The following is a 60,948-nucleotide window of genomic DNA, read 5'->3' as shown; positions in this document are numbered from 1 at the left end:
CATTTTAACTATATTGCCAGGCAACAAAAGTTGTTTTGGGCTTAATGCAAAACTCTTCAAAATCAGTATTTGCTTTATAAAATGTTCAAATGTATTTATTTTTAACAGTACTCACGATCTAATTCAAGTTATGTACTTGACTGTTTTCTATTCAAAACTCTTCATTGCTTACATTTGATTTGTTGGTACAACTGAAAGTTCGGGCTATAACTCATTAGTCTTCCAGAAAAAAAAAATGCTTGTGTTATAATTGTTTTAATCAAAAATAAAGAGGCAGCTAGTAATGATCCACAGTCTTTATTTGTTTTGGACAGTACAAAAACAGTCAAGCGGGCAGAAGCACTGAATGAAACTAAAACAAAGCTCAGTGAAAATCTAAAATGAAACATCAAGTGTCAGTAAAGTGGTTATATTATTTGTATTGACTTTAAATTAAACCTGAAAGATTTTTTGATAATGTTTTCAAACTTAGTTTCCCAAAAGACCATAAACCAACAAACATATAGAGACACAACTTAAAATATGTTAAAAAGTTTCCAAAGTGTTAAAAGTTAAAATATTGACTTGGAGGAGTACAAGCTGAGGATATTTTAAATAATCTCTTACATTCTAAAAAGCAGTAAATTTAGCCACTTGGTGGCACTGTAGAAAGATGTTGCATATCCTCAACAATGGTTTGGTAAAAACTTTATTGCCCATAAATGGAAGATTGCTGGTTTACAGTGTCTGAGGTTTACAGTTCTTTGTTTAAAAAAATAGAAAGATTACTACTTATGACACAAGACAAGGGTTTCAAAAGCTTCCCACATCTACATCTGTAGATAAAATTACAGATTCTTTCTAATCATGAGATACCTAGGAAGGAAGTGACTTGATTTTAAACAAGATGTAAAAATGTAATCCCACAGTTTGCTTCTTGCTTTTTAATCCAGTGTTTTTGTCAGAGCTACAGAGGGACCCCGGGGTTACACTGGACCCAAAATAATGATCGTCCCTTGACTTTACTAGTATTTAGAGTGAAGGACATACTGGTATCCTGCTGCTGTTCATCTCTGCACTGCTTTAAAAACACAGTACTAAAAAGAGGTAAAAGAATAAATAGAAAAATAAGGCAAATTAAAAATTATTACCACTTTCCCAGAGTTTTTCTGAAGGTGCTCCTTGAGAGGAAATCCTCCTCTGAAGGAGAACGCAGCCAGAGACACATTAGATATTCAAAAAAAGTGACGGGAATCCATAAATGCACTTTGTGTTTAACAAATTTAATTTCAGTTTTTAGAAACCTCACACTTCCAGGTGTTTTGTTCCTCTTCCATCAGAAGTCATTTCTAGTCCAGAGGACTTTGGAAGATGAGTCTGACAAAACCAGTGTCTCCCCTGAGAGGGTGGATGCAGAACGGGCAGGCGGCGTGGAAAGCGTGGGTGCCGTGCGGCAGCGAGATCTGACTCCAGTACGCCGTCGTCTTCTCCGAACAGACGTGGCCGCAGGGGACGAAGGCGTGAGTGGGGCCCTCGGCGTCTACGTAGAAGGCCGGTTCACAGCCCAGCCACAGCGGCACGTAGGGCCCCTGCGCTCGGCACATGGGACACTCCCTCTCCTGGCACTCCGCCTCCACCTCGGGCGCCCGCCGGCCTCCCCAGCAGTGGTAGCCGTGGACATGTCCGCAGCGCAAGTACGCCCACGGCTGCTTCTCGTCCAACACGTCCTTGCGTCGCATGCTGGGGAAGGCCAGGGTGTTGAAGCCGACGGGGCACTGGGGCCGGCCGGCATTGAACTCCTGCCGCAGCGCCTCCAGGTGTTTGACCGTGGGGGTGCGAGCGAGGCCCTCTGCTGTACGCCACAGGAGGGTGGCGCCACAGAGGTCAATCAGGGAGCCATCGACCAGCTGGTTGCACTCAGAATCCACCTGCAAAACGCCAAGATGGAGATGTTCTTTAATGTTACACAGGAAGTCTGATAGACAGTTTTTTTTTAAGCTTTAGAAAATGAAATACACTTCACCGGGATCGACACAAAGGTTTTACAAAAAATGGTAATGTTTTCTGTCCTGTTTCTCAAACTCCCTTCATGAAAAGAGTTACTGAATCAAACAAATATTCCAATAATATTGTAATTTATTGGATGGGTCTGTATGTTGAGAAATAAACCAGATTAATGTACATTTAACGAAGCATTACCCACCATCTTGCCTCTCTGCTGAGCAGATCTGGTCTCTCTCAGTGTGAAGACGTTTCCACAAACAGAGATTTCCCTCCACACACCCGGTCTGGAGTCCTGGGCGAAACCCTGCCGGGGATGCATGACCAGAACTCCGTTTGTGGTCAATCCGTCCATATGACCGTCATGCATTCTCCACTTGGCTGCCTTCTCCTGTGACAAGAGTATTATGCAAGTCTTAGAAAATACACAGTGAAGAATCGCAGCGTTAAAATAGACGTAGTCTTCGAGGTTCTTGAATCGTACCCCGAGGAAGATGTTTTTGGAGGAGTCGAAGCCTGCAGCGTAGATCCGAGCAGAGTAAGGCGGGTTCCTCTGGCAGATGATGCGGCAGGCGAAGCGGGAGATTGTGCTCTGAATTTGAATTGTAGGAGCGTCAGTGGGGCTCTGCCCGCCCGGTACAGTGTCTGTGATCACAAAGTCGATGGGATTCTCTGTGGAACGGCCAATCTGTAACCAAATGCACATTTACAGAGCAAAGATTTAGTAAGAATCTGAGATTAATCCTGTCCCATTTCATTTTATTGTTAGCCTGTCACAGTGATGTTTATTTGGGCGGTAAATCCAATAATAATGCAAATACACATTCTAAAACATTAATAAACTTTAAATTCTAATGAACATTCAATACTGGAACTGGAAGACACTTTAAATATCCAAAATAAACAAACAGAACATAATAACTAAAATGAATTATGGAGTCCCTAAATTAAAATGTCCTTCAAAATAAGAAGATTTAGTTGAGACAAATGGACCAGAATGAAGATTTTTATCATCCAATTTTTTGGTAGGAAGAGAAAAGACAAAAATGATAAATCATGGAGACAGAAACTTAGCTCATTTTAAAATGTCATGCGATTAAATGATTTCTTGCTTATTGCGACAGAATATGGGTATTCTGTACAAGATTATACCCAACAATCAAGGACGATCTAACCTTGACAATCATTAATTGATGCACAATTTAATAACATTATTTTACATCCAAGATAAAAGTTAAAATAGCAAGCAATAAAAATAAAATAAAACTTTAACTTTGATGTGCTCGCAAGGTGAAAATGGAGGCTACACACCTGAAACATGTCTGTGTTGCTGTCATGCGTGTACTCCACCACTACAGTATGCGCCCGAGACAGTGTGTATGATATACTGTGCTGCTCCTTGTTACTGATAGCCTTTAAAAACACACAAAGCGTTACAAAATATTTAAAACATAAAGAATTGAACATGTGTAAAGCCTTCCTTGAGACTTAGAGACACAGATGAGGAAATGTAAGCGATAAGGATCTTCCAGCTGCCTTTCATTTCCATAGTCACAGTAGTAAAGGTTGTATCAGAGGCTCTGGTCAGTGTGATGCAAATGGACTGGTGTGTTTGAGTTCTCACCTTGGCAGCCTGAGGAGTGCAGGATGTGTGCACGGTGCTGGGTTTCACTCCATTCGCCTTGTTTCTGCGACACAGAGCAAAGCGGCTCTTCCTCCTCCCTCTTTCACCAGACGGCAGAGAGCCATTGCACCTGAACACAGACAACAGCAGCAGCTTATCATCAACTCACTGCGCCACCAAATGTTTCCGGATGACATAATCAGACAAGAGAGCTGGGAAATAAACCGATTTAATCAAATCTTTGGCTTTTGATTATTTAATTTCTGGAAAATGTGTTTGTTTTTTGTTTGTTTAGGTTTTTTGTTTGTTTAGGTTTCCATAGATCAGAATAGTGTTAAAACGCCCACGACGGCGGGCATCTTGTTTGATGAGCGTCTTTTACAGCTTCTATTTATTTGAACTTTGAATTCAGGTAAATTAAGGTAAATATTCCACCAAACAATGGAATATCATTAAGTTGTAAAAACACAAGATAAAAGTCGTACAACAATAACTTCAAAATAATAATAAAGGCATATTACTACAAGAATAAAGGCAATAAGACGAGAATAAAGTTGAAATCATACAAGATTAGTTTTACAACTATAAAGTTATAAAAATCTAACATTATCGTTAGATTTTTATAACAATAAAAAGTCATAATAATATGAGATCAAAGTCTTACAGAGTCGGAATAATATCAGAATAAAGTCATATTATACAAGAATAAAATCATATTCTTGTATAATATGTATAATATTCTTGTATTGTCATACAACTCAATTAAAGTTGTATGACAATAAAGCCAAAATAATACGTGAAAAAGTCACAAAATTGTCAGAATAGTCGTAATACTAGGAGAATAAAGTCGTAATTTTATCACAACTCATAAAACTATGGAATCCGTTTTATAAATGGGGAAATACTTCACCTTTAAATACATAAACATCAAATAGACTGTCTATTTGGAAGAAAAACCGCACAGACTGAGCTGGTTACATCAGATCTTGATAAATGGAATAAAAGACACTTTTTGAAAACATTTTCTGCCATTTGTGATTTTGTTTGTAGAAAAACCGAGGGGGGAGATTAAAATCGGAAATTTGACTTGTCATGAAAAGATAAAATAAAATTCTTGACTGAAAGAACTTTATTTTATCGACTGCATGTAGATATGCAGTCACATCTACGATCTCTAAGATATGTTGAACCATTAGTGTTTCAGGGTTTTTACATCTATATTTGTGGAAATCCCAAGGAAACTAATCATCATGTATGGATTTAAAGATTTCCATAGCAACCATCAAATCATAAGGCATAAATAAAACTCTGTCCTCTTTACAGTGCAAACACAACACAGGACTAAAGTTACAAAGATGGGGTATACTCGTTTCAACAAGTCTGGTTTTCTACTATACAGCAGAGGCCCAGGAGTGGCATACGTGCAGAAGATGGATTAGCCAACAACTCTTGGTGTCAGGACATGTTACCGTGGAATATAGTGCAGATATCTAACATACAGATAAAGGTGTTAGTTCCGTGTCTGTCATACAGAGACAGTCTTCAGTCAGAGGCTTCTTCAGATTTGTTGCAGGACTGACTGCTTCCTTGATCCATCCTGACCTCAGCATCAACATCCACAACCGCTCTCTGAAGAGACTTGGACAGTATAAGTTATGGCAACATATAATTTCCCTTTGAGATAAATATGTTTGAATCAAATTTAGAGACATCCAACACAACTAATACCAACACTCAAGTGGTACAACAAAGCTGGCTCTGAATCCAGTAAGTCAACCCTACAGGGTTATGGACTGAATATGTGCACAGTGGTGAAGAGGGTGGAGTTGAAAATGGAAGAACAATCATAATGAAGGGGCAACCAAAACAGCTGCTACATGAACACTTCAGAGTAGGAATTAAATTCTTAAAGCATGCATTTCTGAGGGTGCATTCACATCAGCGCTGTTTAGTCCACTTCAATCAAACTCTAGTTTGGAGGAAAACTCTAGAAAGCCCGGTTCATTTGGGGAGGAGCGAATGAACAAACTCTGATGCGGACTTAACAAGCAAACTCTGGTCCGCCTAAAAACGTAGGTATCGGTTTTGTGATCGTCAAGTGGACCAGAGATCACTCCAAAAGTAGGAAGTGGACTATAGTGTAAAGCATTCTGGGTAAATACGAACAAAACAATCGCACAGACTTGGTCTTTTACCAAAGGCAAAAGAGAAATCCTACAACCGCCAAAGTCTGGCGCTATTCCACTTTTGTTTACATTTCGAAGAAGGAAGTTGCACTCAGTGTCTTCTTCAGATGTTTTTGTGTTTTTCCTCCAGTGGTTCTTGGGCCACCACAGGTGAGGAGGTGAACAGGTTTTTCAAAGGGTTTGGTTCATTTGACACAGTGTAGTGTGAAAACGAACTGCACCAGCTGAAAATGTAGCAAATGTTGCTATACCGGTTGTGTTGGCATATCTCCCAACACAACCGGTTGGTCTCTAGATGGCGTCTAACAGTTGCTATGGAAACGGGGAACCCATGATGCCTCAGTTTGGACATTTTCCTTCCCTTTCCATCCTGTTCATTGTGTGTGGTGATAAGATAAACATGGCTGGCTCCTTCCCCAGTCTGGTGACCAGTAGGTAAAAGAAAGGGTCACATTTTCACGTCATATTTATTCCCCAGCAAAACAAAGTTATGGATTACTAATTAAAGGTTCCTAGAAACTCAGATGAGCTGAAAGTAAAATAAATTGAATAATTCAGTTCTATTCATTTGTCAATAAGTAACTGAAATCAGGAGGTTTAGGATTATTACATAAATTAGCTAATCATGAACAGAAAATGATCTCCAACAACTAGCAAATTATAGCTAAAACTATAACATATTTCATGTATTTGCAAAGCATTTTGGACATGCAGTTAATTTAACATGTTGTCTCTTTATAGGTTTTGGATCTGTTGGAGAAAATACCATATTCTTAAATGGATTTCACTCAGTAATCCTTCTCGTAATGTCCGTAGTTGCAAATTTTAACGAAGGTTTTCTCCATAGTATATTTTGTTCAAATACAAAATATACTACAGAAATCTTTGTAGAAGAAGAACAAACACTTTCTATCTAGATTCAAGATGAGGCTGCAGAGATTTGCCGATTCATAATCAGACCACTGAAACAAGGACAGCAAATCTAACTTTAATTGGTTTGCTAAACACCACAAAGAAGACTATCAACTTATGAACTCCATGACATTTAAGATGACAGAAGCTTTAATTAAAAAGTCAGTTTAGTTGGAGTTTATCTTCAGAGCCAGACTTTAAGCCGCAGGTCAAGTAAACAGGAGCTCAGTTAAAAGCCAAGCTATTCTCTTAATGGATAATGCACACTTCCTGCAATTCAAACCCAGAAACACCCCCCTCCTTTTATAGACAAGGTCAGACCACCCCCACTTCCAATGTGGCTCCACTGAATCACACCAAACTCAGCTTCTGTTTGCAAAAACTATATGGCTCTTTAAAATGAAGCCTTATGAGCAGAATAATTGCTGGGTTGCAAAGCCTCCCAGACTGTTTAATTTCATATGGGGACAGTACAATGCAAAAGCAAACAAAAAGTCTCCCACCGCAGTAGCCACAACTTTCCTGACGTCCTTCGACTTCCCTGAACCGCAGTGAATGGCTCCCAGTCAGGATGTCAGCTGAATTCTTTGCTGTGGGCGGGTTTCTCAACACTTGACTGGCTTTAAGCCGAGTTACGCAGCAGCCAAACAATAAACCGATAGATTGAGCCAAGGCCCAGCGTTGCCAGTTATGATTACACGAGTGCTTGTTTTCATAAATACAAGTGTAACCAAAGCTTTTTTTGTCCATGTGATGCTAGAAAAATAAGAGTGTTTTCATTAAACCTGTAATGAAAACACATTGCAAGATTGATTGCTTGTGACAATCAAGCGGTTTTTCAGAGGGGAAGATGTTCTCTATGCAACAGTACAAACTGTAAATTGTTTCTAAAAATTTACTGGTTTCCAGTACTCATCCAGATGTAGTATTTTGTAATGGTGCACCAATTTGTCGGTGCCGATTTCCTTATTTTTGGGGGATCAGTGATCGGCTTATTTTTACATGTGAAGCAGCTCTTATCCACCGATGTTATCAACCTCGGCAAAGGTTTAAAAATCAACCACTGTGCTTTTCTTTTCTCCTGTGAGAGGTTTGACTGACAAAACCGCCTGACCAGGTCATGTCTGCCCATTTACAGTTAACAATAATCACCCCATTCTTGCCAATTCAGCAACTTTCTTGATATATTGAGAAATATTTCAGACAAAATAATGGTATTGACCAAAATCGGAATCGGTAAGTAAGGCTTTTTAAAAGATGGGTAATTGGTGATCGGCCAGAAAACTGCACATAATTTCTTGGGATTATGGCACAATTACCAATCTTTAAAAAAGCTCAAGTTTGATATCTTTTTATATTTAGTAAAGTTGTGACATCTGTTTTTCCCCTAACTAAGACTGAGACTTCTAGTGAAACCAAAACCATATCTCAATATAGTTTACGTTTTTATCTCTTCTTGCTTGGACAACTTTTAATTCCTTGTATGCAAGTTGAAATTGAGTTTTTAATCGTTTCAAGCGTTTGCGATTTTTTAAAAACTGCTTAGTAAGTTAAAATAGTTTTATAAAGATCTAGAAAATATCTTAATTTACTGCAAATGAACATCCATCCTGGGGAAAAAAAGATTTGCGGCATAGTAATTTTCAAAAATGTAATGAAAGCAGGTTTTTGTTTGAGCATTTCAAGTCAACTTTAAGGTTTCTGTCCCACTTATTTTATTTTGTTCCACTTTCAAACAGTTGGATAAATATAAAACACAGTTATATTCACAGTAAGCCTTACATACCTGGCATAAAGTGACACAAAAACTAAGCACATTTTTCTCGATTAAATTTGTTAATTTGTTAATTTTGAGAACACTCACTACAGCTTCAGTTTTCCTTTTCTTGCGGTGTCAAGTTTATTGAATTTTACTTTTTTTTTTAATTCTTGTTTTCATTATTTTGTTAGTTTCACTCATAATAACAGCCTTGGTTCAGATAAGTCATTTCTTTGTTGTTTGTACCGAATGTTTCAGCCTGAATTGTCCTTAGTGACAAAGTACTGAAGTTCTGGCCTTCCTCCACTGGCATCCTGTTTGTTACAGGACAGATTTTAAGATTGTTTTAGTCGTCTATGGTTTGACTCCTGTTGACTTAAAGGAACTTTTACACCACTATAGTCCAGCCAAAGTACTTAGTGCCATTACTCAGATGATCCTAGACGTCCTGCAAACCAAACATGAAAAAGAGGCTTTCTTTGATAGTGAAGTTTGATACCTTGATGTGTTTTATTCTGTATTTTAAACTAGACTTTACATTAGATCATTTGTATATTTTTTCTTCCCATTTTAGCAAAGCAAGTGTCATTGTTTGTGCCATTTTAATTGGCGTTTCTAAAACCCGAAACAGACAGCATCTTACCCCAGCACGATGAGCTCTCCATATCTGACTGGTCCTTTGGTGGACGCCGGGGAGGGCGAGATGTTTTCCTGACCCAGAGAAAACATCTGTGCAGCCTTTTGAGGGATCACGTGTGAGGACTTTCCCACTTTGAGTTATCCCTTCAAGGAATGTCAGAGCACCTCCATCTGATGACGAAAATCAATCATCAAGTTTATGAAAGACAACAATAATCAAACAAGTTTCCTCAACCAATCAAAGAGGACATTATTCTACATTTTTCATTTAAAATTCAAAAAACCTTTTTACACATTTATGAAAAACACAGGCTTCAACAAGGCCCCACTCACGGGTTCAATACTCCTCGATACACCCACACTGTCTTTGTACTCGGGGCAACACTGGTAAACAATGTATGCATTCACCCCAGCACACTGAGTGGGGTTGTGAGGTGTAAAATGGAGGCGATTTATGTCTGCAGCAGGGTGACTCACTGAGCACCATGCTGGTATTGATGTAAAAAAAATGCTTTGTACCAAGAAAAAGGAAGAAACAAGCTCAGCATTCATGCAAAAGCTTATTTATGATGTCATGACCCGCAGAGGGTAGAAACGTAACTTACGCTGCTGGCTTATATGACAAATTGTGCAGTAAGTCTGTAACTCCAGTTCGTTCTCAAAAGATGTTTATCTATTAACATCGTTATCTTCCTATTTTTGGACATAGATGGTTAGCAGGGAGAGATGTTTGGATTTTCAAGATATAATGTGAAAAATATTCCCAAGTCAGATTCCCTTGGTCTGGAGCCCACTATGGAAAAACCACTGCTGTGTGTTTTTTTAATATTATCCAAAAATATATTTTACAAAGTTTTTTAATGACAACTGCAATTATCAAAAGGTAAAAAAAAAAATCTATCCAAATAAATTGAGTATAAGGCAAATTGTGATGGTTGCCAATTACCATAAGCAGTCTGATAATTGGCAATATACAATGCTTAATTATATTTGATATATTGATATTCCTTTTATAGCTTTATTCTTTGAAAGGCACCTTCATATAAAATTGTTACCAATATGCATTTTACTTTTTTGTGGAGGAATTCTGACCCTCTCTCAGCATGATTTTTAAAAATTTTCTTTTATTTAACCAGGTAAGTTGATTAATACCAAATTATCATTTTCACCAACAAGCTGTTCAGGAAACATAAAAAAAATTATATGTTTATCATACACCAGAAAACAGAAAAATATCCTAAAAATAAATAAAAATGCAACCGTTAATTCAGATTTATTGAAGTTTTCCAGCATGAACAGCCCGTTTTTTTGTCCCTCATTGACAACCATACGGTATGTGTGAGGCATACCGTATGGTTGCATACATGTACCAGGGTGGTTCTGATCTATACGATATCCTGATTGTGTGATTTTATTAAATCAAGGCTGCATCCAGCACCAAAGGTCGCATTGATGGAAAAGGCTACATTCACACAGCAGGCAAATACGACCAAAGTCCAATTTTATTTCACCCAAAAAGAAAAAACAAATCTGATTTTTGCCACTTCCCTAAGAGGTATCCAATAGTTTTCAAAGAACCTGAGCCTGAACGGCCATGTGGCATTTTATTCATCTTTTACATTGTCGATGTGAGACAAGCGTCATAATTCTGCTTCACAAGAAGCCAGGAGCTGTAAAGCTAAACATAAAACAATGGCGGAAAAATTAACGTTTCATTACAATCCCACCACTTACAGTTCTGTCTACGCATCCAAACAGATTTATCTACTGAAGCCAATGCTCCACAAAAGACCATCGCTATTCTTTTTTTTTTTTAGTATCTTTTATCTTGTTATCTAGTGACGATCCTGTCAACTTTAAAAATCAATCCATAAATTGCTTCATCTATTATTACTTACACGGGTGTGAAATTGATCACTGTCCTGCTGTATAAGTCAAATGTTGGTCAGTCATTCTTCTAGAGTTCCTGGATCCATTATTATGGCAACAAGTCAGCCAAGTCTGAAGGAAGCAAACTGTCATGGAAAAATTTAATTAATTAAGTTCAACTATCAAACATGGAGATGGCAGAGTGGATTAGAGCGATTGTGGCTAAAAGTGTTTTTTTTTTTTCTGTAGGATTCTCTTTAATGAAAATGTACATGTTGAGCGACTGTACCGTTGGGTAGTTGCTTTGCAATCATAATGGTGTAGATTAGATTCCAGCTTTCTTGCTGTCACATGTCGATGTGAAAGGCCAGGCACTTATCCAAGTTGACTACCGACATGTGTGAATTAGTGCATAAACGTGTGTGTGTGTGAATGTGGCTCCAGTGTAAAGCAAACCGAGTGGTCATTATGTCTGGAAAAACCCCATCTAACCTTTCGTATTTAGTGAAAAGCTGCTAAAGATCAGAGAGTAGAAAGACGGTAATTTTATCCAAAAACTACAGCAAAGATTCTGAAGATGTTTTTGCTGAAAATTATCTCAGAATACCACAGATAAAAAACCCAAAAAAACTAGAGCAAAGTGACAGGAAACACAAGATTACATCAGAAGATACTGAACGCAAAACAAGTGAGAGAGAAAGATGATAAGTGTGAAAAAGTAGCATGGGGGGGGCTGAAAGATTTTAAAAAATCATTTGAAGTCAGATGATTGTTAAAAAAAACCCCAGTACTACTATAAATACATTTTAAAAGAGCTTCCTGTCAAATCTTCCTCTTCAGAAAGTTAGTTTACATTATCAAGCAAGTAACTGAAACCCATTTAATTCATATCAAAAAGTAGAAATTTGTGTATACATTCATTTGATCATTGACTGCAGCTTAAAATAAATGAATGATTTTGAAAAAACTTCTGTTTCTGACATATGACCAATAAAAAAAGGATTTTTAACAATAATTTGGGCCCTGGTAAAAACCATTGTTTGTGCAACAGATACAGTTAGTCGTGGCTCCCTTGCTATGAAATACAGAAGCAATGCCTGTCCTGCGACTTATAGTAGGATGCAACTTGTCTAAAAGTTTAGTCTTTTCCCCTCTTCATGATGCAATTTTTACTGATCCATTAAATGCAGGGGTGCACCAGTTTATCAGAGAAATGTCTTCATTTTGGGAGATCTGTGATTGGCCGATAATTGCATGTGAAGCCAATTTATCAACCTCAGCAAAGGTCTAAAAGTCAATGACTGTCCTCTTCTGTTATCTCATGACAAAGGTTTGACTCACAGACCCACCCACCAGGTCATTTTTGCAGTTAATAGTCACACCAGTATTATCAACTTAGCAACCTTCTTACTACATTTAGCGACATTTCAGACAAATAAATTTGGCATCGGCCAAAATTAGAATCGGCAGGTCAGGCTTTCTAAAGATGGGTAATTAGCAATTGGCCAGAAAAAAGATGACCATCTGTAGGAACGAGTCAAAAGATGGGCACATGAAGAATGCACAGTACAGTTGCACTTCTACACTACAGTCAAGGTCAATTAGGTAATTAAAATAAAAAAGCAACCACGTTTGGAGGCCTTCAGTCCTCGACGCGGCCGTCGCGGGTTCGATTCCCGGACCCGACGACATTTGCCGCATGTCTTCCCCCCTCTCCTTCCCCCTTTCCTGTCAGCCTACTATGAAAAAAAAAGGGACAAAAGGACCCCCTGGTGGGGGGAAGAAAAAAAAAAGCAACCACTTCCTTATCACTCCGGATTTACACTGCATGCATCTCTGCTCTGTTGTTAACTTTGCAAGAATTTAAAAAGAAGAAAGACCAATAGAAACATGCAAAACATATTCACCAGTTACAAGGGTTTGATTGATGCAACAATACAACATGCCTGTTTTGTGTAAATAAAACAGCTAAGAGTGACGTATTAGCATAAGCATGAATGGGGCTTGTGATAATTTTTTTATGTTTTTATGAGGGAATTCTGAGTGTCATCTGCTTTTGTCCAGAAAAAATTAAACCAAAATGAGTTTCTTCCTTATAACAACACCTCTATCAGAGAAGATTTACTCCCATTTCTGACAAAAAACATCACAAGGAATCAGGGAACAAGCGAGTTGTGCAGGAAAACTAATTTAGTCACAGGCAGAATTGGCTCATCTAGTTTGCATTTACTGTTCCCTCTAAACCAACATGAACAGGGAAAACTAGTTTACCAACGCAGCCTCAAACTAAATCATACATCACACACGACGATGCTAAACACAAGGTATGCAGGAACTGAACAGGCTGATGTCTACTAATTATCCTGCAAAGTAAAACTGAAAATACAGAAATAAACACAGCAAAGGATACTGTTAAAGACTAAATTATGAAGTATTTAGTTTATATAAAGTCAATCTGTACTGAAACTTAAAACGAGTTTTAACCTATAAAGTTAAAAACACACAAAAACTCAATGCAATAAACATACTATTTAGTTAAATTGTCAATTTTAAAGCAAAATTGTACTTGCAGTAAAGAACTAAATAAAGAAAACTACATCCATCTGTAAATTACAATATGTACAGTACAACATGCGTGACGTTTAAACCTGGACGTTTTATTTTGTTAAGCGTCAAGTTTCAACATCTGCAAAATAAAAATAAATAAAAGGCTTATTTTAGGACTCGGTAACAGCTAACTCGACAGTTGCATAGCGGTGGCAGGTTTCATCCTCTAAATTATTTATCCACAGAGGCAACAAACGACTCAGCAGGACTGAGTTTAGCCACAGAGAGGCCGCCGGACGGCTTTAGGCGTCATTCAGACCTGGATCAATTTTCTGCATGACTATGTTGCAAAAAAGCTGAGTCATCCAAAATCCTGACAGTGGTGATGATGAAAGTCATCGTAAATGGCATCAAGTCCAATATTTGTCTTTTTGAATAAGTTCTTGCACTAAAATGACCAAAAAAATGTTCATCAGTACTTATATAAAACACAGTTTCAAAGCTGGAATAAAAAACATCACACAAAATACATTGTCATTACCCGTTTCTGCTTGAAATGTGTAAAACTTATGCCTTCTGATAGTCATTTCAAGTAGGCAAAGAAGCAAGGAATTTGTTTAGAGACCCCGTTACAACATGCATCGAATAGAGTCCAATCTAAAGTACATCAAATTGCATGCATATTAGACCATTTTTGGTCTTTGATTAAATTATTAACTGGGTTAATAATTTATTTTGCACATGGATATATTTGTTTCTTTAAACGAAAACAACCAAATCTCTTCTGGTCAGACCACAGTATAACTCAGAAGCAGGAGGGATAAAGATTTTTTTAATAAGACAACCAAATCTTTGTAACATTTGTCTCAGATGCCCAGATTGGCAAAACTATGTCTTCATAGTTTCATAGTGTTTTAAATTAGTTGTTTTTATTTGTGTAATAAATTACATTACTTGCATATAACCTTAAATGTTTCCTTGTTTTTAAATCTTAGCTGTTTATTGTTTTGACTTAGCAGTCAACTTTACCTCTTCCAAAGTGGGCTACAAAAATAAAGAGAATGCCCATTTTTCAAAAATAATCATTCAATGTCATTCCTCAGTTGCAATCGTTTACATTGGACAGGTATTAGTGAAAATTTGAAAAATTATTATAACCAGCAAAGCAGCGGATAAAAAACCCCCAGAAAACACAGCGAGAAAAACTCCAATTCAATGCAGTTTCAAAACAACAGGATTTACCGTGACGACTATCTGTTGATACAAGGCAGAGCAGGCTGACGTTGGTGCACGACTATGTGGGGACACAATCAGCCTCTCTTTTCATGAATTCTGCTATGAGAACAAGTTGTGTGATCTGTTCTTTGGCTACAAAATGTTTTTGGGAATAGAAAAATAGAGCAATCCACAGGCCATTGCACACAAACACTTTCATATCAGCACATTTACGAGTGTCATGAACCTGTTTCTGAGTGCCATTCTTCCCAGTATCACAAACAACATTATGATCAAGAGCAAAAGCTCTGAAAACTTGTAGGAAAAGCTCTGACTTCTTTATGAAGAAAGGTCGCTTCTGGCTGCTACACACACATTTCCACTTTTCTGATATGTAGCCTCTAATCTTGAGTGTTATACAAGTCAAATTAAGCAGCGTTTCTGCACCCTGGTTCGGTTATTAGTTAGTGCGAGCCTACTGCAGGCAGGGAGAGAGTCCAGCTGTGGGTTTGTGGGTTCAGCAGCGACAGGCAGAAGAATGAAGCTGCAGCTGTCACGTCTAGACATTCTGTCCGACAACTGAAAAAGTAACAGCAACTCCGCTCGATTCTCATTGACCGTCAACGCACCGTCTGGACTTTCTCCCGTTGACCTGGATTTCTCCGGTAGATTTTCTACTGGGCTAATCGGCGAACAGAAGAAAGAATTGTGAACAGTGATATTGATTTTCCGAGTTACTTTAGATTTGTAGTCTGGCTGTAGTTTCAGCAATGGCAACGGAGGAAGTGAATACTTCCAATACTGAATTACGGTCATCTTGTTCGGCTTGGCACTTCTCTGCAGTACAACATGGTTGTTTACGACGAACACAGTTTCCGGTAAACTTTGTAGCACTGAACTGGCGAATTACACACGTAATGGCCAAACGTTAGCAACAGGGTAAAATATAAAACTTCAAGAGTCCACACCTCCAGCAAGCAATTGTTTCTCTGAGGGTTAAGATCCTCTGGACAAAGCGAAGTGGAGTACAAGGAGATGATTACTGTCATGATCCTGATCCTGTCAACTTTAGTTTTAATTAGAATCTGGATTTTAGCATACAAATCAGATTTTTAATTTAGGCTTTTATCTGTTGCAGTTTACAAGGGTAGTCTCAACCTATCTTTTGACAAATAAAGCAGACAGACATAAATGAGAACAACATTATCAGGATCAAAATAAAGCTTGTATGAGCAAATAGAATAAAAATTAAAGTGCAAAAGGCACATGACATAATGAACTAAATATCCCTTAATTTCATTTACAAGAAGAACGATTCCTGAGGGTATTTTTGAATTGAACAGAATTCAAAACGAAAATATTTAGCTAGTAATTAAGCATTTGAAATATATGAATAAGAGCCTCTGATTTATCTTTTTTGTTGTTGTTAAAAAGGAGATTGATATGTTTAGAGGACATGGTAGGCTGAACAGAGACCGTCACTTTTATTCCACCTTAACTGAGTATCCATTTATGCTCACTAAGGTTAACAGTTGTTTAGGTTTCAGGTCAACCTTTGCCCGTGGAGATGGGTCGACCCGTTCATGGGCTTTTGATGCATTGAGGGGGCAGTTGGAACAAAAAGGGCACAGACCCAAGTTTTATATGGGGAACAAAAGCAGCGTCTGCCGGGACAGATGCAGTGGTAGTGGGATGGTGCATGCTAATCAGTATGTGGTGCTGAACAAAGAAAGGCCAGCTGGTCAGTTTGGATGCGACAGACCAGTGGTGTCAACTACAACAACTGAAGAGGAGACAAAAATAAAAAATATTAAGTTCAGGCATTGCCAGGGGCAACTTTCAAGGATCAGTTGAGAGTTTAAATTCAGTGCAACCTAAAGGAGTGTTTGCTGTACCCTGTAATTAAAGGATAGGATCAGCATTTCTAATTATTCACTGCTGTGTAAATAAGCAGAACACAAAATGTAAAACTAAAAGTACAAGAAGAAAAAGTGTAAGGTCCTTTAAAAACAAAGAGTAACTAAAGATTTATATTTGAAGGTAAGGTAACAGAAAAATAAATAAACTATAACTCAAGACAGGAGCAAACTTTTATCCCACAAGACTGGTTTTTAACGTTTAAGGACAAATGTTAGTCCTAACAATGAGCTAACTACAAAACGCTAGGGGTGGAAATTACAGTAGTTTAACATTTACCATAACTATTTTAAGTTGTTTGGTCGATTTAGTCAAAAGTAACTCTTTGTTGTTAGCTTTTAAAGTGACTCGACGGCAACACTGAGGAAAACTAGGTGGTTAAAGGGAATGAGGAAAAGCTATATCATAAACAAATAAACTCACCGAAGTTACAGTCGTGTATAATCTCTCCCGGGCGGCTTTGTTCGGAAAATGAAATAGCTTGGGGTTTTATTTTCTAAAAGAAAAACAACGATGAGTTTAAATATATGTAAATGTTGCCCTTATTGCAATATCCGCTGGTAGTTTGACGACCTTGTAATCTTCAGAAAACTCGGAGGAAAAGACAGAAACTTACTTCGTCTCTAAAGTGACGCCGGGCTCTGACTAAACAGTAGTAGTTATAAACGGCTCCCACATCCGGGAAGATTTCAAAGTAAAACTAAACCGGAAGCTTGTATAGGGCCCTCAGCAGAATTCATTAACCACTGTTCAATTGATATCTCCTTTAATATTACTAAGTTACATTTATTTGAGTAAATTAATATGTATTAGTTTTATATTCTAAATGTAAGATACACTAATTTGTACGTAACTTGATATTTTTGTCTTTGTTTTTTCAGTATCAAAGCAAATGAGACAATTTGTTAAAAAGGAGACTAATATGACTGTTAGAGGACGAGGTAGGCTAAACCGAGACCATAACTTTTATTCCACCTTAACTGAGTATCCATTCATGGTCACTGAGGTTAACCATTGTTTAGGTTTCAGCTCAACCTTTGAATGGAGATGGGTCGACCCATTCATGGGCTTTTGATGTGTTGGGGGGACAGTTGGAATTACTAAATTAGTAAATCAGGAATTGATTAAATAGCCTTGTTACGAAGTGCTTCTTAAAACTTACTTGAGTAATTTTTTGAAAAGCTACGTTTTACTTTTGCTTGCGTAAAAATATGTAGAAGTAGTGCTACTCTTACTTGAGCAAACTTTTTGCCTAACTTTGGTTCAACCGTGCGTACATCAACAATTCAAAAAATGATATTCGACTTGGCCTGAATAAAAAATATATGAATCCTCTTACCTAATACCTAGTTTTAGAATTTTTTATTTTCATTTTACTGAATTGCCCTGGGAAGAACTTTCAGGATTTTTTTTTCACTTCAAGACCGCTTTAGGCAACAGTTTAATTGCCATAAACTTTTTTCTCCTCAGACTATTTGTACATTTCACCAGGCCTTCCAGAGAACTTGGAAGAAAAAGAACAATAATAACGATGAAAACACGCCTTGGGGCAACATACAGGTATTTAGAGCAGGACAAACCTGTAGAGACTTCAGTCATATGAGTCATAATCTGTACTCCTGGGGACGGTTCTGTTCTTCTACTGTATTTGTTGGCTAAATGTTCCTGACAGAAGTGGGTGGAGAAACTCAAACTACTTCAACGTATTTCTATCAAAGTAAAAGTAAAATGTAGCCAGTCAAGAAATTACATAAAAGTAAAAATGCATTTGGTAAAAAAGCTACTTAAGTACTAACTGATGAGAAAATTTGGTTTGATACTGAAAAATTATTTCATTAGACAACCAAAAATATTAAGTTATATGTAAATTAATAATGCTACTTTAAGTACTCTACCCACGTCTTCTTATTTTGTATAATTTTCTCCCAACAGCCAGTTATCTTTTTTCAATGCTTAAATGATTTACTGATTTCCATCCATCCATCCATTTTCTGTTCACCCTTGTCCCTAGTGGGGTCAGGAGGGTTGCTGGTGCCAATCTCCAACTACGTTCCTGGACAGGTCGCCAGTCTGTCACAGGGCAACACAGAGACATACAGGACACACAACCATTCACACACACACTCACACCTAGGGAGAATTTAGAGAGCCCAATTAACCTGACAGTCATGTTTTTGGACTGTGGGAGGAAGCCGGAGAACCCAGAGAGAACCCACCATGCACAGGGAGAACATGCAAACTCCATGCAGAAAGACCCCGGGCCGGGAATCGAACCCAGGACCTTCTTGCTGCAAGGCAACAGCTCTACCAACTGCGCCACTGTGCAGCCCCTAGATTTACATCCTTTAGAGAATTTTTAAAGTATTGTGTTTTATTAGAGAATGTATCTTTTACTGTGCCAGTGATGCCTTAATTAATAATAAATAATAAGGACTTTGTGATAGTTAGTAGTTAGTTGTGTTACCACAACCCACACCACCAGACAGTAGCAGACCCAAAGAGACGCAAATAAGGAACAGATTTAGAAAACACAGAAAGCTACGGAATTTAAGAATTCTTAAATTCTTACCATGAGAATTTGTTGAGAATCCTTACGTGAACAATCCTTAACAAACAGGTTAAATAAATAAATAAATAAATAAATAAATAAATAAATAAATAAATAAATAAACAAATAAACAATTTTGGAGTATTGAAAAGAAGTTTTGAGGTATTCAGTTTTCCAACGAAGTAACGTCTTTGTCACGGCCAGAGGATAATAAAATTCGAACAAAGCTCAGATGACCCAGGTTTCCACCAGCATTTAAACGCACCATTTATGCACACATCTGGAGGAGTTTCGCTCCAGCAGACTGCGGGTGGGCTATGGCAAGCCATATTAACATAAATTCGGTTTTGCCTCCCTTACTTTCCAGATATCTCAATTTTTTATGACTAGACGTTTTAGCGATTTAAGATATCTTTAATTATATTTTGACTGGACAAAATACCTCTTTGAGATATCGCTAATTACATACTGACTAGTCGAAATGAAGTCAGATTTACCATTGAGTTGTATGGAAACTTCAATTCAAGATATCTACAATGAATTACTGACTATCTGAAATACACATTTCAGATATCTAAAAAAAATTATGACTAGTCATAAAGTAAATTCAAGATATCTCGATTTTAGTTTTGATTAGTCATAATTCTAACTAAAGATGTCTCGAATGACAACATAATCCAAGATATCTTAAATTTACTTTTGGATGGGAGATATGTCGTCTTGACTAGTGAAATCTAAATTATACATATCTTAAAAGCAAAACTAAATTCAAGATACGGATGTGTCCCGTCAAATGACAAATCCAGTGTCCCAATTTGAGATATCTTGAAAGGAATTTTGACTCGTCAAAATGTAATTGATGATATTTTGAATTATTATTCTTACTAGTCAGAATATAAATGCAGATATCTTAAATTACCATTACGGATAGTCAAAATGTAGTTTTGTCTAGTCAAGATGCATTTTTAGATACCTAAAATGTAATTACGAGTAGTCAGACGAAACCGAATTTATGTTAAATCGGCTTGCCATGTTGGCGGGTTTTATTTTAAAAAAAAACCCGCCACAAAACAGTGGGTTTTACGTTTATGCTGGAAACTGTCAGATCTAGTGAGGCTGCCCGCCGTTCAGCCCCTCTTCTCATTCATTCATCCCCTTTTCTCATTCATTCATCCCAGGTTAGTTAACCTAGACGTCCGAAAGGTCACCCTCAGGTGAGACTTTTCTGTATTTATCTGTGCTGTTGTCTGTTAAATTGATTTAAAATGACTCAGTTTAACTACAATAAAACTATTTGTATGTGTAAAGAGGCTTACAGTCTAAGTTGGATTATACTTTTAGACTATATTTACTTATTATTTACTTTGTTGTTAAAAGAAAATACACGTGTCTGGTTATCAGAAAACGTACTTTATTTCAGTCAGGAAGTTTTTAACACTTTCTGATAGGAATTAATGTCATTTAGATAATCTAGCCCCATATAGAGATGAGTCGGCGCTTCCTTATTTTATGGCGGCAAAATTGAACTGAAAGTGCGCTATTATTACATTTTGTAGTGAAAATGTGAATTCGTTAATAACAAATAATCCTCGTGAAATCGATGGACTTTACTTAGCTCTGAATGGAAACAGTGGTTGAAAACCTGAATAATTACATCGTGTTTATTATTGTATATTACTTTTCAACAACACATCCATGCATTCAATATATTAAAACCATTTCAGCTACACACAAATAATTTCTGAGATACATTTTAAAAAGATGACAGAACTAAGGATTTATGACAAAGTCTCATGAAAAAATATCTTCCTTATGTTATCTAGAAGGCATAAAACATTTGCATGATTAAGGACAGCATCCTCTTTGGCAAAATCAGATTAGTGTGCCGATTTTTTAGTTTTCAGATATTAAATATAACAAACTTTTACTACTAGAGAAAGAAAAAAGTGCTGCAGGATGATAGAAGTTTTGATTTCAACAAAAAATGAAAACATTAACAGGCACTTTCATTTCCTTTGGTCCATATTATAAACATTAAATTTGTCCAAAAAACCCCCAAATGCATTCAATAAAAACGAACGGCTCTAGTTTTGATTCTTTTAATGAACAGAGGAAAGAAAAATAAAATTTTCAGTTGTTGAACCGATCAGGTGTAAAATACTGATTGTTAATACATTCCTTATTGATTTGCAACATATTGCAAATTAAATATAGTTGATTTTGGGGCAACTTCACACTGTCAACTTTCAAAGCTTGTTTTTGTGAGTAGAAGATTTATAATGAGCAAATATCCTCTAAATACACGTTAATATCTTAGGATTTGCCTGTTTGCAGAGGAGCAACGGAAGCAGCAAAATGTGGAAGGAAAAGAAACAGAGTTCACCTTCTGATCGGTGAGTTTGGCATCTTGTTGCTTTTGTAGATAAATAAACTTTGTGTAAAACACTTAGAGATGATTTTTTTATTCTCAGTGGCCAGATTGTTGCCATCATCATCTTTATTCTCGGTCTGGAATCTTTGCTGCCCTGGAACTTCTTCATCACCGCCTCGCAGGTTTTCATTTACATATAAAAATTCTTTCATTTCCTGCTGTCTTTGAAAATGCATTTTGACGTGAAACATTTAAATGATTCTTTTGTGCTTTTCTGTCTTCAAGTACTTTAACACACGGCTGAATGAGAGCGTCTCCTCTAACGGTACGTCAGCCGCGCAGCAGAGAAACTACAACTACGACAGCTGGATGGTTTTGCTCTCCCAGCTTCCTCTGCTCCTCTTCACTCTGCTCAACTCGTTGCTCTATCAGTGGTGAGAGCAGCTGCAGCTGAAATGTGGATCATTTCTTATTTTTCGCTTACTGTTCTAGTAATCTGGCATTATTTCATGAAAATCTTCCTCAGGGTGAAGGAGCGTCTCCGCGTGGCCTTCAGCCTGGTCGTCATCTTCCTCCTCTTCGCCCTCACTGCCGCCCTGGTCCAGGTCGACATGCAGCCCGACAACTTCTTTTCGGTCACCATGGCAACCATTTGGTTCTTCAATGGTACCTTCCTGAACATTATTTCTGAAATTTTCTGAAATGTAGATCTTTTTGATGAAGTCTGTAAACTCGACTTTATTCTCGAGGAAACGTTGGATTGGATTTATCGCATAAAATATCTGCTTGGTTGTGCAATATTTTAAGGAGCGCTTTGACACTCCATGTCGTTTCATACTGGCTGATGTGATGAATCTGAGCTGATTGTTCTAACCTGTGTGTGTGTGTGTTAATGTGTGTGTGCAGTGTTCAGTGCAGTGCTGCAGGGCAGCCTCTTCGGGATGGTCGGCCTGTTTCCTCCTCGTTACAGCACCGTGTTCATGAGCGGTCAGGGTCTGGCTGGGATCTTCGCAGGCGTCGCCATGCTCTGCTCCATCATGAGTAAGAACCTTACAAACACCTGCATTATTTATTTACTTTTTTAAAAAGGTTTTATTGGCTAGTGGCCTTGATTTGATAGTGAATTGACAGGAAAGTGGGGAAGACATGCGGCAAAGGTCGCCAGGCCGGGAATCGAGCCTGCGACGGCCGTGTCGAGGACTAAGGCCTCCTTATGTGGGCTGTGCTTAACCTCTGCGCCACCACAGCACCTGCAATATTACAGTTACAATAAATAATTACTGTTCTTCTAGAATATTGGCAAAAATACCCCTTTATATTATCTGAATCAGACTTTTTTCAGTTGTATCTTTAATGATTTTCAAAGAAATTTTACATAGCTTACACTCACTAAATCCTTTTGTCGATACTTAAGAAGAAAATGAAAGTACAGTAAATAAAACAAGCGCACTATTTCCCAGAGCAAGACTGGTATGCGGCGTTCAGTTCCTGACCAATTAATCGCTTCTCAAGTGAAAGTTGTCTGATTTCGTTATGCATTTCCAGTTATATTTATTGGTGTTATAAGAGTCCATAACTATTTATTATGCTCATTATGGGTCATTTTGCTAATTCCAGATCACACTGAGGTGTCACACTGCAAAAACACAAAACCTTGCAGAGCAATTTCTGTCTGGTTTCTAGTGCAAATATCTCAGTACACTTGAAATTAAACAAAACTAACTTACAAGTAACTTTTTAGCAAGAAGTAGAGGATTGTTTTGAGTAAATAATTCCCTAATAATAATGAAAAGTACTAGTTCCATTGGCAGATTATTTCATTTATAATAAGACATTTTTTCCATGTTATAAGTTAAGTTATCTGCCAATGGAACAAGTGCTTTTTCATCAATATTAAGGAATTATTGACTTAAAACAAGCCTCCATATTTCAAGTGATTTTGTGTTTTTGCAGTGCAGCTTTAGTGCTGACAGCAGGAAGAGACTGACCCTACAATAAACTAAAAATCTGTTTCTCTGCAGGTAAAAGTGACCCAAAGTCAGCTGCCTTGGGATACTTTGTCACTCCATGTTTGGTCACGTTAGGGGCTCTTCTCTGCTACCTGCTGCTGCCACACCTGGTGAGCTGAGAGTCTCCAAATCAACAACAAAAAACAAATTAATCAGGAAGCCTGGTAGTTCTGGAAAACATACAAAAATAAGAGACCAGAGATCAGTTTCTGTGACTTTAGGTTTATCTTTGTGCAAAACTAACATTGTTCTTTTATTCCATGAACTACTGACAACATGTTTCTGAAATTCCAAGCAAAAGTTTTGTTTTTATTTGCTAAATTGAGAAATGGTCAAAATAACAAAAAACATGCAGTGCTTCCAGAGCTCAAATAATGCAAAGAAAACAAGTTGATGTTCATTTAGAAACAACAATAATATTGCTTTATCTCAGGAGGAGTTTTAAATCAATATTTGATGGAAAAACCAGGAGGTTTTCAATGCGACTCTTAACTTTTCCCAGTTTTATCATCTGTCCTTTACCAGCTTCTGAAACCTGAAATGTACAAAAAACACAGATTTAATAAACACGGATGAAGCCAAATCTTGAAAATGTGTGAAACACTAAGCCAGTTCCCAAACCTGTAGCTGAATATGAGAAAAAAACAATTGATGGAATAACCAGGAGGTTTTCAATGCGGTTCAGTGGAGTGGACTCTTCATTTCATCCAGAGCTTTATATGTGTGAAATTGTGTATTTTTCTATTTGTACGGCCTCCTGATGTTGTTGGCTTCCCTTGCAGAAATTTGCTCATTATTATCTGAACAGAAATCAGGCTGTCAAACTGGACACTTCTAATAAGCTCCTCAGCAACACAGGTTGGTTTTATGTAGCCTAACTTAAAGTGACATCAGCTGATTTAATGTAATTAAGTATTTTGGTAATCTTTGGCTTTTTATTTTCTTATTTCTGAAGACAAAATAGCCTTAAATGGCAACGAAAAAGACGTGGAGGCGAGAGGAGTCCCAGAGGAGAGTAGAGAGCGCTCTTCTGTCTTCGCTGTCTTTAAAAAGGTAAATTCATCCTCACAATTGTTTTCTCTGTGTGAGAGATAGTTAAAGATGTAAAAATAAAGTCTAACAATGAGACAAACCTGCTTTTCCTTCTCAGCTTAAAGTCGTCTGTTGTTGTTGTCTGACAGATCTGGCCGATGGCTCTGTGTGTGACGTTTGTGTTCGCCGTCACGCTGTCGGTGTTTCCCGTCATCACAGTCCGAGTGAAGACGGTTTACACGGACAACACTGACTGGGGTGAGACACTGACAAACTGCAGCCCTTCATGTCTCATTCATTTGTTTTAAACCCTGTAAATAAAAATAGATATTTCAGAGAGAGAGAGAAAAAAAATCATATTTGTCGCTCATTTGCCTCATGCTGGAACCAGTAGTTATTATTTAATATTTTTATTTTTTATGATTTAAAGTAGAATAATCTCTGGATTTTCTATTTGTGTAGTTAATATGTAATTAAATTACTATTTTTAAGCAATAAAACAAATGTTATGTCTTGTTTTATTGCTGATTTGTACTTAGCCTGGTCTGTTTTCTGTGTCCTGCAGACAAAGTGTTTACCTGTGTGTGCTGCATTCTTGTTTTTAACATCATGGATTTGGCCGGCCGCAGCGCCCCGTCTCTCTTTCAGTGGGTGAGTCTGCAGACACGCTTCCAGAATATTCCTCACTTCTAAAGTTAAACGAGCAACAACTTAAAGGAAAACTGGATTTTCTTCATTGTACTGAGCTTTTCTGAGAAGATTTCTGGGAAATTTCTGTTTAAATTAATTGAAATCATCTATCTTTCCAGATAAAATCATAAAATTAAAAAGCAAGTCGAAAGGTTTAATCTTAACTTGTACTTTCAATTTAAAACATACTTTTTTGCATAAGCTTCCCAGTTGGCGAAAGGGAGAAATTCATATTTTGCACATTTTTATAGTACGCTTAAAAATAAACACAAAGCCTGTTTTTTCGCAATAAGTTGGTATTTTTTGGTGTCTGGAAAAAGAGTAATTTCAAAACCCTTTGGAATGTAACGTCACAAATCAGCAGGCACTGCCCGTTACCTAGCAACCCTAGGGAAGCACAGCCTGTTACCTAGCAACCCAAGCAGAGTTCCAGCTGGTTTTACTGCTGCAGACATTTGTCTGCTGGAAAAGACGATTGTTTTGTTGTTGACTTACCATCCAGAAACTATGTGCTACATTCTTGTTGTTTGTGCAGAAGGCTCCACTTCTGCTTTTCAAAGATGTACAGTTGTAAAATTGTGCATCTGTTTGCAGCCATTTTCATGTGCGAGTGTAAACGTTGAGCTGGGGGGCGTGGCCAGCAGCCGCTTCTTGACATTTAAAGAGACAAGAGCTCATTGTGAGAAGAGCTCAAATAGGCAGAGCTGGTCAGACTATAATCTCAATATCTATAAATAATTTTGTGCAAAAACTGTAGTAAGCATGTTTTGTATTGGATTGGTTAGCATAGACCTATCCTAACCTGTTCAAGGTTAAAGAGCTTTAAAGTTTCGACTTGATTTCTGAATGCCTCTGCTGATGTTTGTGCAGCCGTCCAAACAGAGCCGTCTGTTTCCCGTCGCTGTTCTGTCTCGTCTCGTCTTCATCCCTCTGCTCATGATGTGCAACATTCCCAAGTCGAAGCTCACCGTCCTCTTCAGACACGACATCGCCTTTGTTGTCATCATGGCTCTGTTCTCCTTCTCTAACGGCTACCTGGCGAGCCTCTGCATGGCCTACGCTCCACAGTAAGTACTGAACCAGAACCGTGCAACATTCGACTCTCTGAGTCTTCTGATAGCTGTAAAAACATTAAATCTTCACATCATTTTTATTGATGACCTTCTAAACATTGTTATAAGTTAACTGTAACTAATCTTAATGTTTTAAACAGAGTGCTGCGTAGCTCCAAGTTCTGTTCTGTTAGATGAAACTTCAATCAGCTTCCTTTGTTCAACAAACTCTCAAACTAACTACAAACCACAATTGATGACTGATTAACAGGCGTTTGTTGAAGTGCAGTCAGTTGAATCGGGCACTTTCAATCAGGGAAACCTCTAAAACATGTAGGACAGTGAGCCAACCAGGGTTGGGAAACACTGATGTTAGGCTTGTTTATTATTTCACCTGTTAGTGAAATAGTAAACGCCTCATTTCTTTACAGCAAGATATATTCCCCATGTTTTTAGTGAAATGATCTGCCAATAAAACTAGAACTTTTTCATAAGTTGACTTAAAAAAGCTTATGTATCTTGTTGATAAATAATTTGTAAGTTAATTATGTCTTCTTTTAAGTGTAATAAGATGTTTGCACTAGAAACTAAACCAAAAATATTTGGTAAGATTTTGTGCTTTGCAGTGATGTAATTCAATATGACTGAATAAAAATAAATAACTCTGAGTTTCCTGCAGTGTATTATGAGCCTGCCGGGCCACCAGGCTTATCGAGTTTATCTAGTTTATTATTATTTTTAATTATTGCCCTTTTTTTAAGACTTTGTAGTTGGTGTTTAGGTATTAATCTTCCAGTCTTCCAGTAACGCAAAACTATGAAGTGATGTTTACAAATTTTCTGTCAACTTTAAACATTTTTTAACTTATAATCAGGAAGGGCTGTTGGATAAGTGACCCTGTAACTAATATGTTGAGTATAAATGTATTTGTAATTCTCAGCAGTGAAAATTATTTTTATATAGTAAATATGGCACCAAAACTGGCTCCCCTCCAGCCCAGGGCCCCACATTTTGTAAATCCGGCCCTGTCTTCAGTAATCAATCAAACATTCAGCAAAAAATAAAAATTTGATCTCAGTTTCCATCTAAACTACAGAATTGTTGAAACATTCATCAGTCCAAACTGTTTAAAATATTTTTATGTTTCGCTTGTTCGGAACTAAATTTGCTAAATTACCAGCGCCACCTGCTGTTCAACATGAAAATAATGGACATTCAAAGCGATCGAGCTGATGGTTAAAGCTGAGTCAGCTTCATATTGGGTTTGGCGGCTCTAATAGTTTCTTTCCTGCAGGTTGGTGAGGAGCAGAGACTGTGAGACGGCCGGCTCTCTGATGACCTTCTTCCTTGTTCTGGGTCTGGCTGTGGGAGCCTCGTTCTCATTCCTACTGGGAAATCTGGTTTAGACAAAGTCCACTTAAAAACCCAACATAAAGCACGTAGATCAGAACTCTTACTTGTATTTCTCTTTGCTCATGTTTGCATTTAGCACGATCACTTTTCTTTATACTGTTTGTAATTATTTAACCATTTTTTTTGTTACTTTTTCAAAACAACTTTAAACATTTGGAGCACTAACGCCTTGTATTAGTAATACAAATGATTAAAATTAGCACTGTTACTACTCGCTATCGCCCCCCGCTGGTAACATGAGGTGAATGCATAAAAGTGGAAAACTCGTGTTTAGAAGTAAAGAGGTCATTCGTCAATGCAGCTAAGAATTGCTTTCTAACTGTAACACAAAGAACCACAGAAATCTGTCTTCGTTAATCTGTAGATTTTAAATTTTTTTTTATATATTTATGTTTTGATGCGCTAAATTGATGTTTTATTGTTTTTAAAGGGATTTTTGTGTGAAGGGACTTTATTGTTTGATTTTGTGTGCTGCTTATTTATTTTTTGTGTGGCTTTTTTGTAATGTAAGATTCTTGTTTTCTATATATTTATAAAATCTGTTTTGTAAAACTGATCCTATTCATTAAAATTGCTTAAAAAGTTGTGTGAGGTGAAGTAGTTTTTGTTTGGTTTCTGTTTTTAATCTCCTAGGATAGAGTTCTTTTCTTTTGAGGGTTTTTTGTACTTCCTCAGTCAAAGTATAAATAATAAAATGGTAGTTTTACAAAGGCTCATGTTCGTTTCTGAATATTAACATTTCATTGCTCTAAATTGTGCTGAGCACCGCTTGGTTTGAGCCTGAGTGGAGTAAGGGCGCCATCTAGTGGTGAGATTTGGGACTGTGTCGCTTTTAGAAGGCTGGAGTTCCTTCACAGCTGTGCGTCGCCGCCATAGTAAGTAATTCTTGATTTGTTCATTATATTCAGGCAGTCTTCATCTTGTTGATTTTGATATTTAGACATAAGGTGGTAACTAACGATTATTTTAGTAACTGACAGATGAAAAAAAAACGTACTTAACCACTTTAGCCTTTTTATACTAAAGGGTAAAAAGGTTTTAGTACATTAAAAATACGTGAACGTATTAAAAATAGGCTACATTAAACGATGCAGTAAGACAAATAATTTAATTCCCTCAGAAAATACACATTTTATTGCCTAAAATTCAAAAACATTAATGCAAGTTTGATTATTTGTTGCTACTTGCATCTTGCATGTTTTTACCTGCATCTACAGGTAAAAACAAAAGAAATATATATATATATATATTATTAACTGAATAATTATTGGCTAGAAAGAGGTGCTTAGAGTAATTTTTTTTCATAATTTGAACAAGATGAAATTGAAAATGCTAATAGAGGAATTTTGGGTAGAACATATTTACAGAAAAAAATGGTTCATATTTTCTTAAACGCCAAATGCGGCATAGCACAGTTTTTGCTTAATTACTTTTCTGACTTTGTTAAAGAAAAAAAAGTAAGAGCAAATATCCTTTAATTTGCCCAAAACCAGGAAGAACAATTGTTCAAACATGCAAAGCATAAGTTGACAAAAACAACTGACAAAATAGAGCAACTCCACCATGTAGCCAAAATGAGCAACGTGGTTCTAGAATCACCTTTAGTTGTGTGACCGTTGATCTGAGCAGCACTTTGCCTCCACTGACCGGGTTTCCTCTCCCAGAGGCTCGGCCCTTTCCTTTAGCCAACTGACCTCTGGCTTCCTCCCATTCTTTCTCTTTGTGGAAAATAAAAATAAAATTCAGAGAGTGCTTCTGACTTTCACTAAATCACACCAAGTAAGAGTGAAGCCTTACTATCAGAAGAATTTCCTTTATTCTGTTTCCCGTCCAGCTGCACAGTTGGTGAGTACTTCTGGGACGTAAATCCCGCTTGTTTTTTAAACATATGGAAAGGAAGTTCTATAAGATTTCTTAATATTCCTGCTGACATGATTACTAAATATCATATTATTTACTTTCCTTTGAAATGTCCGCAGATTGCTGAGTTTAGTGCTCAGATCCAAGTTGTCTGCTATTCACAGCCAAGTTTGTTTTTTTCCCACACAACCCCCTCTGAACATTTAATAAAGTTTTAAGGCGAGTTTAGTTCAGTGTCAAGTTGTGAGAAAATGATTTACTGCTTGGATTTTTCGATAAATCTCAAAACCTGACTGAAGATTAATTATAGTCTTTAGATGAGTTTGCTGCTTTAGGAACAGAAATTCTGTTCCTGTGTGAAATTCCTGACGGAAACATTCATTTTGAAAAGTTTTATTTCTCACCGTACAGCAGGATAAAGAAAGACAATTTGAGTTGTCACAAGATGCTCCAGCGATCATGATGAGATCCTCAAGAAATTTTTCAACTGCAAGTAAATCTATGGTTATATTTAATGTAATAATATATTTAATGCTCTCCAAATTTAGAAAAAGTTAAAAAATATCATCCATCATTTGAATGAGTTTATTTTATATGACCAACTTTCTGATAGCAATATTTTTTACTTTTTCAGTATTAAAGCCTTTCATAGTTAATTTACATGTTTATTTAGACACCATCACCATTTAAAGTTGATGGTGTAGAGATTTGTAGAGTTAGTGAGGTGAAATTTTTGGGTGTGATAATTGACGAGAAATTATCATGGAAATCCCATTTGAATTATTTAAGAATAAAATTAGCAAAATCAATTGCAGTGCTTTATAAAGTACGGGATTTTCTGAATGATCATGCACTATTTATGTTGTATAATGCACTAATTGTTCCACACTTGGTTTATTGTGTTGAGGTATGGGGAAAGGCATGTTATACTAGTACAAAATCTGTTTTTGTTTTGCAAAAAAGGGCAATAAGAGTTATTGCTCGAAAACATGGTAAATATCCAACAAATACATTATTTTGTAATTTGAGGTTTTTGAAATTCAATGATTTAGTTGATTATAATATTTTGTTGGTTATGTATAAGGCACACCTAAAAACATTACCCTTAAACATCCAAAAAAATTTTGAAAAGAGAGAGAGTGGTTATAACCTTAAGGGGACACAGATTTTTAAGAAACCTAAATTCAGAACTTGTTTGAAAGAACGATGTACTTCGATACAAGGAGTCAAACTGTGGAACGACCTGCAAAACGATGTTAAAAATGTTAAATCATTACACATGTTTAAAAGAATGTTAAAGATTGTTTTTTTGAAGAAGTATGAAATAGTATAAAGTCAAAGTATAGTATTGTTCAGTTGAGATTGATGATTGACCTTGTTTCTTTGTTCTTCCTTTGTTTTCTTTTTTTTGTCACATAAGACAAATCAAAAAAAAATTTTTTTTTTTGTTTGTTTGTTTTTTGTTGTTTTGATCCATAGTTGAGAAAAAGGGGCAGATATTATAAGATTATTTTCTTCTTTCTGCTACCTTTCATTTCATTTTTAAATTATTATTTTATTTTTTTTCTTTGTATTGAATGAAATGAATAAAGATTTAATAATAATAATAATAATAATAATAATAATAATAATAATAATAATAATAATAATAATAATAATAATAATAATAATAATAATAATAATAATAATTTAGTGTTTTTGCAATTTCTTAAGCAACAGCTGAAATGTTTTCATCTGTAAGTACATTCCAGCAGGACCAGTGTATAAACAAGTGTTCAGCTTTAAAACCTTTTTTTTCTGCAAAAGTGAAGCTCGCATGTTCTTATTTTTTATTTGTTTTGATCTACATGAAACCAGATATTCATATTTATCACAGTTTGAAGTTGAAAATGACCAATTTTTTCTTGTATTAGCTTAATTAGAATTACCAAAATTATTTCTATTAGCTTAATGTATTAGCTAATAAAATTTATTTTCTAGATATTTTTTGCTATACTTTTCTGACATTCAAAAATGTACATTTGGTCAGAATAAGGGACAACTGTCTGTCAAAATACATGATTTGATTCAAATCTATTCCTACAAATTTCTCACCAATAATTTAGATAATTCTAACTAAGCTAAAACAAGAAAAATTTGGTCGGATTTAACTTCATTGAGAAAGAAACGTGTTCTTGTCTTTTTATTCTGTGTATGTAAATATCTAGTTTTGACTTTATAAAAGTTCGGCGTAGCGGATAGCGCGACCCACATTTGGAGGCCTTGAGTCCTCGACGCGGCTGTCGCGGGTTCGATTCCCGGATCCGGCGACATTTGCCGCATGTCTTCCTCCCTTTCCTGTCAGCCTACTGTCATATAAGGCAGTGGTCCCCCACCGGGTGCCGGGCCGCGCAAGAAATAATTAAATATGTCCGTTCTATGTATTGAGTCTGGAGGAGCTTTTCTTTTGAAAATCTTAAACCGGATGCTGTCGGTTACGTCTTTCGCGCCAACATGCAGCAGAATGAGTAACAAACAATTGCATCGGTCTTGATCCCCCCTCCCAACCCCCGCCGGTCATAAAATACAACGGCATCAGTGTCGATCCTTACAACCCCTCCGGTCCGCAGAAGGGTTGATGACCGGTCCGCTGTACTAAAAAGGTTGGGGTCCACTAGAGCCCACAAAAACAAAAAAAACAACCCAACTTTATAAAAGTTCATAAACAAATGAAGGCTCTTGTAGATGCTACAATGTTTCTTATTCCAAGAATTAGTGTCAGACTGCTGCATCCTTGGTGCACAAAGAAGCGTTATCGCAGGTCCTTCCTCCCAGCAGAAACTTTCTAACAGAAAAACAGAAAAAACACTCAAACTGCATCTTTAAAAGCTCAAAAGGAGCATAAGATTCATGTCCAGGTTTATACTTTTAATCAAAAGTTTGAGTTTGGCTTTCATGCGCTGCCTGTGGATTATCCACAGCTTCTTTTTTCATGAATCCGAGAAACAAATGAAGCTTTGAAACTTCATTTGCGGGAGCCTGAGGAGGAGTTAGCGCCGAACAATGAGCACATTTCTTATTGACCTGGCAGAGAAAGGCATGTGGGGGCAGTTGTGTGCTGGAGGGTAATCAGGCAGGTTGAAGCTTTCCGTCAGTGTTGATTCAGTCCTAAGAGACGTCACAGCCAGTCAAAGTGGAGCTGCACCTTATTTTCATTTGCTTCCTGCAGATGAAAATGGCTGAATCGCACAGGGTGACAGCGCAGGGCAGGAAGGTAAGTTTGCACACCTGACAACAAGCAAGTAGGAGTTAACAATTAACCAGAACATTTAAAAAGTCTCTAAAAAACTTTCTTCAATTTCGTGAATGTAGCTGGAGTTGTCTGGTGACAGCTAATATCTGAACTTTTTACTTGTTTGAGTTTTCTAAAGCGATGTGAACTTGCTTTTGTCCCAAGTAGCATCAAATCATCAAGAATATGCAAAACATCCTTTTGAAAACTATCAAAATAAAAGCTTTGTTTTAACTTTGCAGGTTAGAAAAGCCCCTTTTGAACCACTAACATTAAAAATCCATCCATCCTTCCATTTTCTAACACCCTTGTCCCTAGTGGGGTCAGGAGGGCGAGAGGCGGGGTTCACCCTGGACAGGTCGCCAGTCTGTCAGGACAAAACAGAGACACACAGGACACACAACCATTCACATACACACTCACACCTAGGGAGAATTTAGAGACCAATTAACCTGACAGTCACGTTTTTGGACTGTGGGAGGAAGCCAGAGAACCTGGAGAGAACCCACCATGCATAGGGAGAACATGCAAACTCCATGCAGAAAGACCCCGGGCCGGGAATCGAAACCAGGATTTTCTTGCTGCAAGGCAACAGCTCTACCAACTGCGCCACTGTGCAGCCCTAACATTAAAAATAACGATCTAATATTATTTATTTATCTGTATATTTATACTATTTTCCCCTCTTTTTATTCATTTTTTAAAAAAATTTAGCTGAATTTTATACCCTCTTTCTTTATTTGGATGTAAATTTTTCCGTTTCATATTTTCATAAACTCAATAAATATATTTATACAGACAAAATCTTCACTGAAGATTGAAGATCTTTAAATACATTAGAAAATAATTTTTTTAAAACATATTTCCTATTGTTATCAAAGCTGAAAATGTAGATTAGATTGTAAATAAAAGTATCCATCCTTTTCGCTTTAAAATAAATCTCTAACAAAGTTGACACTAAAAGCTTTTATTTTGAATTCTAAGCTAATGTAATCAAACTTCCTGCTTCTCTGGAGCTGTAGTTCAGCATATGGCAGTCACAGGACCGGGCTTGTTACGTCACTTTGTGAACTTAGTACCCGACACACAACAACGGATTAAAATGTTTTCTCCATACACAGAAACATATTTGTAATTAAATACAACAGTTTAAAAAAATGAACTATACAGGAGCTCTTTAGAAGAAAAGTTATGATGCATTTATTTCCTTTCTTTCTTTCAGAAATGGAGTTTACCACAGAGAGACGAGACGGATCAGAACAAACTGGCCTCTCGATGTCCGGATGGAGAAGCTAAAAAAAAACTGGTAAAAAATAATAATAATGAAAGCAACACATGCAAACCCAGGAGACAAACGATCTCTTGAAAAATAACTTTTTCATAAAGAGTAATGTTCTGAAAGAATATTTTATATTTTGTCCCTTTCATTATACATCAGATTATACTACAAAAACACAAAATCTTACCAAGCAACTTCTTCACAGTCTCATTTCTAGTGGAGAAACAGCAACTCCAACAATAGGAAGGGATTTGAGGAGTTTTAAACATCATTAGTGACTATTATAAATTATAAATGATACAATAAATACCCATAGCATGTCTTGAACCATCTAACATTTTATTTACCAAAGACTTTCTAGACCTCGTAGTTTTTTAATGTGAGATTCTGAAACTGTTCATATTTTAAAAATTATTAAAACGATTATATCGTTCATTCATTTAATTTCCCTTCAGGATTAACAAATTACTGCTGATTTAACATCTTGAAGTGCCACGCCCAGTCCAAAGAGATGCACAACTTAATTTTAAAGCACAGTAAGTCGTCTCTTTGTTGCCATGGGAACACTTTGTGCTTCCAGGAAGTTCCTTTCAGAGGTCACATCACCGGCGGTCTGCAGCCAGGGAAGAAGGTGATCGTGGTTGGGGTTGTGGATCCGAGTCCTGATCGGTAAAAGTCTGGTTATTTAAACTTTATCTTGTTATTAAATAGTTATTTAAGTGAAATATTTTTAATGTGTAGTGCTTTTTATTTAATTGGTAGTAGAGGTGTAAAGAGCCTCTGCATAAATCAGGAGTTTTATGTACTTTTTACTATGAAAGGAAATTTTAAAACACACCAAATTTTCTTATCACACTGTAAAACATTTGAAGTTGGTTTAACTCAGGAGTGGGCAACTCCAGGCCTCGAGGGCCGGTCACCTGCAACTTATAGATATATCTCTACTTCAACACACCTGAGTCAAATAATGAGGTCATTAGCAGGACTCTGGAGAACCTGACTGCATTTAGGAGGTGATTCAGCTGTTGGATTCAGGTGTGTTGGACCAGGGAGACGTCTAAGAGTTGCAGGACACCAGCCCTCCAGGACCAGGATTGCCCACCTGTAACTTGAAAATAAAAGTCCACCTGCTGCCTTGGAAATGTAATTTAAGTCGACAAGAAAATTGTCTTGGTTTTATCTCAGAAATTAAAGTTTATGAAGTTGATTTAACAAGAGACAAATTGTCTAAACATTGTTTTTTAAATTCATTAATCTTGAATTGTGAGTTTTAACTTAATTCTGCAATTTAAATCAAATAATTATTTCACAATATGTAAGAAGAAAACTGTCTTCACCTGGTTAAAGAGACACATTTCTCTATTATTTTACTCACAATATCAATTTAAAATAACAACTTATTTTACTTTAGAATAATTTAAATTCTTGTTTCAAATTGCATGAACAAAATTTCTGATCTGATGATGAATTTTATTAAACATCTCAATGAATTCAGCTCAAAAACATTTAGTGTGAACAGAACATTATCCTCAAACTTTAAAATAAACATTTTCCTTAATAAAACACAAGAGTCAGATCAATGTAACGCTCTTCCACCTCAGGATACAGAAACAAGCCGCTAAGCATTCTGGGAAATAGTTCCCACTCCTGTCTTTTTCTTCTTTCAGTTTTTTAAGTGCTAACCTAAAAACTCTAGTTTATTCAACTCTTGGAGGTTTTGACAAAATTAATAAAAAGTTAAAGCAACTCACTGCTGTAAGTTTATCTTTCACTAATTCACATTTAGGTTCAAAATCTAAAACTGGATCAATTTATTTGACTTAAATAGCAGAAGATAGAAGACACAACTAAATGCGGCTCAAATGTTTTACAGTGCAGGCTTGAATTAAAAGCAAAGCTTCAGCTTAAAGCACTGCACCTCCTCTGCAGGCGTAAATCTACTGTATTATTGCCACTGGAATTAAATGTTCTATCTGCTTAACGGCCGTCATACTCCTTCTTTTCTCCAGGTTCTATGTTGCTCTGACATGCGGCCGTGGGTCCAGGGAACCGCCACCTAATGTGGCGCTGGAGCTCTGTGTTCGATTTAAAGACCGACAGGTCCTGCGGAGAGCCTGCATGTCGGGATCCTGGGGCGAAGTGGAGAGAGCGGTTCCCTGTTTCCCTTTTATCAAGGATCAGCCCTTTAAGGTACCAGAATCTCTGCAGAAACCCAAAGATGTCTTTTGCAGCACTTTGTAACTTTCACAAAATCTGTCACTATGTTGTAATATGAGACAAATAATCTGAAAAGAACGCTCTCTTTTGCTTTTGCCTATGTTACTGGAAACAACCAATCAGAGCTAGGAGAAGGAGGGTCTTAGTGCTGTTAATCATGTTTGTGAATGTGCTGCTCACATCCTCCTCCTTTCTCTCTGGTTCACCACAATGGTGCATGTGATGAATGCTCAAGCTAGTTAGCTTGGCCAACGATGATGACAGATTAATCTTTTTTCTGGAACGGTAAATTGTTTCTCTGCCATTAGCACATTGAGCAGCATGCACATGAGGTGATTGACAGCACCAAGTCACTCTTCCTGGCCCTGATTGGTTGGTACATAGTTGCTCTGAAATAAATTTTTCCACAGATTATCTGTTTCATGTTAAACTGCCACAGCATGGTGACAGCTTCAACAAATATGTAAAAACATACTTTGTAAAAGTTAAATGAAGAAAAACTCTTTAACATGCAGTTAAAATATTGTAACGATAAAAAGACAACATGAAGCACAGAGTCCTGGTATAAATAGTGAATTTAGAGAAACGAGTTATTTAATGCTGACATAAAATGTCTGAAGTGAAGCTGATAAGCTGCTAATTGTTTATTTTTGTCTGAATTATTTCTGTAAATTGGATATTTAAAAACATTGGGGTTTGATGACAGTTTTCTCGTGTTTAAATGATTAATCAGATGAATCAATTATTGAAATAATTGTCAACTGATTTAGTGGCGGATCATTTGATAACTGGAGTATACAGACTCAAAAAAATAAAACCAACAAGAACAAACATGTCAGGCTGTTTTGAGACGAATGTTGATGCTGTGTTCAGGTTTTGTAGGGACCTGAACTGAACTTGTTCTGTCTCCAGATTGAGATGCGCTGCGAACACGGAAGATTTCAAGTGTTTGTGGACGGACAGCAGCTGTTTAGCTTTCAGCACAGAGTTCTGCCGCTCAGCCACATCGACACTTTATGGATCAAAGGCAGCTTAAAAATCACAAAACTTGCCTAAAACAAAAGACTTTCAGACTATTATACTTCAGAAGATCACAGATGTTTATATTTATCCCAAAATGCTTTTACATGTGTTTAAAATTGTTCTACTTTTGGCGTACTTTGTTGATAAAGTTTTCTGTTTTTAGTTGTGAACCTCATCATCACTACTGACTTCAAACCTATTTTTATTAGAAAAAACTAATAATTAGCTCATGTTTTCTCTCAAAATTACAGTTTCATTGCTTTTTGTTATTTTACATTCTACTTTGGCTACAGACATTATTCTTTTATTTTTTTATTCTTCCAATCATAACACTACATACTTTCTGACTTTACAAATGAAACTTTCTCTAATACATTGAAACCTGTCTGCTAATATAGCTAATATTTACTACCCAGTATCTGGGTAGTAAACCCAACCCAGATACTGTTGGGTTTACTACCTCAGTCCAGTTATCCATTACCAAATTGGGTTTCTTTACTTTTAAAATGTCACCTCTTTGTTTTATTTTATGCAATTGCACAATAAAGCTAGTTTTGATGTTGCATTATAGGAGATTCAGGTGAAAATTGTCATTCTTTGCACAGATTTCAATGTGTGCCATGTATTTTTATGCTTTGTAAAATAAGTAAATTGTTAAATGTCTGTTTCTGGGTGGATAAAATGTCGTTATTATAATATATTGAGTTTATTTTTTTAAACAAAAGTTGTAATACATGTACACTGAAACAACGTGTTCAGTTACAACATTCACGATGTCCGGATTCATCAGTCTTCAGTGACTATTGATGGGGTTCTGAGCTGCCAGGTCTCATTTTTGGACATGGGACAAACTAAACAAAACAGAAAATTAAATGTTGAATTGAATAATAATATGTATCCTTCAAATATGCTCAAAATCTAAATATTTTTTTTATTTTTCTGCTTTTCACTGTGCTGCAGTGCACAGCAGAATCTTTTCTATTTTCATCATGATGTAACATTTTCAGGGTTTTGCAGACTGCATGTCTTTGTAATGTAAAGCACAACAGAAAATGTGTAATTGCAACAGAGAAACTGGTGTGTAATTACGACGGCATGTTAGCCTATTGTAGATTTTAAAAAAAGGAAAATGTTTGCCAAAACCTCTTGATTAATTTCAAGATTTGTCTCAGACTTTCAGAGTTCTTTGGTGGAGATCTACTCCTTTTTTCTATCTGCAATTACCCAAATACGGCGTCGTAGCGGAACAAAAATATTTACATTAAATAATTTTCTAATAAACTGGAAATACACAGTACACCGGTTTGGCCAGCAGGTGGCAGTCGACAGCTTTCACACTTTTAAATTGATATTTGAACTAATATTCAGGAGATGGCATTACAACTTTATCCCTTTGAAATCTCAAGACATAGTCATTATAAATAAAATCTATAACAGATTTAGTCTCTTCCTGTTTTTATCAACTTATTCTGTTGTGTTATCGTTTTTGTAAACCACTCATTATGCTGCACTTTTAAACTTGTTTTTAAAAGTGCTTTGCCAATAAATTTGACAAATTTGACATTAAAACGTACAAAGATATTTGGAATAGAAACTAAATAAAATACATAATAAGTTTTTGTGTTTTTGAGCTTTGTGACTCCGTTAATATATTAAGCAATAAAATATTGCTCTGTTTTATGTTCTGTACCTAAAATAAAAAAGCATATGGAGCGCCCCTGGTTACTGAATAATTTCATTCTAGAATGTGTGTAGTTTTGCCTTTTTCAACAACAATAAAAAAATAATAATGACACAAGCATTAAGAAAACATGCAATACCAAAAGTTCACAGTCTGTGAAGTATTCTCATGTAAAATGTCTTTGATTGGGGTGAAGAAGACGCCCTGCAGCCTCGTCTTCTTCAGTTTCATGGAGATGTTCCTCTATTATCACCTCCTGTCTTCCTCTCATCCATAATACATCACAGTCACACTTCACCGATCAGCCCTGCCTGCATCATCACGCTGTGTGTGTGTGTGTGTGTGTGTGTGTGTGGGTGGGTGTGTGGGTGGGTGTGTGTATGTGTGTGTGTGGGATCATACTTGTATTACTTGCTCCACAAGAGTGTGGGTTTGTTTACACAGGCACAATTTAGAGGGTCATCTTCATTTCAGAGGACACTAAGGTGCATTCACTGTTCAGTGGGAAAAGTTGGTTAAGCTTCAGGGGAGCGGATTGGTGATCTGATGTCAGGTCTGTTGAGCTGTTCACTTGCTTTAATAAAATACAAGAGTCAGAGAAGTGTAAACCACTTCCATCTCAGGATACAGAAACATGCCGCTAAGCTTTCTGGGAAATATTTCCCAGTCCTGTTTTTTCTTCTTTCAGTTTTTTAAGTGTTAACCTAAAAACTCCAGTTTATTCAACTCTTGGTGGTTTGACAAAATTAATAGAAAGTTAAAACAATTTACTGCTGTAAGTTTATCTTTCACACACTCACATTTAGGTTCAAAATCTAAAACTGGGTAAATTTATTCGACTTAAAGAGCAGAAGATAGAAGACACAACTAAATGTGGCTGAAATGTTTTACAGTGTAGTGCCATTTTAGGTGGGTACATCTGCATGTAAAAACCTGTTATACATCACCAGTCATGTATTTGTAGTAGTTTTGGGATGGGTATTCATTAAGTCTTGTACCCAGCAGGTCAAACCACCTCCATTGTTTTACCCGGTGAGCTCTGAGCAGGTGGAGACCAACGTTGACAGGATTGGGCTTGTTTTGATAATTTACTAAATAGAGAAAATCAGAGCAATTTGAGCAACAACAATTTGACTTGTCCCTGTGAGTGTTACAGCAGTTCATTAAGAACCTGCTAACTGTTCCCTTTGCCTTTTGTAGTGTGTTAAGCAGGGTGTGACCTCTTCACACTCTCAAGGTTTCACCTGATATCTTAACTAATGAAATATTCAAATGTCAACACATCTTGTCTCATTTTGTGTCTCTTCTGCAGTTGTTTTGTGTTTCCCTCACTGAAATGAAGGAAGCAGAAAACGTTTCAGCGTAGTGATACATTCACGTGAGCTCTGTGAAAGTAATGTATATAAAAAAGCTATAAATAAAATAAACATTAAAGTATGAAACAGGAGAAAAAAACAAGTCTCAAGATAAAAAAGTTTTATTTTAAATGAGCTCCACAATTTTAAGTTACAAAAAAATCTACAAAAACCCCCCCCAAATCACCATACTATACTATAATATGCACCAAATTTTAGATAATTTTAAAGGTTATATTGAAAACTGCTGTAACAGTATACATATAAAAAATTCTAGAAAAATCTACAGCACTGTATTACCATGAGGAATTCCCAAATTATTATGTTTTAGTTAGAGAAAATGAGTGAAAATGTAAATATATAAATTTTTAATTGACATGTTAGGCAGTAAAAAGCAGTATCTAGTAAAAATTAAACCTTATATTTAACTTACTTGCACATGTATAAATATAACATGTTATATTTAACATTAAGCGAGCTAATGCACTCTATTTCTAGACTGTATAAAACCCCCTCATAATTCAATCATATAGTATAACTTTAACCTTACCATTAGGGAACTTCTACCAAAAGTTTAAATATTTTGGAAAAATTTTTGAAGTAAATATTTGAACAAATTGGGTTACGGTAATAGTCACATCTGTTTAAATGAGTCGGTTTATGTTGATAAAGTAACTGTGTGGAACCAGCCGTCTGGGTCAGCTGGGCGCTCACGTTGTTCATCTCCAAGCTGAGAAGCTGCAATAAACCAGATGTTGCTTCAAGGCTTCTGCAGAAAAACTAGAAATTGGTGACCTCCAGCATTCCCATCATGTCAGCAGGCCACAGTTTTATGTTCAGCAGTAAAAAGTCAGTTCTGTCCTTTCACATCTCGTGATGTTGCGTCAGCAGGAAGAGTTTAGAAAGATTTCCATCGAATAGCCGACAGTATTGTATGGATGAAGTAGAGCAGAGTTGCTATATACGAGAAAACCTGAAAAGAAGAAAAATAGTTCAGACAGTTTGGATTTACTATCACCTGTGGAAAAAAATGGTTTATCATCGTGATGTTGTTTTAATAGATGCTAAGCTAATTACATCGCGTCAAACAGCATAAACATTCACGTAGGTGGATTGACAAAACGTAAAGATTTTTAGCTCGTTAGTTTTCCTTCAAATGTAAGGATTTATTTACTTTCCACCAAGCTCACTGTCATTTTTCTACAACATGTAAACAAACTGTTTCCAATAACAGCTTAACAGAACTTCAAAAAATACATGCTAATCCTTTAAGCTAATGTTTAGCTAGTTGTTTACTTTCATCCTAACGCTGAAAGTTTTTAAATTATTTTTTAAATTATGTAAAATTTAAAAAAAATATTTTACATTTAAAATATTTTAAATGAAAATATTTTCACAATTTTTCATTTTAAAAATTAATAAAGTAAAATGTCATTCTATAAAATTAAAAATCTTTTTTTTTTTTTGAAAGACACTTTTTTTATTTTTAGAAAATTTAAAACATTTTTAAAATTACGTTTTCTGACAAGAATTGTACACTTCATTTAGGTAGCTAACAACAACATGAACACATTTAATAAAAGGTGAACAAGTAGGCTTTACTCCAGAACACGTTTCTTGTATAACAGATTTTCTTTGGTCACCATTAACTTATTTTTCAAGTCAAGTTTTCCAGAAATAGTTTAATTTCACTGATGCACCACAATATCCTCCATAAACACAGCATACTTACAACCGCAGAGATATCCAGCTTGTAGTTTTTAGTGAGGGGATCGGATTTAAAGTCCATGGTCACTTTAGCCAGAGGAACTGAGGCGCTGAGGTAAAAGACGGTGGCAATGCCGTGATAGACAAAGTCCTGATGGAGGAAGATGGAAGTGAAGAGCACAGAATGAGAGAAATGTGTGTTATAGAAAATCAAATAGAGATAAAACATGATAATATGTTTACATTTGAGAAAGTTCATAATGAAAAAAAATTGACAACTGTCAAAACCTTGTCTAAATACACATTAATTAGCTATGACTTGCTATTACATTTTGCTTTCAAAACTTCCTTAATTCATCTTTTCACAGATAGAAAAGGTGAAGCGTTCCCTTCTTTTATTTTGGTTCAGATCTCCATGACTTCTCATCCTAACATTTTCAAAAGTCACTCCACTGCGTTGAGATCTGGTGACTTTGGAAGTTTATTTTTGTGTTCAAGAATCCAGATCAGCATTTTCTAACATCTCACACCAGCAACAGCAACACCAAGTTCAGAGTCACTATAAATCCTCTTCTGTCACCAATCTGAGGTTTTGTTTGATCTCCAGCAAGTCTGGACTTGGAGACAAGTTTGATGTCACACCCAATTTAACACGTTCCAGTTCACATAGTCTGAAAAGTCAGGATTTCAACATGGCAACGCCCAAGTAGATACTGTTCATCATCATATCATCATAGCTTACTAATGAAACACAAAGTCAGAGTGAATGTCCGACTTCCCACTGAGAAAATCTAATTGATTTTTCCTACTGGGAAGTTTCCGAGTTCACGTTGAACGCACCATAGATGTCTAAATGAATTGCTGCAATGCCATCAGGTGACTTATTTTTTGTGTTAACAAGCAGTTGAGCAGGTGTGCATCAGAATGTGGCCGTTAAGTGAATGTCCTGGGTTTATACGCTGCAAAAACACAAAATTTCACCAAGTATTTTTATCTAGCTTCTGCTGAAAATATCTTAGTACAGTAGAAACAAGACAAAACTAATTCATGAGCAACTTTTCAGCAAGATATATGAGCTTATTGTAAGGAAACAATTCTTAAATATTGATAAAAATAGTTACAGTTCCACTGGCAGATTATTTTTCTTATAACAAGACATTTATCTTAAGTTAAAAGTGAAATAATCTAGTATTTTCTTCATCAATATTAAAAAACTGTTGACTTAAACCAAGCTGATATATCTTGCTGAAAAGCTACTTGTAAGTTAGTTTTGTGTTGCACTAAAATCTAGACACAAAATACTTGTTAAGATTTTGTGTGATTTTATGTTAATTTTTCAGCTAAAGCTTTTTTTTAACTTAATCAGATGTTGGAATACTTTTATAAATAAAACTGTTTTTTAATGTACTTTAGTAACAGACAAATCTACAAAATCTCAGCTTTTGCCTGCAGCATATTAATTGAAATGAACGACTGACTAGCTGATGACTTCTCAAAAAGTAAGTGAGTTTGTACAGGTCACTGAAAAAAGGAGTCTGCTGTGTTGTTTCTTCTGTCAGTGATAACTTACTGCAGCTGCCCAGCCACTGGAGTTGCCGTGGGAACCGCAGGCGAACACCACCAACCAGACGAAGGTCATGACGAAGCAGAAGACTGAGACAAACATGACCCAGCCCTGAGGGTTGTGTGGATCCACATACGTGCACGCCACCAGGATCCACACCAGACCTCCGAAGATCTGCAGGAACACCAGAGAGACATTACACAACACTGAACACAACGCTTTCTGCAGAAAGACTTCTTCATTTCCTCATTCGTGGGTTGTTGTTGTGAAAGATGGAATGTTGTCTGACTAACAAAGGTTTACCTTTAACAGGGAAAACATTGTAAGAAACCCTGTCATGTTCTCAAAGGTATTTACAGTTTGTGATTACGATGTAGTGGTGTCAGAAAGAAGGATCCTGTCTAAGATGTCCTCCATCTTGGACAACGAGTCTCTCTGAAAATGCCGAACATAACCAACAGCGCTCAGGAATTACAGGAATTAACTTAAGAGCGCTCAGTAAAGTTCAGTCTTTCATGTTCTCTGTTTAAGGATGCACAGCTTGAGTTTCCATCATTTTGTCCATCCTGTATTTCCAGCTCGCTCCACAGCAGGGAGCCGGGTGCCTCTGCCTTCGTTTATTCAACACCACTAATGATTGACGGGCTGCATTATTCATGGGCGCCGACCCTCCTCCACCTGCTGGCATTACAGTCAAGTTCCACCGGCATGTTTGCTTTTTTTCTCTGTAGGTCCTTTTGAGTTCAAACTGCAGTTAAACTCAAAGACGTCAGCAGCATTCCACAACCTTACTTCCTTCTTACTGGAGTTAGAAGAGCTGGGTCGACATTTTTATGGATTTTTGTTGACTTTCTTCCGTCTAACAGGGTTGACTGAGGAATTAAATCTCCTCTAACTGTTTTTGACCTCTAACCCTTGATTTGAATAGCTCACTAATTTTTCTTCTAACATTCCTATGAGCGTTGACTTTCACTGTAAAACATTTGAGCCGCATTTAGTTGTGTCGACTATCTTTTACTCTTTAAGTCGAATAAATTTAAAGTTTTAGATTTTTAACCTAAATGTGAGTTTGTGAAAGAGAAACTTACAGCAGTAAATTGCATTTACTTTTTATTAACATTGTCAAACCTCCAAGAGTTGAATAAACCAGAGTTTTTAGGTTAAAAAACTGAAAGAAGAAAAAGACAGGAGTGGGAACTATTTCCCAGAATGCTTAGCGGCTTGTTTCTGTATCCTGAGCTGGAAGAGCGTTACATTGATCTGACTCTTGTGTTTTATTAAGGAAAATGTTTATTTTAAAGTTTGAGGATAATGTTCTGTTCACACTAAATGTTTTTGAGCTGAATTCATTGAGATGTTTAATAAAATTCATCATCAGATCAGAAATTTTGTTCATGCAATTTGAAACCAGAATTTTAATTATTCTAAAGTAAAATAAGTTGTTATTTTAACTTGATAATGTGAGTAAAATAATAGAAAAATGTGGATCTTTAGTATCTTTCTTCCATATTGTGAAATAATTATTTGGTTTAAATTGCAGCATTAAGTTAAAACTCATAATTCAAGATGAATGAACTTAAAAAACAATGTTTAGAAAACTTGTCTCTCGTTGTTAAATCAACTTCATGAACGTTAGTGTCTGAGTTAAAACCAAAACAATTTTCTTGTTGATTTAAATTGCATTTTCAAGGCAGCAGGTGGACTTTATTTTCAAGTTAAACCACCTTCAGAATCAGAGTGGTTACATTTAAAAAGTTCACACTATTAAAACTGATCAAATCTTTACACGATCCTTTTAATGAGGAGTCAGAACAGGTACTGCAGTGACTTCACACAGCTCCCTCTCCTCCAGATGATATGCTGATCAGGTGGACAAAAATCTCTCAAAGTGTTCCTCCGTCGCTCCCCAAACATATAATGTTACTTTATATTAATCGACTTGGCTTTATGTTTGTTTCCTGTGAGAAGAAAGCTGGATCCAAACACACAATTTTCCAACTGCAAATCAACTGATCGTCCTATTCAGAGTGTAACTGACTAAACTTGTGGCCTTCATCAGCGTCATTTGAAGGATGAAGGCTGCAAACTGAAATGTTTTGGTCTGCATGTTAAGTTGTTTCCTAGAGCTTCAAGTGTTGTTAATGTCTTCTGGGAGTCAATAGAGTTGTTGCAGACATTTGTTTTTGGACTTTAATTGAGCTGTTTTACATTCCCTCTCACTAACAAAACAAGAGAAATATGTCTGGAGAATTTTTCAGCTTTTTTTATTTTTTATTATTGTTTCCTGTCCGGCAGTGTTGTTATCTGGGTGTTCAACATATAAGAAACTTTTTTTTGAAATTATTATTTCTAGTAGATTTTATGAGAAATTATTTCAAATCTAATGGACACAGAAATGGAAAAAAGGTTTGAAGGAGTGTAGAAGTGAGACGTCCACACCACAGGTTGGCTACCTCAGCAGAAAGCCTGACTAATATCAGCTTATTATTCTCTCAGTTACTCTTGAAAGAGTAGAACTGCAAAATTAACAATATAAAAATATTTTAGGTAAAAAGCTCAACCCAATAGGTTAATTTTGAAAATATTGCTACACCTCTTCCTTTAATGGTAGCACCTCCTAATAATCAGTTTAATGCAATATCCATATTAAACTTTCACAAGTTTCACAGACTGTAAAGTGGAAGATTATTTACTCTACCACTTTTAAATTATGTTTTGAAAATTTATTTTTATGTTTTTGTTGGGTCTTCCTTTTTTACGTTCTGTGAGATTCAATTTGGTTCAAGTTAATATATTTCTCTCCCAGTTTTCTTACTTTTTTGCTTTAAAACCATAAAAAACATAGAAATCAGGATGGCACAAATTTACACAAAGATTGACTGTGTAGTATACATATGAGAAATATTTTTAAAGGCTAAGCCGGTTTTATGCCTCCTGTTATTCAGGAAGGGTGAGAAGAAGAAAAACAAATTGTTGTTAAATGCGTAAAAGTGATGGAGGAAAACTGTTTCCGGCTTCACAGAAACAAATGCACCTCTTTACTGTCCCATCCTATATAACTTACATTAACCATAATTTTTTCTACCTTCACAAAGGATTTTTACTTCTAATTTTAGATTTGTTCAGCTTGTAAACAACGACTTTCAAGGAAGTAAAAATGACCACTGGAAAAACTGAGCGGACTTGTTTAGAGGAATGACATTAAACGTGATTTTATTTTTAAACTTAGGAATGATAAAACTAACAAAAGGAGAGTTCAGCTCAGTTTGTCAAGTTCTGCAACTTTCTATAAGGTTTTGAAGGAGGCAGTTTGTGTAAAAGCTAATTTTGCGCACATGGATGCGCCAGATTCCTCTGGGAAAAGTGAAATAAATTAATAAAAATAAACTCTTACTCTGTTGTAAGAGTAACACCTGGAGACGCCATTTCTTACCAATTCAGGCACGTAGAGGATGTCCGGAATGGTGGTGCAAACCCCCACGCCGCTGGGCAGGTGGCCCATCATTGCAGTGTTGGAAGCCATTTCCGCGGATCTGCTGCTTAAGCTGAAGCTGCTGCTGAAGAGACACTGAGGAGGATTCACACCTGCCGGTCTTTAAGCCACAAGGAGCCGACTGGAAAAACCGGAATCCCCATCAGCCGAGCGCAGACACGCCCGGCGGCCCGCACGGCGCAGGGTGGATCTGAGGTCGTCATACAGACTGACGGGGAGAGCTGGGGGAGACTCACTAATTAATCTTTGACCAGAGGCTACTTTATCACCATGGCAACCCGAGGCAGAGCTGCTGCCAACAACAAAACAACAACAACAACAACACAAGAGGAACAACAAAAAACTGCTCCTCTAATTTCTACCATAAATGACAAGTTTATTTAAAATTGACGTAAAAATTAAAATAATCTTAACAAATTATGGATGGACTTCTGTTCTCACCCAGTGAGTGAACACTTTGGAAAACCTTTTTTGGTAAAAGTATAGCTAAAAGTTTGTAAAGAAATTGACACTTTGTCCATTGTTTTAAGGCACATAGCCTATATCAAACTCAAATCCGGCCCACCTCAACATTTTATGTGGCCTTTTAGATTCTTGACTAAACACTAAATGTGCTTAAATATTATGTTATCAATCAAATCAATGCAGTTTTCATCTGTTTACTGTCAGATTATGTCAATCAGTCCCTCCAGTTTCTTAAGAATTATCTTAAAAATTCACACAAAATCTCTGCATTTTTTACATCACAGTTAGGAGTTTACAGAAGATTTTTCTCAAAAATTGTCAAAAACTTTCTTACCTCTCCTAACTAGCTGCTTCAGCTTTAATTGAACTGAGATTATAGGCCATGATCTGTAGCAAGTAATAAATTTGCATTTTGGATCATTAAGAAGAGCAAATATTTCCAAATTAGTAACACAAACACTAAATCCTGGAGGGACTGAAAAGATGTTCAATAATATTATTATTTAATTTTAATAATTTATTGATCTTTTTAGCAGTTTGTGGGCAGCACAGTGGCGCAGTTGGTAGAGCTGTTGCCTTGCAGCAAGAAGGTCCTGGGTTTGATTCCCGGCCCGGTGTCTTTCTGTATGGAGTTTGCATGTTCTCCCTGTACATGGTGGGAGAATTTAGAGAAACCAATTAACCTGACAGTCATGTTTTTGGACTGTGGGAGGAAGCTGGAGAACCTGGAGAGAACCCACGCATGCATAGGGAGAACATGCAAACTCCATGCAGAAACACACCGGAATCAAACCCAGGACCTTCTTGCTGCAAGGCAACAGCTCTACCAACTGCACCACTGTGCAGCCTGCTGCATTTACTTTATTTACAACAGACATAGATACATTGTTGTTGAAGTGCTGCAGTCTATTACACCTCAGTCTGTAAACAACAGATCCATGGAGACGCTGAGCATCTTATTTGGCAGGACCGGACTGCCGGGCAGCTGAACTGTCAAACAAACACCTCGGATAATCGACTTGCTGGATCCGGTTTCTTGCCACTGTCATCCTATACAGCCTGGGAAACGTACTCCTGAGGAGGAAAGCACTCCATACCAAAACAAAAACAACACCACATACCTCACCTACATGGTGGCAAAAGCAGCAAAACTCTGTTCCTCCATCTGTGATGAAACGTCAACCTGAATGTTACACTGTAAAACATTTGAAGGTGGTTTAACTTGAAAATGAAAGTCCACCTGCTGCATTGATAATGCAATTTAAGTCAACAAGAAAATTGTTTTGGTTTTAACTCAGAAATTAAAGTTCATGAAGTTGATTTAACAACATAAACCTTTCAATTTATTTGACTTAAAGAGTAGAAGATACTAAACACAACTCAAGTGTTTTACAGTGTGGATTCTTAATTTAATCAGAGCAAATGCTGTAAATTTGTCCTTTTCCTATTTTAATGAAATGAAGTGACATCACTCTTATAAAGAACCTTTCTGGGCGATTTACAATAAAATGAAATCAGTCATTCCCATTGACCTGCATCACTGCAAAAGCAGGAAATCTTACCAGGTATTTTTATCTTGTTTCTAGAGCAAACATCTCAATACACTTGAAATAAGACAAGTGTCTTTTCAGCATAATATAGAGTAAATAATTCCTTAATATTGACTAAAAAGTTCTAGTTCCACTGGCAGATTATTTCACTCATAACAAGATGTTTCTCCCATGTTTCTAGTGAAATAATCTGCCAATGGAACTAGAACTTTTTCAGCAATATTAAGGAATTCTTGACTCACAATAAGCTTGCTATAAAGTTACTTCTAAGTTAGTTGTGTCTTATTTCATGTGCACTAAGATGTTTCCACTAGAAATACTCGGTAGGATTTTGTGTTTTTGCAGCGTAACTGATACGTTGCATGAATTGGGAGTTGAAACAAAACCAACCATGTGCATGAATTACTCACTGGGTGACAAACGGTGCACACCCAGCGAAAGAAGCCGCTGGACGAGAACTGTTGAACAAAACAAATACAAGGGAATCACAGTGAAGCAATAACAAAACAGAACAAGGAGAAAATAATCCTGAAAAAAAAAAAGCTACACCCAGGTGCAGCAGATTATGACAACAAGCGGAGAACGGTTATGTCAGTTTTCCCAGGAGTGTATATCCCAGAAAAGTCAGCAGTAATGAATGAAAAATGGAAAAAACAAAACATTTAAATGCATTTCAATTGTTAATTATACTCTGTACTTCATATGATGAATGATCCGGTTAACTTTAGCATCAGCAAAAACATCCAGACAATGGTTCATGCTGACGCAATTCCTTTAGAAAAATGCTGAAACTTGAAATTCCTCTGTTATCTCTTTGCTCTGCAGACCTGTTAGTAGATAGCAGAGTCTCCTTTAGTGTAATCTTCAACTAAATCAGTAAAATGATAAGATCATAAGTGCAACAACTCCTAAAAGACAGGATTATGTCATTGGTCATTATTCATGGATGGATTGCATAATTATAGTTTGAAACTTCAGGTGAATAAAAAACTTCTAGAGAAATATAAGCAAACTATCGGGCTCCTTTTAGTTTATCATACTATTAACTGATGTATTGCTTATTGCAGGAGTGTCAAACTCATTTTAATTTTGGGCCATGTCAAAAATCTGAATGTCCTTAATGGGCCGGTTGAGCTAGAATATATTGACAAAACCAACTAAACTGTTAAAATATCAATAAATAGCTGTTCCTCCAGGATTTTGTGATCGCTTTAGTGTTTTTTTTGTAATCAAAATGACAGATTTTATGGTCCAATTTAGAAATGTATGTAAGGGATTTTTACCATATTGGTGCTAATGTATGATGTTAAATGTGACTTTTTCTTACTCGATTGTTACAGACTGTAGCACGGAATCAAGTCGCTTAAACTCAACATTTTTGACAGTAAAATCAGAAAAGAAAAATGTGGGGATTTGTTGGTTTTGTGTAAATTTTGCCGATTTGTGAAAAACTGGAATAACGTATTGATGTAATTTGGAGTCTAGAGGGCCACATAAAAAGCTACAGATTTGACACCTGTGGCTTATTGAGTCCAGACTTAGTTTATGTTTCTCTATGTGTGGATAAAACAGGCTTACTGTGGTTCACCAGAGTCCCAGAGCTTTAGAAACTGCTTCGTAACCTTTTCCACTCTGACATTTCTCAATAACCTTCTTTCTCTTTTGTTCCTGAATTTCTGTGATCTGGACGAAGATGAGATTCCAGACACTGCGAAACATTTTGGTGCTGCACTGCATGGATGAGGGAAAACAAAGTATTGTAGGCGACAAGTTATCTGTTTATTTTTCATTTTATATTCAAATAGTTTTTTTGTGCTTTGCTTTGTTTTTTGGTGACTGAGAAACTTCGACAATGTTATCTAAACCGGTTTAATAGCAGCAGCTCTTTATCGTCTGTGCTTCTCCGCCTCCTGTAAGAATGCACATGTTGTCTTTACTCTTGTCAAAACAACATCTTCTCTCCAAACCATCTGATGGATGTGTTGATAAGTTGTGTCTTTTTCGAAGAACACATGGATTATTAGTTGTTCCAACTCCTTCTAGGTTTGAAAAATCCTCATTATGTCAATATTTACTGTTCATTGCGCTCAAATTTCTGGAGTTCAGCTAAAGCAAAAGATCAGATTCCAAATTAAGGAATTTCTGCAACCAATTAAAAATAAATAGTATTATTTTGATCATGAAATCAGCTTGTATCCCATACAGTTCATGTATGGTCCCATTCAGATCATTTAAACTGCATTAACTCCCATCTGCTCAGCTTTGGAGGAACTGATATTTTCATGTTATTAGCGCGGAGAATCTCCCCTGATGCTGAGGTGATGTTCTTGTTTCTGGAATACGGACATCAGATCAGTTAATAGACACATTCCTAAGAAGGAATTGGAAAGACTTGTTTGTTTCTGTCGTTTGATGAACATCGCTCTGTACGTCACACACAACACACAGTCCACTGGAAAATGAGACTTCTGATTAACTCCGGATTAAAGTCGTAGATTAATTAAACCACCACTGCAGGTATCTGAAACATTGGTGCTGGTCTTATTATAGCAAAACAGTGAAGTTGGAGAAACATTGAACTTTAACATATGAGGAATGTTACGACCCAGCTCAGCCAGGGGGAAGGAGAAGTAACATTAAAGAAACCTAGATGTTAAGGTTTTTCAGTTTAGGATTTATTGTTTGGGTTTAACAAAATAATAAGGTAGAAAAAAACCTTTACAATCAAAAGTTTAGGTGTAATGATCAAAAACAAAACATTGAATAAAACAATGTCCACAAAACAACCAGAGTTGGAAACCTAAAGATCTTAACCAAACAAAACAGGACCAAAACCTAAGGTTAACAAACAAAACTCTAGTAGGCTACTATAAGCTTACATACAAAGTTCCTCACAGGGACTATCACAGGTAACAAAGATTTACAAAAGTTCACACAAAGACAATGCAGTATACCACAGTCAAATACCCAGCAAAGTGGCAAGCTGTCTCAATAATGAATCAGCCGCCTCTTCTCCCAGGAAGTCTTGGGCTTAAAAAGGGAGGCCTCATCAAGGATTGGTGGAGCCGACAATTGGTGAGCCAATCAGCTCCGCTGTAGACCTCAGGGAGTGTCACAGGAGGATTAGGGCTGCAGCCAGTTCCCAATAGAGTTAATTTCATTAGAAAGCTGCAGATATACAGAAAAGAAAGAGACAAAAGAAACATACAAGGCCACCGGCCGTAACACCTCCCCCCTTAAGACCTAAACCAAAAGGTTAGGAATTAACCAACAAGGTGACTATACAAGATATAGTCTAGACAAAACATCTGCTCTAAAGTTGACTACACCCTTAGGTTTGATGGCAAAACAGGAATCAAATCCTAGGTAGACCTCAATGTGCTGAAGTGCTAGAAGCAAAGCCAGTGTTTCTCAGTGATAAAGTACCTGAGCTGATTCTTAGTAAATTTACAAGAAAGTAACAGACGGGATGATCAGCTCCGTTATCACCTTCCTGTAACATAGCTCCAGGTCCCAGAACATCCTCCACCTCAAGTTTGAATGCCTTAGACATGTCTGGAGAAGAAAGGATGGGTGGATGAGACAAAAGAGATCTAACAGAATGCTGACACTCAGGAGTCCAGTTAAGGGTGACTTTTAAGTTCAGCAGAGTAGTGAAAAGGAGGACTATAATTAAGAAGGTTCTACACAAGTTCCTGTAAGCACAATCAATCCCAAGGAAATGATGAAAGGCTTTTCTTTTGACTTCCCAGTCACATGCCTTATACATTTCTGGGTTTGGCTGCTGTTGACTTTGGTAATAAATGGTATGGCGAAGAACAGGAGGAATAACCTTGTCAGGCTTACCAGTTATCTGAGAGGTGCCATAGTTGTGGCAGTACAGAGCATAAAATGACACTGGTTCAACTCTGGCTTTGTCAGCACTTACCCCACTTGAGAAACACCTTTTTACAGCTGGATCCACCTTCTGGGTTGCACAAAACTGAGATTGTGTGACAGAGGAGGACGGACCAACAGCGGTTTGCAACACATCTGGTTTCACCTGGTTGGCTGCAGGCACCTGTGAATTAACCTGCATTTTCTGAGAAGTAGTGGCATTAGGTGGTGTGGGCTCTTCCTCCTTGGAAAGAGAGCAGGGGACATCCAACACTTCCAGTGCTGGAATTACCTTACCACCAGCAATATCATTACCTAGCAGAAAGGAAATGCCCTTAATTGGTAATGCAGAACAAATAGCCACGGGAAAAGTGCCAGAAATCAGTTTCGATTGCAAGTGTACCAGATGTACAGGTCGGGGTACACAACCCATTTCAACTCCTTGCAGAGCAACATTGTAGCCACAAGAAGACAGCTCAGAGAAGGGTAAGGAGTCTACCAAGATAACAGATTGTGAGGCACCAGTATCACGCAAAATACGAACTGGATGTTGATCGGCAGGCTTTCCAGATAATGAAACAGATCCATCCAACAAAAAAGGTTCAAAACATGGATCAGGGGTGCAGTCAAGTTGAGCTTTTCCTAGACTATAAGTTTTGTTCTTAATTAAACCCACACCGTTTGGTTTGGTCTGCAAAGTGTTCTGTTCTTTTCGTTTCAAAGCTAAACAGTTTGCAATAAGATGACCTGTTTTGTGACAATAGAAACATTCTCTGTCATCTTTTTGTGGAGGTGACCTGGATTGTTCTGTAATTGTTTCAGCAGGCACACTTTCAATGAACACAGACTGAAAGGTAGACTTGTGTGTAAGAACATACTCATCTACTAACACAGCAGCAGAAGACAACGAGTTTACCTTTTGCTCATTTAAATGTACAACAACACTCTCAGGTAGACAATTTTTGAACTCCTCTAATAGAACCATTTCTCTCAAAGAGCTCAAATTTGTCACCTCACTTGAAGCACACCATCGGTCAAAGAGACTTCCCTTCTCCCTGGCAAACTCTACATAGGTCTGAGTGGGGTTTTTCTTAAATGACCTAAATTTTTGCCGGTAAGCCTCAGGAACAAGCTCATAAGCTTTCAAGATGGCAGCTTTAACCACCTCATACTTAAGCGTGTCATGAAGAGGGAGGGCAGCTACAACTTTTTGAGCCTTACCATGAATTTTGCACTGTAATAATATTGACCAAACATCAGGTGGCCACTGTAAAGCCTGCGCTATCCGCTCAAAAGCAGAGAAATAAGAGTCAATTTCTGTCTCTCGAAACTCAGGTACTAAAGCCACATTTTTAGTAACATCAAAGGATCTAACTGAAAAGGGCCCCCCAAAACTACTACCAGGACTCTCACTGGTTGTTTGAACTGTGGACCTTGCTTGATACTCAAGCTCCAGCCTTCGAAGCTTTATAGCTTTTTCAGCCTCAATTTCCAACCGTTTAACTTCAAGCTGATATTGCCTGAGCTGTGCCTTCTCTTCAGCCTCAAATTGCAGTCTAGCAAGACGAACCTTCAAGCGAGCATCAACTTTGGACCCAACAGATCCAGGGGAAACTGAGAGGAGGTCAAACCGAGGAAGTGTGACAGGAGTAGCAATCCCACCAACAACCTCCATGTCCACCTCTGGTGTTAGCTCCTGAGGTTTCTTTGCAATATTAGAAGGGCCAGCAGATTCTGACTCTGCAGCAGGCACAGCATCAGTTGGCAGGGCAGATGAGACAGAAATCTCAGAGGGCAAAGTCAACAAGTTCAGCTCAACCAGTTTGTTCACAATTAGATCCCGTAACTCCTTCTTAACCAGTTGCTTAGAATAAGAAATGGAAAAGCAACTAGCAATTTTAGCTAAGTCATCTTTACGACAACATGCAAGTTGCTCAAGAGAAGGCTGTTCCAAGAACTGGTCAATATTAAACTGAGCCATTTTGGACTAACAGCGCAAACTTTACAAAGGCACCTTCAAAACATTAAACCAAACAAATTTTCCTAAACTGTAGTCACAGGATTATTAAATATATCCCGGACGAGCCCCCACTTAATGTTACGACCCAGCTCAGCCAGGGGGAAGGAGAAGTAACATTAAAGAAACCTAGATGTTAAGGTTTTTCAGTTTAGGATTTATTGTTTGGGTTTAACAAAATAATAAGGTAGAAAAAAACCTTTACAATCAAAAGTTTAGGTGTAATGATCAAAAACAAAACATTGAATAAAACAATGTCCACAAAACAACCAGAGTTGGAAACCTAAAGATCTTAACCAAACAAAACAGGACCAAAACCTAAGGTTAACAAACAAAACTCTAGTAGGCTACTATAAGCTTACATACAAAGTTCCTCACAGGGACTATCACAGGTAACAAAGATTTACAAAAGTTCACACAAAGACAATGCAGTATACCACAGTCAAATACCCAGCAAAGTGGCAAGCTGTCTCAATAATGAATCAGCCGCCTCTTCTCCCAGGAAGTCTTGGGCTTAAAAAGGGAGGCCTCATCAAGGATTGGTGGAGCCGACAATTGGTGAGCCAATCAGCTCCGCTGTAGACCTCAGGGAGTGTCACAGGAGGATTAGGGCTGCAGCCAGTTCCCAATAGAGTTAATTTCATTAGAAAGCTGCAGATATACAGAAAAGAAAGAGACAAAAGAAACATACAAGGCCACCGGCCGTAACAAGGAAAAATATAAAAATAATTTGACAAGCTCTGCAGTTTAAACTGAAGCCCACTCTATATTTTAATTTCTGTTCAGGAAAAAAACTGAGTAATCCACTCACTGTTATTCTGCAAAAACTCTTAAAATGTTGTCTTTGGTTGACGTTTTGAAGTTATATTCATGTGTTTTACACAAGTTAAAGTTATAAACAGTATAGTTTTTTTTTTTTTGCTTGAAAGCACAAAAACTCTTTACTGATCAGAAGACGTTTACATGAAGGAAACCCTGGGAGGAGGAAGGAGTTGTACTTGAGCCTCCTGATCTACCGGTTCAACCACCGCCCGCTCTCTTTTGCTGTTGAAGTTAAGAAACAAAGGGTGGGAACTAGATTTTCTGCTTTCTAGTGATCTAGTGATACACTTTAAAAAGCTGAAGTTTGAGTTCATTAAAATGGGACACAGTGGGCTTTGTTTTGTTTTTTTACAAGATGTGAATTCCAGAAATGTTATAGCTGATATCACAGTTTCTGTTTTCAAAGTCAATAGTTTAGCAAAAAAAAAAAAAAGAAAAAAAGAAAAAAAAGAAATTAAGAAATAAGTACAATTTTAACTGTTCGGAAAAACTGAGTAACCACTCACTGTTACCGCAAACTCTTAAAATGTTGTCTTGGTTGACGCTTTTGAAATTATATTCATGTGTTTTTACACACAAGTTAAAGTTACAAACAGTATAGTTTTTTTTTGCTTGGCACAAAACTCTTCACCAAGAAGACGGATGTTTAGCTGGACCTGGGGAAGGAGTTGTTTGAGCTCTTGAACATATTCTGCTGTAAGAACAAAGAGGGAATGATGATGGACTAGTGATGAAGCTGAAGTTTGAACTTGTTTTACTTTTTAATGAATTCAGTGTCTATAGTTGACAGTTTTTTCAAAGATTTCAATAAAATGTTTTCCTTGAATTTTTTCAGTGTCTTAGTAGAATTTTTTACAGCACTTTATGTTGTTTGATTATGTACAAATATACTACCAGCATCAAAATTTTTGTTTTACATATTCAACCCTGTTGACTTAAATGTGCTCTATAAATGTTTGTCTTAAATTACATTGTTTAGTGATATATCAATATGTATGTCATGTTCTTTTTTTTATTAAACATTCGACATCTCCAATTTTTTTCCACATATTTTGTTAATAAATAATACATTTCAACGTCATATCCATCGATTCAGAGGCTGAAAATACCCCAAGTATAAGTTGTTTCAGTTCCGGTGGCCCCACCTGCTGGCCAGCAGAGGTATCGCCCCGCTGCGCCTTTACTCAAGTATAACGGTACTCGAACGAGGTCTTTTACCGTAACTAGGAATATGTGGTTACTTTTCGACGAACATGGCAGCTGTTACCAAACAGCAGCTGCTCTTCAGCTCAACGTGAGTCTACTATCGTTGTTTTACGGTCTGAAGCAGCGATATATGATCAATAATATTGCTTCAGTTTGCTTGTTCGCTGCTTTGTAGGTTCCTGTGGTTAGCTTAGTCTGTTGTACTTTGATCTTTGATATTGACGTTGCTGTGTTGACGAGGCGGAAGCGACTGACGGAACCAGAACTGTCATATTAAAAGTCAACAATAACCAGGTAAGCTCCACGACTTAAATGAGCAGAATGTGATCATAGAACCTGTTTGTACATCAGGCTGATACAGAAACAACGGGGTTGGTTGAGTGTGATGTTTATTTCTGACAACATTAAAGCTGTACCGGAGTTTAGCTTGGAAATTCATAGTACGTCGAGCTGAAGAACTCAGTGTCCTGGTATGGTGCAATAAAACCTACGGTTTGAATAAAGGTTTTCGTCTTTCAGAATATGATGAATCAAAAAACAGGTTTTTCAGATTTTTCCTGTGTCACGTATCTGCTAGAAGCGAGAGGGTCGTGGCTGCATGGTGTTATCTGTCCTGTAGTAATCTCTGAGGAGCAGTACTAGAAAATACACTCTTTTGTTGTATACAAAGTTGGGTAGTAAATAGTTACATTAACTCAAAAACATTTACTTGATTAACTTTTTTTTTTTTTAATAATGTACTTTTAAGAGTATTTTTACTATGCTGTACTTCTTACTTTTACTTGAATAATTTTATTATGAAGTATTTCTACTCTTACTTGAGTAAAACTTCTGTGTTTTCTACCCACTGAATGAAAACCAAAACATGTTTTAACCAAAAATTCACCAGACATAGAGACACAGCTGCAGTTTATGTTAAAGTTTCATAAGTTTTATACTGAAAGAAAATGTTTTGAAAAAAAATTATCTTTTGCCTGAATGTATTACTTTTTGGTGTTTATATGAAGTAGGGCTACTCTTACTTGAGTACAATGTTTGGATCCAAATGATTGCAGGTCGTCTTCTGCTGCTACCAAGTACTGCAGGAGCCTGTTAATCACCCAAAGATTCATACCAGGTGTGTGGCAGAAGGGAAACATCTAAAACATGCAGGGCAGGGGGGCGTGAGGACTGGAACTGAGAAACACTGCTTTAAATTAAGAGTTGCTCTTGACCCATAATCACTGGAACATTAACCAACATATTTGATGTTGGTCAAATATGAAATACATTTCATCAACATTACATTTTGATGAAATGTAATGTTTGTTACTGGATTCTAAATTGGTGAATGTATGATGTTTTATAACTTTTTAAAGCATCTAAGGCAAACTTGTTGTTTTCCCAATTAAATTAAGACATTTTATGTCCTTAACTTTAGGTGCTTATGGCTATTTAAGGATACACAGACATTATATTAACAAAAACTCTGACTTTTTCTTCAGGCATCAAGAACAGACCTGGAACTTCTTTGTTTACAAGATGAAGATGTGCCAACAACTGGATCAGTTTTCCTCAGAGCTGTCAGTTCACAGCAGAGTTATCTGATTTCACTGCCTCTAATTCCTCAAAACAAACCGTTTTCAATGTTGATCTGAAGAGTTCGGATCAGACCTCATTGCTTATTGGAGTGATTTGAGCTGCTGACAGGGTTCAATTCTTCGTTTTCATCAATGCGTCAGTGGAAGGTTTTCTTCAGTCAGCACATGCGATGGTCCAGCGCTTTGACTCAAGCCCTCACTCTGTCCGTCATCACGTTCTGCGTCGTCCTGCCTCTGTGCTGCCACCGCCTGCTCTACTCCTACTACTTCTTCAGGTTCGTGTACCTGAACTCCATGAGCGATGAGGTCCTACAGAAGAGCCTTGAGCGAGGCCAGGATGCTCTGCACTTCTGGCAGAGCGGCTCTCCAATGGAGTCGACCAGATTCAGCGACGTCGCCCAGAATCCGGAGCTGCTGGTGACCGTGGTGACGGCCAGGCGCAACGAGGGACGGGACTTCCACTACCTGCTCCAGGTGATGCAGCAGCTGAGCAGAATCGCGGGCGGCTGTGGGGGTCGGCGATGCGCCGAGGTGCTGCTTTGTGACGTGGAGAGCGGCCCAGAGGAAAACCAGGACGCAAAGCTGCTGGAGGGTCACTTCAAGGTCATACGGCGTTCAACTCAAGAGCAGCAGGCCAACAGGGAGTCACCCAACACCTTCGAGAGAGAGAAGAGGGATTACGTGTTCTGTCTCCGCCAGGCGTGGGAGCTGGTCAAGCCCAAGAACATGATTCTCCTGGAGGACGACGCTCTGCCTGGAGAGGACTTCTTCAGGGTGGTTAAGGATCTGCTTTCTCGCCGGTTCGCCCTCCACACGCTGTACGTCAAGCTGTATCACCCTGAAAGGCTGCAGCGCTACTGGAACCCCGAGCCGTACCGCATCCTGGAGTGGGTGGGGCTCGGTTTGGTGGGGGCAACCGCGCTCCTCCTGTCAATCCCTTACTGTAACCCCGGCTTCCTCTCCTTCACTCTGTCAGCCAACCACCTCGTCTTCTTCACCCTCTACTTCATGGTGGCCGCCGAGCTGATAGGCAGGCACTACCTCTTGGAGGTGCGGAGAATTTCCCCGCAGCTCTACGCCGTCTCCCCGGCAACAGAGTGCTGCACCCCGGCCATGCTTTTCCCCGGCAACGCCTCGCTAACGGTGGCAGACTTCCTGGATGGCTCGTTTTGCTATAAAGGGAACGCTAAGGATATGGTTCTTTACCGCAAGGCCAGGACCACTCCTGGAGAACGAGCGCACAGCGTGGAACCCAACCTCGTCAAGCACATCGGGGCCTATTCCTCCGTCAGGCCCAACCCATTAAGGCCCAAACTCCTCTAAAAAACCACTTCACTGCAAAAACACAAAACATTACCAAGTTTTGTTTCGGTCTAGTTTTTAGTGCAGATATAATAGTACACTTAAAATAAGACACAAATAACTTATAAGTAACTTTTCATCAAGATAAAGTAGCTTATTTTAGCTCAATAATTTCTTAGCATTGGTGAAAATGTATTAGTTTCTCTGGCAGATTATTTGACTTATAACATGGGAAAATGTCTTGTTGTGCACTGAAACAAAGAATTGAGCTCCAGCTTATAAAAAAAGTAGTTAATTTGTTACATGTGATCACATCAAGTTTGCCTAGCTATAATATAACTTAAAATATTTACGTGGATTAACTTAATTTGATTACTTGTAGCAAATTAACTCATTTTTTAAAAGTTGGATCACAAGTTTTATTTTTTTGCAGTGTAAGAGAACTACTACTTTTGTCACTTTTAAGGAATTATTTTCTTGAAACATGCACTTTTATATTGCAGAAACTTTACTTGTGAGCCAGTTTGGTCTCATTTCAAGTATATTAAGATATTTGCACTAAAAATGATTGTTAAGATTTGTTTTTGTTGTGTTCGGTTCACTTTTTTTCTGTGACATCATAAGGGCAGAACATGTTGAGTTTTGGTTTGGAAATGTTATCATGAATGTGTAGACTGGTTGCAAATCTTTAGCTTTGTTTGGCTGAGTTTTACTTTACTTTACTCACTCTTTTCCACCTGAGTTGCACGTTTAGTTTCAGCTGCCTGCACCAGTTTCTGTCTTTTGGATTAAATTAGTTTCAGGTGAAAAAAAATAAAATAAAAGCTGCCTGTTGCATAGGAAGCAATACAACTGAGTGGGGTAGCTTTAATTGTTTTCTATATTTAAAAACATGACAACGGTGATTAGCTTTTCAA

At 37.1% G+C, this 60,948-nt stretch overlaps 5 protein-coding genes across 14 annotated transcripts; 3 read left to right on the top strand and 2 right to left on the bottom strand.

Annotated features, from left to right (window-relative positions):
* Positions 1-281: 281 nt before the first annotated feature.
* Positions 282-17,336, bottom strand: LOC122830261 (E3 ubiquitin-protein ligase pellino homolog 1-like). 3 transcript variants are annotated; one of them, XM_044115486.1, is made up of 9 exons: positions 17,265-17,336; positions 17,072-17,144; positions 10,999-11,115; positions 9,105-9,271; positions 3,605-3,734; positions 3,292-3,393; positions 2,465-2,668; positions 2,183-2,371; positions 282-1,907 (listed from the first exon to the last, which is right to left on the bottom strand). In XM_044115486.1, exons 4-9 carry the CDS (start codon positions 9,188-9,190, stop codon positions 1,329-1,331), a joined length of 1,290 nt encoding a protein of 429 aa, XP_043971421.1. In that variant the 5' UTR covers positions 9,191-9,271; positions 10,999-11,115; positions 17,072-17,144; positions 17,265-17,336; the 3' UTR covers positions 282-1,328. The 3 variants fall into 3 exon arrangements, with proteins under 3 accessions (XP_043971421.1, XP_043971419.1, XP_043971420.1); XM_044115484.1 differs by lacking the exon at positions 10,999-11,115; XM_044115485.1 differs by having other exon boundaries at positions 17,072-17,306.
* Positions 17,337-20,289: 2,953 nt separating this feature from the next.
* Positions 20,290-28,131, top strand: LOC122830260 (equilibrative nucleoside transporter 2-like). 4 transcript variants are annotated; one of them, XM_044115481.1, is made up of 13 exons: positions 20,290-20,410; positions 21,531-21,589; positions 21,668-21,749; positions 21,853-22,001; positions 22,094-22,233; positions 22,474-22,608; positions 23,589-23,686; positions 24,359-24,434; positions 24,532-24,629; positions 24,758-24,866; positions 25,174-25,259; positions 26,169-26,365; positions 27,645-28,131. In XM_044115481.1, the coding sequence occupies exons 2-13, from the start codon at positions 21,552-21,554 to the stop codon at positions 27,754-27,756; spliced, it is 1,320 nt and encodes a 439-aa protein (XP_043971416.1). In that variant the 5' UTR covers positions 20,290-20,410; positions 21,531-21,551; the 3' UTR covers positions 27,757-28,131. The 4 variants fall into 4 exon arrangements, with proteins under 4 accessions (XP_043971416.1, XP_043971415.1, XP_043971418.1 ...); XM_044115480.1 differs by having other exon boundaries at positions 20,296-20,410; positions 21,514-21,589; XM_044115483.1 differs by having other exon boundaries at positions 20,334-20,374.
* A 1,376-nt stretch (positions 28,132-29,507) lies between these two features.
* On the top strand, positions 29,508-37,808 carry LOC122830258 (galectin-related protein-like). 3 transcript variants are annotated; one of them, XM_044115477.1, is made up of 6 exons: positions 29,508-29,608; positions 32,832-32,876; positions 34,117-34,200; positions 34,754-34,842; positions 36,183-36,363; positions 37,303-37,808. In XM_044115477.1, exons 2-6 carry the CDS (start codon positions 32,832-32,834, stop codon positions 37,444-37,446), a joined length of 543 nt encoding a protein of 180 aa, XP_043971412.1. In that variant the 5' UTR covers positions 29,508-29,608; the 3' UTR covers positions 37,447-37,808. The 3 variants fall into 3 exon arrangements, with proteins under 3 accessions (XP_043971412.1, XP_043971414.1, XP_043971413.1); XM_044115478.1 differs by lacking the exon at positions 29,508-29,608 and adding an exon at positions 32,316-32,752; XM_044115479.1 differs by lacking the exon at positions 29,508-29,608 and having other exon boundaries at positions 32,314-32,876; positions 34,629-34,842.
* Positions 37,809-40,555: 2,747 nt separating this feature from the next.
* On the bottom strand, positions 40,556-47,313 carry LOC122830257 (myelin and lymphocyte protein-like). The gene is made up of 4 exons (XM_044115476.1): positions 47,154-47,313; positions 43,727-43,894; positions 42,182-42,307; positions 40,556-41,422 (listed from the first exon to the last, which is right to left on the bottom strand). The coding sequence occupies exons 1-4, from the start codon at positions 47,241-47,243 to the stop codon at positions 41,348-41,350; spliced, it is 459 nt and encodes a 152-aa protein (XP_043971411.1). The 5' UTR covers positions 47,244-47,313; the 3' UTR covers positions 40,556-41,347.
* A 9,835-nt stretch (positions 47,314-57,148) lies between these two features.
* pgap4 (post-GPI attachment to proteins GalNAc transferase 4) lies at positions 57,149-60,613 on the top strand. 3 transcript variants are annotated; one of them, XM_044115473.1, is made up of 3 exons: positions 57,149-57,237; positions 57,325-57,443; positions 58,634-60,613. In XM_044115473.1, exon 3 carries the CDS (start codon positions 58,862-58,864, stop codon positions 60,050-60,052), a length of 1,191 nt encoding a protein of 396 aa, XP_043971408.1. In that variant the 5' UTR covers positions 57,149-57,237; positions 57,325-57,443; positions 58,634-58,861; the 3' UTR covers positions 60,053-60,613. The 3 variants fall into 3 exon arrangements, with proteins under 3 accessions (XP_043971408.1, XP_043971409.1, XP_043971410.1); XM_044115474.1 differs by lacking the exon at positions 57,325-57,443 and having other exon boundaries at positions 57,168-57,237; XM_044115475.1 differs by lacking the exons at positions 57,149-57,237; positions 57,325-57,443 and adding an exon at positions 58,246-58,266.
* Positions 60,614-60,948: the final 335 nt, after the last annotated feature.

This window comes from Gambusia affinis, linkage group LG04 (assembly GCF_019740435.1).
Source record: "Gambusia affinis linkage group LG04, SWU_Gaff_1.0, whole genome shotgun sequence".
NCBI lineage: Eukaryota > Metazoa > Chordata > Actinopteri > Cyprinodontiformes > Poeciliidae > Gambusia > Gambusia affinis.
The sequence above is the reverse complement of the archived record's forward strand: the minus strand, read 5'-3'. Positions and strand labels throughout refer to the sequence as shown.

Coding starts and splice junctions, on each gene's coding strand:
- pgap4 (XM_044115473.1), top strand. CDS start 58,862: ATGCGTCAGTGGAAGGTTTTCTTCAGTCAGCACATGCGATGGTCCAGC.
- LOC122830261 (XM_044115486.1), bottom strand. CDS start 9,190: ATGTTTTCTCTGGGTCAGGAAAACATCTCGCCCTCCCCGGCGTCCACC. Junction 2,372..2,464: donor CCAAAAACATCTTCCTCGGG/GTACGATTCAAG, acceptor CTCTTGTCACAG/GAGAAGGCAGCCAAGTGGAG. Junction 1,908..2,182: donor CTCAGCAGAGAGGCAAGATG/GTGGGTAATGCT, acceptor GGCGTTTTGCAG/GTGGATTCTGAGTGCAACCA.
- LOC122830257 (XM_044115476.1), bottom strand. CDS start 47,243: ATGGCTTCCAACACTGCAATGATGGGCCACCTGCCCAGCGGCGTGGGG. Junction 43,895..47,153: donor TCCTCTACGTGCCTGAATTG/GTAAGAAATGGC, acceptor GTGTTCCTGCAG/ATCTTCGGAGGTCTGGTGTG. Junction 42,308..43,726: donor CCAGTGGCTGGGCAGCTGCA/GTAAGTTATCAC, acceptor TTCCTCCATCAG/GACTTTGTCTATCACGGCAT.
- LOC122830260 (XM_044115481.1), top strand. CDS start 21,552: ATGTGGAAGGAAAAGAAACAGAGTTCACCTTCTGATCG. Junction 24,630..24,757: donor TCTTCGCTGTCTTTAAAAAG/GTAAATTCATCC, acceptor GTTGTCTGACAG/ATCTGGCCGATGGCTCTGTG. Junction 26,366..27,644: donor TGCATGGCCTACGCTCCACA/GTAAGTACTGAA, acceptor TCTTTCCTGCAG/GTTGGTGAGGAGCAGAGACT.
- LOC122830258 (XM_044115477.1), top strand. CDS start 32,832: ATGAAAATGGCTGAATCGCACAGGGTGACAGCGCAGGGCAGGAAG. Junction 34,201..34,753: donor GAGAAGCTAAAAAAAAACTG/GTAAAAAATAAT, acceptor TTGTGCTTCCAG/GAAGTTCCTTTCAGAGGTCA. Junction 36,364..37,302: donor TCAAGGATCAGCCCTTTAAG/GTACCAGAATCT, acceptor TTCTGTCTCCAG/ATTGAGATGCGCTGCGAACA.